A 72089-nucleotide genomic window follows, 5' to 3' on the forward strand; every position below is an offset into this window, starting at 1 on the left:
TGGTTGGGTGTTAAAAGCCTTTATACACCTCTCGTGAAAAAGACAAATTTAAGCCGATTGAGGTGGAAGCGGGTTAAGTTTGAATTGCATCTGCATTATAGTTTGCTCTTTATTTTTCCCAAAAATAATTTATAGCTACATAAGTATCTATTTAATCATAAATACATCATGTGGTGGCGAGACATCGAGGTTTGGATGGTGGTAGAGGGCCCCAACTCGAGAGCGCATAAACTAGCATGTCAGCCGCATGGTCACCGCTTGACTGTGGCATCGCCACACATTCTGGGTGGGCTAGGCATGTCTGGTGGGTTTGGAACTCCCTCGGTAGGTGTTAGGAATAAGAATACAATAGAATAATCTCACGAGGATACTGAACTAAGCTCAAATATGAATTAACGGCCAAGTGTTTGATTAGCGGTGGGGGAAACGCAAATGGACAATGGGCCTAACTTTTGGGTGAGGATGATCATCTACTAAGGAGACTCTCTTGCCAATTTTTTTGCTCAAATGGATGATCCTAGGTGGCACGTGCTTTGCGAAGTACCACACTGTGCAGAAATATGGATGTTGAAACTTGGATCAAATGAATGAATGGATTGAGCTAAAATTTGGTGCATGATGTTCATTTGGGCATATGATGGCACTGTAAATATTTCATACCATTTAGAAATGCCAAAGTGACACTTCCTTCACAATGTGCCAATCTGGACAGAAAATGGTAATTGAAACTGGGCTCATATAGATGATTGGATTGAGATCCAATTTGGACGAGGATGATAATTTTGGGCATATTAAGTCACTGTAAGAAAAATCATAAAATTTGGATAAATAAAAATTGTACTTCCTTCATAATGCTCTCTACTGAACAGAACATTGGAAAAATATTGAGGGAAACTGGCTAAATTAAATGAGCTAAAATTTGCTGGAGGAAGGTTCTATGGTCAGTTTCATGCCATGCTAATTTTTCATCAATAATAAAGCAGTATAAAATGTAGCTGCTTCACAAACTGAAAATATTACCAGAAACAAAGATTGGATGATGAGCTCACATGGATTGTTAGATGGGGCCCAAATTTTGTGGAGAGCTATGTTTTGCGCATATGGAAGATGTGGAAAAAATTCAACTCATTAGGTTATTCCTAGCTAGTACTTCCTTCACAAAGCTCTTAGCTGAACACAAACTTTGGAAATTTGCTGAGAAAGATTTACTAGGAAAATAGATACGAAAGTTTCCATGAGGCAATGATTTGGATAGGCAAGACTGCCCAAAAATTTTGAGGGCAATCAAAAAAATAGAAATAGCACTTCCTTCACAAAGTGTTATTCTGAACATAATAGGAAAATGAATATTGCTGAACTATTATTGAACTATGAAAGCAAGGGTTTTCATATATTTGAGGAATATATGATCCAAAGTATTTCTCATAATTTTGGGAGAATTTTTGGAATGACAGAATAGTAGGTTGCTTCACAAACTATGGCAAAAATTGACACATGGACATGACATGTATGCAAAAATAATGATGTGGCACCTAGTCATAACCATGACCATCTATATTGGTCGTAATTGGCTACAAATTAGGCAGCCGACCAAGGCTATCTACTTTACGACCATTTCAGTAAGGAAGTTACCACCTTTCTGATGAAAATGGTCTTTAGTTTTTAGGGTTAGGACCCCTCCGGACATCTTACGACCAATTGGTCTCAAATGGTCGTAGATTTACGACCATTTCTGCTAGCGTCACTGCCAGAAGGTCGTTAGTTGACATATTTCTTGTAATGATAATTTATTTAATATTTTAGTTGTGGAGAGAAAGTATTATTTTTTTTCTTCGCGTGTGTCCCTTGATTATATGTTGCGCCGTAACCATGGACAATCTTCATCACATACATCACAATGCTTCAGGAAGCTTGCTCACATCATACTAAATATTCTTACACACAAATCGTACTTAAACACAAACATAATAAAAATAATAGTTCAGATATCCATTACAGGAAGTACTGCATAATTGAAGAGACCCTAAAGTACTACTCGTTGTTTGGATCAGAATACTCTTCGTCCGGATCTGAATAACCCCAAGCAGGAGATACTAGAGGTACGAGGTGACGTTGCCCATAATTGTAGATTCTAATCCTGCGGTACAACTCATATGTAACATACACATCTATTGCCGCATACTCAATGTTGATAGGGTCAAGTGGGGTCTTACCCCAAAGTTTATGCCCTGACTTGTGGAATATTGTTTTCATATCAGCGTACTCCTCGTCGATCAGGGCGGTTGCCATAAGAGCCATTGAAGTCCTGTCATGCTCAAGCCTGGAGCTGCCCTGAAGATCAATGTGGCATTCAGCTGGTATCTCAATATCCCAAGTGTGCCTCATCTTGATCTTGTCATTCGTTATGTCAACGCTAGCAAAATATATGCCGCTGCAAAGGAACTCCATGAGGTTTGGACAGTGCTTGTCACTACTGCAACAACAAAATGGAACAAATGTGTTAAATATATACTACTGCAACAAGTATATTTTAGAACAAGTATAATATAATCATAACAAGTATAATTCGGCACAAGTATAATAAGAATCATAACAAGTATAATAAGAATCATATATAGCAAGTTTCATATTTCTTATATTCATTTCCTATCCTCGGAATGAAAAGAAGCCCCTAGACTATGACATGTTCTCACGATGGCCAATATGCAACTACAAGGAAAATTCCTATGGAATTTTCCTAATCCTCCTATTCCTATGCAATTTTATATTCCTACAGAATTTTCCTATGAATCAAAGAAAAAGCCCCAATTTTCCAATGCATTTTTCCTATGAATCACGGAAACTATGACATGTTCTCGACATTCCCCTCCTATTCCTATGCAATTTTCCTATCCTATGAATCAAAGAAAAGCCCCAATTAAAACTATGAAAAGTTTTGTATTACCTTGCCCACTGAAAGACCATGACACGTTGCTTGAAACAAAGTTGTACGACGGCAACATCACGACCATCGGTTGTGTACTCGAGATCGAGGCCCATGAACTTGTGTTTCTCCTCTCGAAGCCATTCCTCCAACATGGAAACAAAAAACTCCACTTTGGCGTTGTTGTTCGTGTAGACAACATCAAGATTGGTCGTGCCATGTGCGAGCACCTTCCCGTAGCGAGTGATTAGATTCATGGTGGAGAATGGGGAAGAAGAGAGGAGAGGGAGATGAAAAGAGACACAGAGGGAGACGAACACGGAGAGGGAGGCGCTGGTCTCGTATACTATAACGTCATGGTTACTGTAACGCTTGATCTCATGCAAAACAACTTCAAAGGCACGGGAGTCGAACGGTTTGGACCTTTAGTCCCGGCTTGAGCCACGAGCCGGGACTAAAAGGGCCCGCGCCAGCCGAACGGTTGCTGACGGGGATATTGTCACATCCCTAGATCCCTAACTAGGGTTTAGTATTTGTGCTCATGGTTTCTTCCATTGCATTCAAGAAATTGAAACAAACTCCAAAGAAGTGGTGAAACTCAATCAAAAACCCTAGCCACTTCTTATTCAAAGGAAATTCAAATCTTGTCAAAATCAATGAACCCAAAATGGCCTTCTTAAAAGTTCAATATTTCTGATAAATATTGAAAAGAAATTATCAGGGGAGAAAACTATTTTCAAATCACTTTTGGCATTTTATTTTTACACTAGCAAGTCTCTGTAATCAAACTTATATTTGAATTCAAAAATATATAGTTTTCAAAAATGCTGAAAACTTTATGGGTGATTCAAAATATTCCAACTAACACCCCAGCAGTTTTCAAATTATTTTTAGTTTTCTTTTTGAAGCCAAAATAAATAAAAATCAATGTCAGCAAATAAAACAGAAACGGAAAAATAGAAAAATGCTATCCTACGCTTACCTCCGAGGCCCAGCCCACCAGGGGTAGGGTCGAGAACAACCACGGCGGCCTCCTCCACCTCCTGCTTCGCCATGGCGTCCTCCGGTGCCCCGAGGACAGCGCGACAACGGGGATGACTACCCCGAGCGCGTCCCTATCCATCCCCGCTCTCCATTCCTCCCCCTCCTCTCGGTTTCTTCCTTCTCCTCCTGCCGCCATTGATAGAAGCTTGAGCTCGAGGAGCCCGAGCTCTCTGGCCACAGGGAAGCCCCCCCCCCCCCCGAGTCCTCTCCGCAACGTCGAGCTTGACGCGCACGTCAACGAAACTGTCCTCCCGGAGCCCTGCAACGCCCCCAGTGCCGTCGTCTTCAACCTCCGGCCGCCGGCAAATCGACGGCGGATCGCCGGCTACAGCCCTTCCCCGAGCAGTCTGAGCCCAGCTTCGCCTCCACCGTGAGCTTGCGAGCATTTCCCCTCTGTTTCTCCTCTCTTCCCAGCACTCTAGCCCCGAGACCCATGAACCCGAGCTTTGGCAGCCACCTCGGCTCGTCGCCGGCATGCTCCGGCCACCTATAGCCCCTCCTGATGCCCGTAGAGGATGAGGCCGAGCCTAGGGATCATCCCAGTTCTCTCGGCACTTGATCCCGAGCACCATAGCATGCTCTGGTGCGTCTCCAGCGAAGATCCTCCGCGGATCTGGTCGCCGCCGGTCAGTCTCCGGCGGGGGACGACGTGGCCGGCCTAATCCCGGTGGATTAGCACTAAGCAACTACTCACAGTGGGCCCTAGCAGTGGGTCAAACCCACTTAGGGGCTGGTCAGCGCGGGATTACCTCCTCAGACGCTGACCAGTGGCCCCCACCTGTCAGGTCTGGCCTGACTAGGTCAGTTGACCTGCTAACGCAGTGCTCACGTGGTTATGACGCAATAAAGAGTTTTCTAATTTAAAAGAATTCCAGAAAATGCCCAAAACTTCTAAAAATCATAGAAAATAATCTGTAACTCCAATGAAAATAATTTATATATGAAAAAGTATCAGAAAAATCCAAGGAATCTCATTTTGGTATTTACAAACATGTTTGAAACTCTTAACATCACCAAAAAGATTAAACGATGATTAGGATAACCTTATTAAATAATATAGATTTGAAATTTGAAATCCATTTGAATTCCACTTCAAATATTATGACCAAACCATGATCAAGAACTACCAGCAACCCAACATACCATCATCATGCATGCTAAAACAAGATTACCTGAGCATCAGGTCGAATCAATTAAAAGGGTATTTGAAAATACCTTGTTTGAAGTGATATTTGAATCTTGATTCAAATAAACTTCAACTTAAGAAATGGTAGTCACATTAGCCTACCACCTTTCATTTCATGCCATGCTCATGCATCATCTTGTTGCATATGATTGTTATTGATTGATGTTGTTTTATCGGTAGGCCCTGCTCCTCCGGATTCCACCAAATATCCGACTGAAGGATATTGTCCCTCTGCTGAGCAACAAGGCAAGAAACCATTTTGATCATCCCGATAAATCCCATGTTCTCGCTCCTGCACTTACTTATTGCATTAGGATCAAATGCTTCAAATGCTTTTGGCACGTTACTTGAACCCACTTCCTTTGCATGACCTGTCTTTGTCACGGTAAATAGCTGAACCTTGAAACCTAGCATACCTGGTAGATGCTTGAGCCATGATATGCCTTATCCTGCTATGCATGCTATGCTTAGAGTTGTGTATGGTCTGTCATCTGGGTGATGAATAGAATTGTGAGAATGTGTTCAGTAAGTAAAGGTTGTGTGTTGAACCTGATTTGGTAAAGGTACCGGTGAAAGGCTATGTAGGAGTACATGGCGGGTTGTTTCGTTGGAACCGTCCTTAGGAACTGAGTTCTGTGTATGTAATCCAAGACGAGATAGTACCACATGCTGGGCCCTGAAATATGACCCCGCTCAACTTATTGACTACCTAGTACTCGGTCCAGGAGTTGCAAGTAGTTTCTGGTGTTTATAGTCATGCTGGAGGCCGTGCGTAGCGCTGACCTGAGAGGTGGGCTATGATGCGGTAGGCAGTGGCACGGTGTACCAAGTGGCACCCGGATGGTGGGCTTGGGAACCCTGCGCACATCGTTTGGGGCCGTGGTGGAAACGTCGGCCAGACTTCCGTGTGGGTTACCCTGAGATAGGCGATAGACCTGGACTAAGTATTAGCATGGTTAACGGTCGTGGCCGACTCCCTCGCTGGGCTTCCGCTTGAAGGTTGCCGAGGTGCATGACGTGCACATGGCAATAAGTGGCGAGAGCGTGTGTGAAGAAGTACACCCCTGCAGGGTTGTGATCTATTCGAATAGCCGCGTCTGCGGATATGGACTACTTGGAGACATATGTTGTTCATAGATAACATTAATGGCTACTCATAAAATTGTCAAGATAAGCGTGAGTGTCGTGGACAGCATTTCCGTATGGAGACGGAATGATTCCACGATGGAGTATTGTTGTGGTGTTAGTGGACTCGTGTGCGACAAATCAAAGTTGTCAATACTATTTAAGAATGCAAGTTGTCTAGCCACGAGTCAAATGCTGGCTTTCCGCATGAAACCCCACAATTCCTTATTGATACATTGCATGAGTAGATAGCTTATCCTAAAGTCTTGTTGAGTACTTTTGTACTCATGTTTGCCTAATAAATTGTTGCAGAGGTTGTTAATGACCCTAGTGGAGGGTTCTACCTAGACATCGACGACGACGAGTAGCTGGTATCCCAGCTACGATCTGGCCCTAGGATGGGTCTGTAGATAGTCAGGCCATGTGCCTTTATCTTTCCATCTGTCTGTACTGAGACAGCTTTACTCTTCCGCTGGTTTGTAAGAACTGTGTGTATGACTTGTGATGATGGGTCGTGAGACCCCTACCTTGTAATATTATGTGTGTGGCTCTTCCGAGCCTTCTAAATAAAGTTTGTATGTTATGGTTATGTTGTGATACCATCGATGTATCTATACATATCGGTATGCCATGCGTACGTGTGTTGTACTTGATATGTATGGGGTTCGATTACCTAGTCGTAGGCTTTAGTAGCATTCCTTACACGGAAATGCCCCTTTGTGATCCAACGAGCCATGGTAGTTCGCTACTGCTCCGGACACATTGGTTGACCGCCATGTGTCCTTCTTAGCTGCTGTGTCTGTCCCCTTTGGGGAAATGTCACGCGATGTAATGGAGTCCCTGTAGCTTGCTACGACTCGTCTACATTCGCTGGTGACCGACACCTGCTTTGCTGGGTCATGTATGCATGTCCCTGTGCGGAACTGCCGCTTTGGTGTATGACTAGACATGTAGATCCTGGTTCTTTGTCATTGGATTGCGAGCGACACAATTGCATACGCGACTCAAAAGGCGCAAACGGTCCCGGCTAAGGTAAGGCTACAGCCATGGGGATAACCGTGCGTGAGACCGCAAAGAGATGCGATGTGTTACAGGCTGGATTCCTATGGCCTAGGATCGGGATCCCGAAAGATATAACCCTAGGGTAGGGTCATAGGCCTGACCTATACGTCCTACCCAAGGGCACCTCATTATTAGTTCAAGGACTACAAGGGAAATTCCGACTGGATCGCGATAACGTCTAATCCACTCGGTACGGAACCACTCGGAGGATTCCTCATTCACTCGACGATTAACTTTCACTCGGAGGGACCCGAAGCCAGTCGACGTAGAAGACCAGAAGCCACTCCAGGGAGGCCGACAAGCGAGCGTTTGGCTGGTCATAGTAAACATCATTTATTACGTACATTATCAGTAACGTACACATTTAAACCCCACTTATCGCACCCTTGTATGTCGGGCATTGATGAGGGGCGGTGCACTCTATATAAGCCACCCCTCCCCTCTGGCACAAGGGTTCGCATCCCTGTAACATTCATATTTCCACTCGACACAAGCTCCAAGAGCACTGAGATGTAGGGCTATTCCCTCCACGCACAGGGGCCTGAACTCATACAACCTTGCTGTACCTAGGACTCTGCCCTCTCCATTCATACACTACTCATCTATTGTCAGGCTTATACCTACGATAGTTTGCGCCCAACGTGGGGCAGGCGTCTAGGCGACTTCCGACAAGTTTGTGTTGTCTCGTCTTCACCATGCCTTCCGGCGGCGATCTATGCTTGGGTCACCAGATCCGTTTTGGCACACTCGTCTTCATCGCTGACATTGCTTTATGAGGCGCCTCTGGATGTCGAGGTGCTCCCGATTCATGGAGCGACGCACTTCCGTGCTAGTTCCTATGGAGTCTTTCTCTGCCAACCGTTGACTCCGCTGTCGACCACACTTCCCGCTGTTCGTTGCCACAAGCGATCCGATCACTCGTGACTTCAACACTGGGTGTGCAATGCGCTACCTCGTTAAGCGTCATCACCACAAGTTACAGCCATCGATCCCGCTGCTTCTCTTCGTGGGGCCTCCGACTCGGCATCAGACCAGTCTGACGTTCCTTCCGAGTACGAGAGCTGCAACCTAGTGGCGGAGGTGTTCATGGCTAGCTCACACGAGAGCTCGCCCAAATTCAGTCGCAGCAAGCGCGAGGCTGGAGGGGTGTCGAGTGGTCATCTCCACCAGGTCCCTCCCACTTCCAGTCGGCTTCAGCAACAACTTTTCTCGGGCGGACCTCAGAACAATGTTGAGGTATTCTGCACGCCTGTCCTGAATGTAGCTGCGGCCGTGAAGATAGCAGATTTGATCCACCCAACAAACTCAGAGGCAGGAAGAGGCTTGGAGCAGATTCGTGCTTTGTTGCAATCAGTGCAGCAGCAGAATTCAGCTGTCTCACAGTCATTCAACTGGTTGCACAACAATTTTGCCCGACCAGAAATAGTTCAGTCAATTTATAGTCCACGATCCCCTCAGCGTCGCAGAGGCAAAGATCACCGAGAAGATCGAAACAGAGACCAGGGGCGGAATCCGCTCCCCCCGTGGTACCATCGTGATGATTGCCAGTGGACGCGCTTTCCTCCGTAGAAGTGGATCGTACGTGCCCTGGTACTATGACGAAAGGTGCTCGATAGGTGATGATCGTGATCCCAGGCATGATGCAAGAGATTATCTCACCCATAAGCAAGTTGATAGAGGCCGAGCCCACAGAGACGGCTACGACAGAGATCATCCGAGTGGAAGTGGCTCTATCATCTCTGGCCCCCGAGTGTTTCAACCAAGCAATTTGCTCCGCCGATATTCCCCCCAACTTGAGGTTGGCGGCTTGAATAAGCAAGTTCACCGGAGAGTCTAAGCCTGAAACATGGTTGGACGACTACAGAGTCGCAGTATAGATTGGTGGCGGCAACGACAATGTCATGATGAAGCATTTGCCCTTGATGTTAGATGGTTCGGCCCGTGCGTGGCTGAATTAGTTGGCTCCTTCAAGCATATATTGTTGGGCAGATTTGGCCCGAGTGTTTATCAAGTCCTTTGAGGGCACCTGCAAACGCCTTGCCGACCTGACTAAGTGGCAGCACTGTGATGACCCACAAGTATAGGGGATCAATCGTAGTCCTTTCAATAAGTAAGAGTGTCGAACCCAACGAGGAGAAGAAGGCTCTGATAAACGGTTTTCAGCAAGGTAATAACTGCAAGCACTGAAACTAGCGGTAACAAGTGATGGTGTAGTGAGGTGAAACGTAGCAAGCGAAAAGTAACAAGTAACAAGTAGTAGCAATGGTGCAGCAAGTGGCCCAATCCCTTTTGTAGCAAGGGACAAGCCTGAACAAAGTCTTATAAGAGGAAAAACGCTCCCGAGGACACACGGGAATTTCTGTCATGCTAGTTTCATCATGTTCATATGATTCGCGGTCGTTATTTTGATAGTTTGATATGTGGGTGGACCGGCACTTGGGTACTGCCCTTACTTGGACAAGCATCCCACTTATGATTAACCCCTCTCGCAAGCATCCGCAACTATAAAAGAAGAATTAAGACAACATCTAACCATAGCATTAAACTAGTGGATCCAAATAAGCCCCTTACGAAGCAACGCACACACTGGGGTTTAAGCTTCTGTCACTCTAGCAACCCATCATCTACTTACTACTACCCAATGCCTTCATCTAGGCACAAATATGGTGAAGTGTTATGTAGTCGACGTTCACATAACACCACTAGAGGAAAAACAACATACAACATATCAAGATACCGAACAAATACCAAATTCACATGACTATTATCAGCATGACTTATCCCATGTCCTCAGGAACAAAAGTAACTACTCACAAAACATAATCATGATCATGATTAGAGGTGTAATGAATAGCATCAAGGATCTGAACATAAACTCTTCCACCAAGTAATCCAACTAGCATCAACTACAAAGAGTAATCAACACTACTAGCAACCTTACAAGTACCAATCGGAGTCGCGAGACGGAGATTGGTTACAAGAGATGAACTAGGGATTGGAGATGAGATGGTGCTGATGAAGATGTTGACGGAGATGACTCCCCTCCGACGAGACGAGTGTTGGTGATGACGATGGCGATGATTTCCCCCTCCGGGAGGGAAGTTTCCCCGGCAGGATCGTCCTGCCAGAGCTCTAGATTGGATCTGCTCAAGTTCCGCCTCGTGCCGGCAGACAATCCACGAAAAAGCTCCACCCTTGATTTTTTTTCCGAATGAAACCCTTCATATAGAAAAAGAGGGGGCCAGTGGGCCACCAGGGTGCCCACAAGCCCTGTTGCCGCGGCCAGGGGGGTAGGCCGCGGCAACCAGGCTTGTGGGCCCCTGGTTGCTTCCCTCTAACACTTCTTTCGCCCAGTATTTTTTATATATTCCCAAAAAAATCACCGTTGATTTTAAGGGCATTTGGACTTGCGCAAAATAGAGCACTCAAACTTGCTCCTTTTCCAATCCAGAATTCCAGCTGCCGGTATTCGCCCTCTTCAAATAAACCTTGCAAAATGAGAGAGGAAAGGCATAAGTATGGTTCCACAAAGTATAATAACAGTCCATAAAGCGATAAATATCAACATGAAAGCATGATGCAAAATGGACGTATCAACACCCCCAAGCTTAGACCTCGCTTGTCCTCAAGCAAAAACCAAGACCCAAAACATGTCCACATGTTTAGGGATGAAGGTGTCGGTAAAACATAATACGTACATGAGGGCATCATGATAACACATAGAACAGCAATACATCATAGAGATTCTTATGGGAAAGTAACAATTCCTTCACAAAGCAAAGTATGAAACAAAAACCTTACCGAGAAGTAGCCAACAACGGTCCATAGTCATTGAAGCAATTGCAATTTATCATATTATCAGAAAGAGTAAAATAAGAGCTTGTAAGGCAAATCCACATACTCAATCATCTATTTTGTTTTCCACAATTGTTACAACTCACGTGGTACTCATGATATCAATGGTTCATCTGGACATAGAGAAAGATAGGGGCTTATAATTTTGCCTCCCAACCATTTACCTCAAGGCTAAAGTCAACAATAATAAAGCATAAGTACTCAGCTCCAAGTTGATATAAGAATATATATCTTTCCCAAGCATATGACATTCACCATGAAAAAGGCTAAATAAGGAATTGGTGAAGATCACCATGACTCTTACAAGGGCAAAAAGTGAAGGTACAAGATAGGCCCTTTGTAGAGGGAAGCAAAGGTGGTCATGCGCTTTTGAGGTTTGGATGCGTGTCATCTTAGTGCGGAGGAACGTCACTTTATATTGCCTCCTGTGATAAAGAACTTTATTATGCAGTCTGTCGCTTTTATGTATTCCTCATCACAGGTTCGTACAAAGCTTATTTTCCACACACTAATAGATCATACATATTAGAGAGCAATTTTTATTGCTTGCACCGATGAAAACTTACTTGAGGGATCTTATTCAATCCATAGGTAGATATGGTGGACACTCATGGCAAAACTGGGTTGAAGGTTTATGGATGCACAAGTAGTATCTCTACTTGGTGCAGGAGTTTTGGCTAATATGAGGTGGAAGAAATCGTCACATGCTAAGGGATCTCTAATCATATAACATTGTTTGGAACCAAGCAAACACAATTCATTATGATGTCTTCCTTGTCCAACATCTACTTCTAAGCATGTAATAGTTTGGTGAGTGCTCACAATCATAGAAAGTGTCTAAGATGATATATTTATATGTGAACCTCTATTTCCTTATTACTTCTTATTAATTGCAACAATGACTGAGGTCTACGTTGGTCTATTCTCAACAAGTTTCAGTCATCATACTTGGTAAATGTGAAGTTATCACTTTCCATAAGATCATCTCATGATCTTCCATGCTATCGTTCTTTTCATACTTTTGATCAGGCACAAAGCAATGCCCTTGACTAAGATACTCTTTATTATAAAGCTCGTAAGCTCGAATACATCGGGGGAGACACAAAGCAAAAGACTCAAACCAAACACTAAAGAGTTACTCCACTAAGAGAAGAAATAAAAACTGAAAAGGAAAGAACTAAAACAAAGGTAAAAGCAAAAGATATAAAGGTGATGCGATACCAGGGCAACTCCCCCAAGCTTGGCATAAGCCAAGGGGATTTCCCATACCAATGCTTAGTTGTCTTCCTTTGGTGGTGATGGTGGTGGAGTTATTGCTGCAGTCTTTGCCTCTGATTCAAAGAGAGCTATCAATCTTTGATTTATACCTTTGAGATCTGCGACATGGTTTTCCAGCAAAACAACTTCACGAGAAAGGGAAATATTGCGAGCACGAGTTGTTTCACAAAACCTCAAGAGTTCAATCAAGGATGGAGACAACACGTGGAGGAAGGGTTGGAGAAAATCTACTCCTTCAACGTCTTCAATGTTGAACATAGGTTGAACTTCCTCCCTAGCTTGGGTTTTCTCCTAAGTTTTGTCCCTCGCTTCCGTGACTTCTACCCTTTTTAGATCAGCATCTACTTCTTCATGAACTTGAGGGAGATTATTCTCTCCCAACAGATTCCTGAGACATCTTTGCTCTAAATCTGCGGCAGACAACAGGCTCGAAACGAAAACAGAGGAAAACTGCGCGATACGGAGATCAAAACCCTCGGGCGTATATATAATGATTTTTCTGGACTAGAAGGAGTGTTCCGCAAGAAAACGAAGTCCGGGGGGCACACGAGGTGCCCACAAGCCTTGTTGCCGCAGCCAGGGGGAGGTCGTGACAACCAAGCTTCTGGCCGCCTCGTGCGCTCTCCGGACTGCTTTTTATTTTTCTAATTTTCCAAAAATTCCAAAACGGAGAAAATTTCCTATTGGAAAAGTTTCGGAGTCCAATTACTTACCGAAACATACACCTCTTCGTTTTCAGGGTCTGAAACATGCTGATAAACATCCCTTATGTACTTCTCTGGAGTTATGATATTGATGATATTAGTCTCAACATTTATGGGAGTACCAGAGATGTAATGCTTGATTCTTTGCCCATTTACCACTCTAGGCAAATTGCCTTCCGTGTTATTGATTTTGATGGCACCGGAACGATATACTTCCTCGACAACGTAGGTACCTTCCCATTTAGAGAGAAGCTTGCATGCGAAGAATCTTAAACAAGAATTGTATAGCAGGACGTAATCACCTACATTGAACTCTCGTTTTTGTATTATTTTATTGTGCCATATCTTAACCTTTTCCTTCAACAACTTGGCATTCTCATATGTCTGGGCCCTCGATTCATCTAATGAGCTGATATCAAACAACCGCTTCTCACCGGCAAGTTTGAAATCAAAGTTGAGGTCTTTGATTGCCCAATAATCTTTGTGTTCAAGCTCAAGAGGTAAATGACAGGCCTTACCGTAAACCATTTTCTACGGTGACATGCCCATGGGATTCTTATAAGCAGTCCTATAAGCCCATAGTGCATCGCCAAGTTTGCTAGACCAATTCTTTCGAGATCTATTAACGGTATTTTGCAACATCAACTTGATCTCCCTATTACTCAACTCCACTTGACCACTAGACTGAGGGTGATAAGGAGATGCAACTCTATGGTTGACATCATAATTAGCGAGCATCTTGCGGAAAACACCATGAATGAAGTGTGAACCGCCATCAGTCATCAGATATCTAGGGACTCCAAATCTTGGGAAGATGACTTCTTTAAGCATCTTAATAGAGGTGTGGTGATCAGCATTTTTAGTGGGAACAGCCTTTAACCACTTAGTGACATAATCCATAGCAACTAAGATGTGAGTATACCCATTGGAACTCGGGAAAGGTCCCATATAATCAAAGCCCCAGACATCAAATGGTTCGATGACAAGTGAATAGTTCATAGGCATTTCCTGACGCTTACTGATATTCCCTATTCTTTGGCATTCGTCACAAGACAAGACAAACTTACGGGCATCCTTGAAGAGAGTGGGCCAATACCTTATGAGCAGTTCTGTCTCCAGCATGGTGTCCTCCGTAGGCCTCGGAATGACGCTTTTGCAGGATCTGTCCCTGTTCATGTTCAGGCACACAACGTCTAATAACACCATCTACTCCTTCCTTATAAAGGTGAGGATCATCCCAAAAGTAGTGTCTCAAATCAAAGAAGAATTTCTTCTTTTGCTGGTAGGTGAAACTTGGTGGTATGTATTTGGCTACGATATAGTTTGCGTAATCAGCATACCACGATGCACTATGTGAAGTGCGGATGACATTTAGTTGCTCATCAGGAAAGCTCTCATCAATAGGTCGTGGGTCATTAAGGACATTCTCTAGCCTAGACAAGTTATTTGCTACAAGGTTATCAGCACCCTTTCGATCAACAACGTGCAAATCAAATTCCTGTAGCAGGAGAACCCATCTGATTAGCCTAGGCTTAGTGTCCTTCTTCTCCATGGGGTACTTAATAGCAGCATGATCAGAGTGAATAGTGACTTTGGAGTCAACTATATAAGATCTGAACTTTTCGCATGCAAACACGACTGCTAAAAACTCCTTCTCCGTAGTGGCGTAGTTTCTTTGGGCACTGTCTAGAGTTTTACTAGCGTAGTGAATGACATTCAACTTCTTGTCAACTCTTTGTCCTAGAACAGCACCAACAGCATAATCACTACCATCACACATGATTTCAAATGGCAAGTTCCAATCAGGTGGTTGAACAATAGGTGTGGTTTTCAAGGCCTTCTTATGTATTTCGAAAGCTTCCTCACAATCCTCATCAAAAACAAAAGGAACATCCTTCTGCAACAGGTTGGTAAGAGGCCTAGAAATCTTAGAGAAGTCTTTAATGAACCTTCTATACAAACCAGCATGACCTAGGAAACTTTGTATACCTCTGATATCTGTGGGGCAAGGCATTTTCTCAATTGCATCAACCTTAGCCTTATCAACTTCAATGCCTTTCTCAGAGACTTTGTGTCCTAAGACGATGCCTTCATTAACCATGAAGTGGCACTTCTCCCAGTTCAAGACGAGGTTGGTATCTTTGCATCTCTGTAAGACTCGATCAAGGTTGCTGAGGGAATCATCAAAGGAAGAACCATAAATGGAGAAATATCCATGAAAACCTCAACAATCTTTTCACAAAAGTCAGAGAATATAGCCATCATACATCTTTGAAAGGTGGCAGGTGCATTTCACAAGCCAAAAGGCATGCGTCTATAAGCAAAGGTACCGAAGGGGCATGTGAAGGTGGTTTTCTCTTGATCAGATTGTGCAACACGTATTTGCGAGAAACCTAAATAACTGTCTAGAAAGCAGAAGTGTGTGTGTTTAGATAGCCTTTCTAGCATCTGGTCGATAAACGACAAAGGATAATGGTCTTTCCTGGTTGCCTTGTTCAGCTTCCGGAAGTCTATAACCATCCTATAGCCCATAATAATCCTCTGTGGGATTAGTTCATTCTTATCATTAGTAACGACTGTGATACCTCCCTTCTTAGGTACGCAATGTACTGGACTTACCCAATCACTATGAGCAACATGATAGATGATTCCTGCTTCTAGAAGCTTTAATATTTCTTTTCTCACGACATCTTTCATCCTCGGATTTAGTCTCCGTTGATGATCAGCAACTGGATTAGAATCAGGATCGGTTTTAATCTTGTGCTGACATAGAGTGGGGTAATACCCTTAAGATCATCAAGAGTATATCCAATAGCAGCACGGTGCTTCCTCAAAGTTTTTCATAACTTCTTCTCTTCGTGATTCGAGAGATGATCACTAATAATAACAGGATATAACTCCTTCTCATCAAGATAGGCATACATAAGAGTATCTGGTAACTATTTCAGCTCGAACACAGGATCACCCTTTGGTGGGGGAGGATCCCCAAGCAGTTCAAGAGGCAGATTATTCTTGAGAATAGGATATTGTTCTAAGACAATTCTATCTATCTCATCCCTTTCATCCATATGCATATCATTTTCATGCTCAAGCAAGTATTTCTCTAAGGGATCAATAGGAGGTACAACAATAGAGGCAAGAGCAATGATTTCATCCCTACCAGACGACTCTTTTCATGGGGTTGTCTTCCAAACTTGGAGAAGCTAAATTCATGAGACACACCCTCGAAACTAACAGTGACAGTGTGTTTAATGCAATCAATGTGAGCATTGACAGTGTTGAGAAAGGGTCTACCAAATATGACGGGACAAAAGCTATCTTGTGCAGTAGCAAGGACGAGGAAATCAGTAGGATACTTTGTCTTACCACACATGACTTCTACGTCTCTCACGATTCCCAAGGGACAAATAGTGTCTCTATTAGCTAGTGTAATAGTGACATCAATGGGTTCTAACTCAGTAGGTGCAATCTCATCTTTGATTTCATCATATAGGAACCGGGGTATTGCACTAACACTAGCACGCATATCACATAGACCATGATAACAGTGATCTCCTATCTTGACAGAAACAACGGGCAGGCCAACTACAGGTCCGTATTTGTCTTTCGCGTGAGGTTTAGCTATTCTAGCGGAGTCCTCACAGAATTTGATGACATGCCCATCTATGTCTTTGGCTAAGAGATCTTTGATAATAGCAACGCTAGGTTAAACTCTAATTTCCTCACGGGGTGCAAGTGGTCTAATGTAAACCCTACATATCACAGTTGGAGCTTTAGAATAATCCTTTTTCCTACCAGGGTAAGGTGGTTTCTCAGCGTAGGCGCAAGGAACAATAGGATCACTAAAGGCAATGACTTTCTCTTCAACTAGATTGGGTTTAACTATATTGATTTCTACAGGAGGATGATACTTAAACCACTTCTCTTTGGGAAGATCAACATGAGCAGCAAAAGATTCACATAGAGAAGCTACTATCTCAGAGTCAAGGTCATATTTAGCACTAAAATCTCTAGAAGTGTTTGTTTTAACAAAAGATTTAACGCAATCATACTGGAAATTCATACCTGACTCCTTACCTTCTTCTAGCTCCCAATCTTTAGAGTTACGTTTGATTTTTTCCAATAAATTCCACTTGTGATCAATATCCTTCTTCATAAAAGAACCGGTACAACAAGTGTCAAGCATGGTACGATCTTCATGAGAAAGCCGAGCATAAAAGTTTTGAGTGATAATCTCTCTCGAGAGCTCATGATTGGGGCATGAATATAGCACTGATTTAAGCCTCCCCCAAGCTTGAGCTATGCTTTCCCTGTCACGAGGCCAAAAGTTATAAATATAATTCCGATCACGATGTACTAAATGCATAGGATAAAACTTTTGATGAAATTCCAATTTCAACCGATTGTAGTCCCATGATCCAGTATCATCACATAGCCTATACCATGTCAACGCCTTATCCTTCAAAGATAAAGGAAAGACTTTCTTCTTTACCTCATCCTCGGGCAAACCTACAAGCTTAAATAAAGCACAAACTTCATCTACATAGATCAGATGCAAGTCTGGATGTGATGATCCATCTCGTGTAAAAGGATTAGCCAGTAGTTTTTCAAGCATACACGAAGGAATTTCATAAAAGGTATTTTTGGTAGGTACCTCAGGTTGAGGAACAACTGCTCGTTCTTCCGTTCATGGTGAAGATACCCCGAACAAACTCATCAAAGGAACAGTTTCCATAGTGACAAGTGACAATAGATTTCAGCATAGTATATAAATGTTTCCTTACCAAATTCTACTTACCAAAGGCGCTTTCCTCCCCGGCAACGGTGCCAGAAAAGAGTCTTGATGACCCACAAGTATAGGGGATCAATCATAGTCCTTTCGATAAGTAAGAGTGTCAAACTCAACGAGGAGAAGAAGGCTCTGATAAACGGTTTTCAGCAAGGTAATAACTGCAAGCACTGAAAGTAGCGGTAACAAGTGATCGTGTAGTGAGGTGAAACGTAGCAAGCAAAAAGTAACAAGTAACAAGTAGTAGCAATGGTGCAGCAAGTGGCCCAATCCCTTTTGTAGCAAGGGACAAGCCTGAACAAAGTCTTATAAGAGGAAAAACGCTCCCGAGGACACACGGGAATTTCTATCATGCTAGTTTCATCATGTTCATATGATTCGCGTTCGTTACTTTGATAGTTTGATATGTGGGTGGACCGGTGCTTGGGTACTGCCCTTACTTGTACAAGAATCCCACTTATGATTAACCCCTCTCGCAAGCATCCGCAACTACGAAAGAAGAATTAAGACAACGTCTAACCATAGCATTAAACTAGTGGATCCAAATCAGCCCCTTATGAAGCAACGCATAGACTGGGGTTTAAGCTTCTGTCACTCTAGCAACCCATCATCTACTTACTACTCCCCAATGCCTTCCTCTAGGGACAAATATGGTGAAGTTTTATGTAGTCGACGTTCACATAACACCACTAGAGGAAAAACAACATACAACATATCAAAATACCAAACGAATACCAAATTCACATGACTATTATCAGCATGACTTATCCCATCTCCTCAGGAACAAAAGTAACTACTCGCAAAACATAATCATGATCATGATCAGAGGTATAATGAATAGCATCAAGGATCTGAACATAAACTCTTCCACCAAGTTATCCAACTAGCATCAACTTCAAAGAGTAATCAACACTACTAGCAACCTTACAAGTACCAATCAGAGTCGCGAGATGGAGATTAGTTACAAGAGATGAACTAGGGATTGGAGAGGACATGGTGCTGATGAAGATGTTGATGGAGATGACTCCCCTCCGATGAGAGGAGTGTTGGTGATGACGATGGCGACGATTTCCCCCTCTAGGAGGGAAGTTTCCCCGGCAGGATCGTCCTGTCGGAGCTCTAGATTGGATCTGCTCAAGTTCCGCCTCGTGGCGGTGGAGAATCCACGAAAAAGCTCCACCCTTGATTTTTTTTCCGGACAAAACCCTTCATATAGCAAAAGAGGGGGGACAGTGGGCCACCAGGGTGCCCACAAGCCCTGTTGCCGCGGCCAGGGGGGTAGGCCGCGGCAACCAGGCTTGTGGGCCCCTGGTTGCTCCCCTGTGACACTTCTTTCGCCCAGTATTTTTTATATATTCCCAAAAAATCACCATTGATTTTCAGGGCATTTGGAGTTGCGCAGAATAGAGGACTCAGACTTGCTCCTTTTCCAGTCCAAAATTCCAGCTGTCGGTATTCTCCCTCTTCAAATAAACCTTGCAAAATGAGAGAGAAAAGGCATAAGTATGGTTCCACAAAGTATAATAGCAGTCCATAAAGCGATAAATATCAACATGAAAGTATGATGCAAAATGGACGTATCACACTGCATATAGAAGGTGAGTGAGACCTTGCATGATTACATCCAGCGCTGGACCACTCTTCATCACACGCTGGAAAATGTAACCGAGCATCAAGCAAGCGTCAGGTACCGAGAGCTGTATCTGAAGTTTGGTCGGACAGGCGACATGTCAATGAGCAAGATGATGGAGATAGCAGCCCGTTATGCAAACGGGGAAGAAGAAGACCGTCTCCGTAGCAGTAAGGGAAAAGCAGTCGACACCGATGCCGGCGGCAACAATTCCAATCGGAAGAAGAAAAAGGTTGAAGGCACTTCTCCAGCAGAGGCAGCCGCTCTGGCAGCAGGAAAATTCAAAGGGATGGCCAAGGGACAGTTCCCACCAAAGAAATCAAAGAAGTAGTTGGGACCTGATATCCTAGATCAACCGTGTGTAATCCACACGAAGACAGATGACGAGGGCAATGTTATATTGCCAAAGCATACCACTCAATAGTGCAGATTGTTGTTCCAGGGGTTCAAGGATGATCAGTCGAGTGAGAAAGACCATAACAAGGAAGATGAAGAGGGAAAAGATGCTTTCCCAGATATCCAAGCAACATTGAGGATTTTTGCTGACATAGAGAGCAAGAGTCGACTGAAGGTTGTCAACCGAGAAGTAAACATGGCATCTCCTTCCACCCACAGTTACCTCAAGTGGTCGCAGACTGCTATCACATTCGATCAATCGGATCACCCTGCCCATGTCCCCACTCCTGGTCGTCAAGCTCATGTCGTTGATAACCCACAAGTATAGGGGATCGCAACAGTTTTCGAGGGTAGATTATTCAACCCAAATTTATTGATTCGACACAAGGGGAGCCAAAGAATATTCTCGAGTATTAGCAGTTGAGTTGTCAATTCAACCACACCTGAAAGACTTAGTATCTGCAACAAAGTTTTAGTAGCAAAGTAGTAAGATAGTAACGGTAGCAGCGGTAACAGTAGTAGTAGTGACAGCAGTAGCGGTAAAGTAACTTAGCAAGGACCAGTATAGGAAAAGCTCGTAGGCATTGGATCGGTGATGGATAATTATGTCAGATGACATTCATCATGTAACAGTTATAACATAGGGTGATATGTAACTAGCTCCAGTTCGTCAATGTAATGTAGGCATGTATCCCGTATTTAGTCATACGTGCTTATGGAAAAGAACTTGCATGAAATCTTTTGTCCATCCCTCCCGTGGCAGCGGGGTCCTAATGGAAACTAAGGGATATTAAGGTCTCCTTTTAATAGAGAACCGGAACAAAGCATTAGCACAAAGTGAATAAATGAACTTCTCATACTATGGTCATCTCCGGGAGTGGTCCGGCTATTGTCACTCCGGGGTTGCCGGGTCATAACACATAGTAGGTGACTACAACTTGCAAGATAGGATCAAGAACACACATATATTGACGAAAACATAATAGGTTCAGATCTGAAATCATGGCACTCGGGCCCTAGTGACAAGCATTAAGCATACCAAAGTAGTAGCAACATCAATCTTAGAACATAGTGGATACTAGGGATCAAACCCCATCAAAACTAACTCGATTACATGATAGATCTCATCCAACCCATCACCGTGCAGCAAGCCTACGATGAGATTACTCACGAACGATGGAGAGCATCATGGAATTGGCCATGGAGGATGGTTGATGATGACGACGGCGTCGATTTCCCCTCTCCAGAGCCCAGAACGGACTCCAGATCTGCTCTCCCGAGGAAGAACAGGTGGTGGCGGTGGCTCCGTATCGTGAAACGCGATGAACTCTTCTCTCCTAATTTTTCCTGGGCGAGAGAGACTTTAAAGAGTTGGAGTTGGAGGCTGCGGAGCTACGTGGGCCCCATGAGCCTGCCAGGCGTGCCCTAGGGGGGCGCCTCCTGGGCTCGTGGGCCCCTGGCTCCGTGTCTTTGCGTAATTCTAGCGCCGGTATTTTTCATATATTCCACAAAAAATCCTTGTAAGTTTCCAGGTCATTCCAAGAACTTTTATTTATGCACAAAAACAACACCATGGCAATTCTACTGAAAACAGCGTCAGTCCGGGTTAGTTCCATTCAAATCATGAAATTAGAGTCCAAAACAAGGGCAAAAGAGTTTGGAAAAGTAGATACGATGGAGACGTATCAACTCCCCCAAACTTAAAGCCTTGCTTGTCCTCAAGCAATGCAGTTGACAAAACTGAAAGATACAAAAGAAAAACTTTTACGAACTCTGTTTGATCTTGTTGTTGTAATTATGTCTAACTCATATTCGGATTTTCAACAAGATCATAAGATAACCACATAAGCAATAATATTTAGGTCTCACGGTGTACTCATATCAATGGCATAATCAACTAGCGAGCAATAATAATAAGTTTCAAACGTCAACACTTCAATCAAAACAATCATGATACAATATGAACAGATAGTATCGTGCTAGCCCTTTCTGAGACCGCAATACATAAATGCAGAGCACCTTCAAAGACCAAGGGCTAACTGAACATTGTAATTCATGGCAAAGAAGATCCAGTCACAGTCATACTCAATATCAATTAATAGCAAAGCATAAAAATGACGGAGGTGCTCTCTAATTGGTGCATTTTATAAGAAGAGGATGACTCAACAGAAACGTAAATAGATAGGCCCTTCGCAGAGGGAAGCATTGATTTGTAGAGGTGCCAGAGCTCAAGCTTTTAAAACAGAGATAAATAATTTTGGGTGGTATTCTTTCATTGTCTACGTGATGACCAAGAGTTTTCACCATCTTCCATGCTACACATATTATAGGCGGTTCCCAAACAGAAAACTAAAGTTTGAACTCCCCCACCACCGATCAATCACACTCCATGACTAGTCGAATCCTTGGGTGTCGTCCATACCAACAACAATCCAGGGGGAGTTTTGTTTGAAATTGTATTTTCAATTTGAGCATGGAACTGGGCATTCCGATTACCGGCCCCTTTCTCGTGAGTGATAGTGAATAAACACGTGTCGAGGATAACACACCTAGCATGGAATATACTGACCGCCCCTTGTCACCACATGTGCTCTTCGGGCATACATAACAGATTATTATTTGAGGATTTAGAGAGTGGCACATGCAAATTTACTTGGAATGGCAGGTAGATACCGCATATAGGTAGGTATGGTGGACTCATATGGAACAACTTTGGGTTTATAGAAGTGGATGCAGAAGCAGCATTCCCGCTTAGTACAAGTGAAAGCAAGCAAAAGACTGGGAAGCGACCAACTAGAGAGCGACAATAGTCATTAATATGCATTGTAATTAACCAACGTTGAGTGCAAGCATGAGTAGGATATAAATCACCATAAGCATGAAAATCATAGAGGCTATGTTGATTTTGTTTCAACTACATGCGTGAACATGTGCCAAGTCAAGCCACTTGAATCATTCAAAGGAGGATACCATCCTATCATACTACATCATAATCATCTTGAAATTCATGTTCACATCCAAGACAAACCATTATAAGCTCCTAGCTAATTAAGCATGGCATCAGAAACTATGATCTCTAAGTTGTGATTACAAACATGTTTCTCTCATATCAATGCTGAATTAGAGACGATGAGCTAGTCATATTTACAAAAAAAAAAGGTTGAGTTCATACCAGCTTTTCGAGGCTCAGTCACTTCATCATATATCGTCATTATTGCCTTTCACTTGCACGACCGAATGATGTGAATAATAATAAGAGTGTTCGTGCATTGGACTAAGATGGAATCTGCAAGCAAACTCAGAGGAGAAGACAAAGTAATATGGCTCTTTGACGGATAAACAATAATGCATATGAGAGCCACTAATAATTTTAATCATGGTCTTCTACCTTGACCCAAAGGAAAAGAAAACTATTTACATGGGAAAGCTCCCAACAAGCAAAAGAATAACGGAAAATCTTTTTGGGTTTTCTTTTTATTTACCACTAAGCATGCTGGAAAATAAACTTACAACTATTTTTTTTGTTTTTCTCATTTTTAAACAAACACACGAGAAGAAAGCAAGGAAAAGAAATAAACGAGCATGGATGATACAATGGAAAAGTGTGAACACCAACTATCAAAGTGTCTGAGCATGAATATAAAGTCGGTGAGAAACACGTACTCCCCCAAGCTTAGGCTTTTGGCCTAAGTTGGTCTACTCCCAAGGAGGGAAGTAACCGTCTCCGGGGTACTCCGGAGTGTACTAAGGGTGCCACTGCTAGGTGAGCTCCTCTGGCTCCCACTGATAAACTGGCGTCTGGTACTCGACTGGTGGCTCGGGCATGGGCGCCTGTGGTGGCGCTATGCACCAATATGCGTAGATGTCCGAGGGCATAATAATGTACCTGCCTAGATGAAGGTTGAACAAAGAACGAGCAGGCAAAGTAATAGTCTCAAGAGTGCCCTGGCTAAATACCAAGTTATAAATCATCCTCTTATCATTATCTTTATCAAGAAAATCATGGCGAACCATGCTATCATAATCTAAATATCTCTCAGGAAGAAGCATCTCTTCTTCCTCGTACAGTCTAATAGGTATGTCAAAATGTTTAGCAAGACGGGTAGCATAGATACCTCCATAGACAGTGCCTTTGGTATGGTTCGTGTTCAGCCGTTGAGCCACTATAGCGCCCAAGCTATAAATTTTATCATTATAAAAAGCTTCACGCACAACCACAAGATCTGGGGAGCTAAGAGCCCCAGCTTTTCCATGGCCAATCAAACATTTTCCCACGAATAAAGAGAGATACCGAAGCACGGGAAAATGTACACTAGCAACTCTAGAGCCAGACACCCCTCTCTCCTCTCCTACAACAATAGTATCAATGAAAGCCTCCAAGTCCCGTGGACGAGGTTCATGAATATCCCCAACATAAGGTAAATTGCAAACCTCGCAGAAATCCTGAAGTGACATGCGCTGGGGGATATCATATAACTTGAACTCAACCATAGGAGGACTCTTCCTCGGATAAAAATTAAAGCTTTGCACGAAAGTATTAGTAAGGAGGATGTATTGTGGACACTTATCTTTGACAAATGCGGTAAGGCCTGCGTTCTCCACCAAGTAATAAAAATCCTCATAAAGACCGGCGGCGTGTGAGAACACATCGCTTGGCCACTTGCATGCTCGAACTTCTGCAACTCGGGGGACCGGATACTTGGGTTTATTCTTCTCATTTTCATCTTCCTTGGGGTCACGGCTCGAAGAGCCTCTTAGGAACCTCCTCATCTTTTCCTTTTCTTTCTCTGAAAATTTCTGAAATTTTTAGTGACTCAAAATAAAAGTGAACAAGACTTAACAAAACTCATAGCAACTACTCCTACAAGTGCCTAGAGGCCATATCATGCATCAAAACTACTTGGAACCAACTAAAATTAACATGAAAAGCTCAAGAACAGGGTCACCAAGGCAGCAATAATATGCAATGAATAAAGCACTAGAACAAAATTTAATTGGACCAATGGAGGAGTCACATACCAAGGAGCAATTCCCCAAAACAGTTTGGTGAATGTGCCTTTGCACAAGGAGATCGAGAAATGCAGCAAAATGAGCAAGAACATGGGTTTGAGCTGTGGAATGATTTTTTTCTGGAGGTAGATGAAGGAGAAGGGTGCTGGAATAAGTGGAGGGGCCACGTGGGACCCATGAGCGTGCCACGCGCGCCCAGGGGGGTGGGCGCGCCTCCCGGGCACGTGGCCCACTAGTGCATCCCCCTCACAAGTTATCTATCTCAGAAATTTTTAAATATTCCAGGAAAAATCATACTTGAATTTCAGGGCATTTGGAGAACTTTTATTTTCAGGTCACTTTTTATTGAACGGAAAACGCAGAAAACAGGAAAATAAAGCTATAATTATTATTTTTCTTCTAAACAACAGAAAGTAAAAGTTGGGAACAGAAGGTTGTGACTTCTATATTCATCCATCTCATGGTCATCAAAAGAAATTCGTCAATGAGGTTGATCAAGTCTCATTGACAAACTTTTTTCGAATCACATAAAACCGGAGAATTTTCGAATAATCACTAGGTTACCCCAACGGGGATGTGCATATCCCCAATAAGTATATCATATTTCATCTTGACAGTAGGAATAGGGCATTCAAAGCTTCCAATAATAATCGATGGAGATTTTTCAATAGCATTAATGCAATGAACTCGATATTGTTTCTTCGGAAAGTATACCGTGTGCTCATTACCATTAACATGGAAAGTGACATTGTCTTTGGTGCAATCAATAACAGCCCCTGCAGTGTTTAAAAAGGGTCTTCCAAGGATGACCGCCATGGCATCATCCTCGAGAATAGCAAGAATAACAAAGTCCGTTAAGATAGTAACGTTCGCAACCACAACAGGCACATCCTCACGAATGCTGATATGTAAAGCAGTTGATTTGTCGGCCATTTGCAAAGAAATTTCAGTAGGTGTCAACTTATTCAATTCAAGTCTACGATATAAAGAGAGAGGGATAACACTAACACTAGCTCCAAGATCACATAAAGCAGTTCTAACATAATTTCCTTTAATGGAGCAAGGTATAGTGGGCACTTCGGGATCACCTAGTTTCTTAGGAGTCCCACCCTTAAAAGTGTAATTAGCAAGCATGGTGGAAATCTCAACATCAGGTATCTTCCTTTTATTAGTCATAATATCTTTCATGTACTTAGCATAAGGAGACATTTTAAGCATATCAGTCAAACGCATATGCAAAAAGATAGGTCTAATCATTTCAACAAAGTGCTCAAAATCCTCATCATCCTTTTTCTTGGATGGTTTGGGAGGAAAGGGCATGGGTTTCTGAACCCATGGTTCTCTTTCTTTACCATGCTTCCTAGCAATAAAATCATTCTTATCATATCTCTTGTTCTTAGGTTGTGGGTTATCAAGATCAACAGCAGGTTCAATCTCCACATCATTATCATTACTAGGTTGAGCATCAACATGGACACCATTATCAATATTATCACTAGGCTCATGTTCATCACCAGATTGTGTTTCGGCATCAGAAATATAGACATCATTTGGATTCTCAGGTGTAACAGCAACATGTTTACTAGCATGCAAGTTCCTATCATCTTTATTTTTCTTCCTATTACCAGGATGACTAGGTGCATTACTGTTAACTCCTTGATAATCTTTCTCAATTCTCTTAGGATGGCCCTTAGGATAAAAAGGTTCCTGAGTCATTCTACCACCTCTAGTAACAACTCTAACATAATTGTCATTCAACTCATTAAGCAAGTCATTTTGAGCCTTGAGTACTTGTTCTACTTGAGTAGTGACCATAGAAGCATGTTTACCAATAAGCTTAAGATCCTTAACATTTCTATCCACACAAGCACTTATATGATTAATCATACGAGCATTTTGTTTCAGTTGTCTGCTAACATAATCATTAAAACTTTGTTGTTTGGCAACAAAGTTATCAAATTCATCTAAGCATAAGCTAACAGGTTTATCATAAGGAATATCACTCTCATTGAATCTACGAAGAGAATTTACCTCTACTACCTATGTCGGGTTATCAAGATCATGTATTTCTTCAATAGGTGGTAGATTCTTAACATCTTCAGATTTAATACCTTTCTCTTGCATAGATTTCTTGACTTCTTGCATATCTTTAGGACTGAGGAATAGAATACCTCTTCTCTTTGGAGTTGGCTTCGGAGGTGGTTCGAGAATAGTCCAAGCATTATCATTGCTCAAGATATTATTCAATAGAATTTCAGCTTGTTCCACAGTTCGTTCCCTGAAAACAGAACCACCACAACTATCTAGGTGGTCCCTAGAAGCATCTGTTAGTCCATTACAAAAGATATCAAGTATTTCACTTTTCTTAAGAGGGTGATCAGGCAAAGCATTAAGTAACTGGACAAGCCTCCCCCAAGCTTGTGGGAGACTCTCTTCTTCAATTTGCACAAAGTTATATATATCTTGCAAGGCAGCTTGTTTCTTATGGGCAGGAAAATATTTCTCAGAGAAGTAGTAAATCATATCCTGGGGACTACGCACACAAACAGGAGCAAGAGAAGTAAACCAAGTTTTAGCATCACCCTTTAGTGAGAAAGGAAACAACTTAAGGATATAGTAATAGCGAATTTTTTCCTCATTAATGAATAGGGTGGCTATATCATTCAATTTAGTAAGATGTGCTACAACCGTTTCAGATTCATAACCATGAAAAGGATCAGATTCAACCAAAGTGATTAACTCAGGATCGACAGAGAATTCATAATCCTTATCAGTAACAAAGATGGGTGAAGTAGCAAACTTAGGATCATATTTCATTCTAGCATTCAAAGATTTTTATTTCCACTTGGGTAATAAATTCTTAAGATCATAGATGTCCTTACAAGCAAGAAAGTCTTCAGCTACCTCTCCCTCCATAACATAACCCTCAGGTATATCAGGAAATTCATATCTAGGAGAGCTACGTCTAACAGTTGTAACAGCAGATTCCATTTCAATAATTTCATCAGTTTCAGAAGTATCATCAGATTCAGCAGTGACTCTAGCAATTTGTGCATCCAGAAATTCACCCACTGGCATATCATTATCAAGAAAATCATCATCATAAGCATCATGGATAGCGGAAGTAGTATCATCAAGAACAAGCGACATATCAGGATTACTAGTAGGTGGTGGTGTCGCAAATTTACTCATAACTGAAGGTGAATCAAGTGCAGAGCTAGATGGCAGTTCCTTACCTGTCCTCGTAGTTAAGGGCAAGACTTTAGTTTTTGGATCTCTCGGATTCCTCATAGTGACCAACAGATATAAATCCCAAGTGACTCAGAGAATAGAGCTATGCTCCCCGGCGACGGCGCCAGAAAAAGGTCTTGATAACCCACAAGTATAGGGGATCGCAATAGTTTTCGAGGGTAGAGTATGCAACCCAAATTTATTGATTCGACACAAGGGGAGCCAAAGAATATTCTCGAGTATTAGCAGTTCAGTTATCCATTCAATCACACCTGAAAGGCTTAGTATCTGCAACAAAGTTTTAGTAGCAAAGTAGTATGATAGTAACGGTAACGGCGGTAACAGTAGCAGTAGTGACAACAGTAGCGGTAAAGTAACTTAGCAAGGACCAGTATAGGAAAAGCTCGTAGGCATTGGATCGCTGATGGATAATTATGTCGGATGACATTCATCATGTAACAGTTATAACATAGAGTGATATGTAACAAGCTCCACTTCGTCAATGTAATGTAGGCATGTATTCCATATTTAGTCATACGTGCTTATGGAAAAGAACTTGCATGACATCTTTTGTCCATCCCTCCCGTGGCAGTGGGGTCCTAATGGAAACTAAGAGATATTAAGGTCTCCTTTTAATAGAGAACTGGAACAAAGCATTAGCACAAAGTGAATACATGAACTCCTCATACCATGGTCATCTCCGGGAGTGGTTCCGGCTATTGTCATTCCGGGGTTGCCGGGTCATAACACATAGTAGGTGACTACAACTTGCAAGATAGGATCAAGAACACACATATATTGATGAAAACATAATAGGTTCAGATCTGAAATCATGGCACTCGGGCCCTAGTGACAAGCATTAAGCATACCAAAGTAGTAGCAACATCAATCTTAGAACATAGTGGATACTAGGGATCAAACCCCATCAAAACTAACTCGATTACATGATAGATCTCATCCAACCCATCACCGTGCAGCAAGCCTACGATGAGATTACTCACGAACGATGGAGAGCATCATGGAATTGGCCATGGAGGATGGTTGATGATGACGACGGCATTGATTTCCCCTCTCCAGAGCCCAGAACGGACCCATGATCTGCTCTCCCGAGGAAGAACAGGTGGTGGCGGCGGCTCCGTATCGTGAAACGCAATGAACTCTTGTAGCGACCCGACTCAAAACGAGTCAAGCCTCTGTGTATCTGTGCCATCCCTGGATCAGTATGCTGGCACACACAGTACATCAATGTATATATCAAAGTGCAATCACATGGAAATAGCGTAAAACTGATACATACCTTAAATATTTCAGCGGAACCAGTCAAGGGAGTGGAATCCCGATAAACACCAATGGCAAGTTGAGTGTAGACCGTAACCCTGAATAGTACTCTTACTCGTCGAGGAAAAATTCTGCAACATAAGACACCAATGGCATACTTGGAATCACTACGCCTTAAATCCCGATAAACACCAATGGCATACTTGGAATCACTACGCCTTAAATCCTATAGTGTTTCATTCCATCATACTCTTGGGGTAACCATCATATAAAAATAATCCTCAAACTTATTTTTGGTACACACTCCACTCTATGGGATTTTTTTTCCATGGGTGTGTTTTCCATTAAAAGGTATTGGTTCATCCAAAAATCATATTCATTTCATAATCAATCCTTTATTACATCCTTAATTTCTTCTCAAAACTCCAAATTCAAAAGTACTTTATTACAAATGCTGTCATCCACATTGTTCGGTATGGTCAAGCATTTCTGCCAACTTTATTCATTTGTCTCCCTTGGAGATACTTTAGTTCCACTGGAACTTTCCAATGTGCTCCTTGAAATCATCCATCTTTTGCTTTATCATGGTGGCCATGAGCTTCATCTCCATCATCTCCGCATGCACTTCACTCAGGTATTCCTGGGTATGACGGAGTCTTGCTTCAAGTATTTCTCCAATCTAATGTATGGCTTCCATGGCAGCTTCACGAACAGCATCAAAGAAGGTTGCTCGTGGTACACGTGAAATGAAAAAGTATTTCCCCATAGTCTTTGGACAAACTCCTTTCACATGGTGGAGGTGTACTTCCACATACCAAAGTTCTACTCCACTTTCCATGAATGGGTAGCCTTTGTAGACTGCATCTCCTTCAAGATGAATGTGCTTCATCATGTCCTTCAGGATTTTCGGGTAATCATGATCACTGGTCAGGGTCATTATTGTTTCTGGGCCCTTGAGTAATGACTCGTAGAGAGTTCTCATCTGTAGGTGTCAGTAAATAGGTACTCAGAGGAATGTATGTGTCTCCTTGGTAATTATGGTACATTCCTACTCAGTGGATCCTGCGGTTTTACCGATTACTACCACACTTAAATGAATTATACTCATGCCTGGACAGACCATATTTTCTCATATCCTCATAAATGTTCAGAGATCTTTGTTCGTAGAGAAACAACGCATACAGTTTCAACATAGGCAATCATGAGAAAATAAATTCCATTTATTCATGATGTTACTACAATCTCAGGGACTTATGTTACAAAAATTCAACTCCATGATCTCATGAAAAACAAGGGTGCTTCAGATTACACTAATTGTCGCGGTCAAAACTTAACTACTCCATTTTTAGCTTTCTTCCTTTGTGGACAATCATTAGCAAAATGTCATGCTTCCTTGCAACGAAAACAAATGAGTTCTGACAAGTCTCGAGGCGTCTTAGTGTTTGCTTTTGCTCCTTGGGTTTCCGGCTTCCTTACTGAGCGCAGGTATTTGTTGTGGCCAAATTCCATGCACTTGTAACATCTGACATGACTCAGGTCTATATCTACAGAGATTTGGCTCTTTCGAGGGTACTTTTTCTTCTTTCCAGACTCCTTTATTTTGGCCAGTTCTTCTATTTCAAGTGGATCAAACTCCACTTTTTCCGTCGGGAAGTTTCCCAGATACTCTTGGCTTCCCTTCGTGCAATCCTGTGAATAATGTCCTTCTTCTCCACATGAGTAGCATGCATTGGAGAAAAATTTGGTCAGACCTTGTTCATCGGGGTCTTCTATATTTTCAATCATCAGAGGTCCTTCTAGAATCTTCTTCTTGAGGGTTTCCTTCACTGCATATTTCTGCTACTTGACAACTTGTTGCACCTTGGGGTAAATGTGACACTGAGCTGGGTAGTGGGTGGTTCCTTCACAAAGGAAACAAGTCACCTGACTACTTGGACACTCCTCAGCTGGGTGATTTTCTTCACAATGAGTGCATCCATCCTTGTGTTCTTCCTGGGTGTGTCCTATTTCTCCACAGATCTTGCATGCACAAGTCTTCTCCTCCGGATTATCATAGCACTTCCGAATGAGAGGGGATCTTAACAGAGTCTTCTTGAATTCGTCCCAAGTTTCTGCTCCACTAAATCCTTCTATGGCATGGTGCATTTTCCATGAGATAGCAGCACTTGGGGTAAAGTACTGGAGAGCGTGTTCCACTTCATACTTCCTTGAGATCAAGTTGCTCCCGAAGTGGTTCTCCATGTTCTGAATCCATATTTCAGCTTCCAGCTGGGTCATTGGTCCAGAGACTACAAGTCCAGCTTCATACTCCATCTGGTAGGGTTGAGGTTTTGGGGATGAGATGGGTAAGATAGAGAAGGAGATACACACAATACAAACAACATTTTTGAGAATAGGTTTTATTTGTGGCTGTCGGAAAACACACACTAATGACGGCTCACAAATCATCATAACTAACGTGGGTATATAATTGGGGTTTGGACTTCTAATGGTCATATAAATATTCGAATGCTTTAGGGTCTTTGAATTCTTGGGTCTTGAGAGTCTTCAATTGGTGTAGTTTCAATTGCATGGTGAAATCCTCTTTACTTTGAAGGGGAGTCGGTTGATCCTTCTTGTGGTCAAAGGGCATTGTCTAACGTTTTGAGGTGAGAGAGAACATTCGATGAAATCAGAAGAGATGAGAAGTAAAAGGTGTTCTTTGAAAATATTTTTTTTGAGAGATCCTTTCATAAGAAATTTCCAGTTTCTAGGGTCACGTCCTACAGTCAACATGTGCTCTGATACCATTTCTGTAGCGACCCAACTCAAAACGAGTTAACCTCTGAGTATTTGTGCCATCCCTAGACCAGTATGCTAGCACACACAGTACATCAATGTATATATCAAAGTGCAATCACATGGAAATAGCGTAAAACTGATATATACCTTAAATATATCAGCGGATGCAGTCAAGGGAGTGGAGTCCCAATAAACACCAACGGCAAGTTGAGTGTAGACTGTAACCCTGAATCGTACTCTTACTCGTCGAGGAAAAATATCTGCAACATAAGACGTTGCAGCCGTGTAGGTCAGCATATTGAATATGTCAGCAAGTCACATAAGAGAGAGGTGAAAAAGTAATCATCTATTCTATATGCATATATGGCAGGTGGGGCTGTAAGTTTTTAGCGAAAAGCAAGGTTTTCTCCTACATCAAGAGAGGGCTAAAAGCAAAATGTTACTACATTATTGGTTGTTAACGAGATGGTTCCACCAACCAATTCTCGTACCCATGTTGTCAATAATACCCACATCAATATTATTATTTGTGTTGAGAATTTCAGATAACTTCAGTTCCTTTGGCTCAAGTGGTCCATGACCGTCGACACGGCTAATCGATTAGGTTTGAGTACTCTGTAGAGTTTCGCACGTTCCCCACAAGATTTCATCGCCTCCGTGTATGTCCTCGCACTTCAGGGTGTTTGAAGACCGGATGATCAAAACATGGTCTTTCAACGGGTCCCTCTGAATCCCTGTCGGTGCCCATCCAATCCTACCATTCTTCTACATCTACTAGCACCGCCTGTCCAGAGTCGCCACGTTGTCCAACCAAGCCAGAGCCCATAATGACTTGTGGCTGTGCAGGTAAGCCTTGGGTCTTGAAAATATCCGTCCGTCTCTTTGAGCCCGGGTGAAGCTTTCCACAAGATGTCATGGCACGTCTCCAGCATCCCGGGTCATCCACTGGTTTCTCCAGGGAGCCGATCAACCGTCCTTCACCCAGAGTTGCATTGCATCACGAGGTCTTGAAAAGTCTTGACTTAACCGGTCTTGGTTATTAAATTATTCTCGCATCACTCGTGATAAACTCTCAACCAGAATCCCGTCTACTCAAGCATAGCAATATGAAATTTGTTGTCCCGGGCCAACTAACGGGGTTGTTGGGTGCCTACCACATGATACTACAATATGTAACCATAATTTCCAAGTACCTAGTCAGCATGCAAATTGGGCATAGGATGGTAGAACTACGATACATAAAACATAGGTGATACATGATCAAATGACTTGCCTGGTGAGGTTGATGAATAAGAATTATCGTTCTCGAGAAATAACTTGATAGACTATTCATCACTCTCCGATGAAATCTATATAACAAACATATCATTCACATAAGCACTCATACTAGCAATCATTCTAGCAATCAAAACAAAAGAGAGAGCGAATAAGAATCCGAAGGAAACTTCGAAGAAGCTAGGGAGCCTTCTACTACACCATTCACAAAAATAGTTTTTGTCTAACAAAAAATAAAACACTAAAATATTCAGAGAATAAAATATAAATTGAACTAAGATAAAATAAAGTAATTTTCATAAAACTATTTGAAAGTATTTTCAAATGGGAGTTGAACTAGTAGAGAAATCAATTGCAAGTTATTAGAGAACTAGAATTGATTTCATGATAACAAATAAAAATAAAAATAAAAATTTGTTGAAAACCTACTGTTAACTAACACAAACAAAATATAAACTTTCTGAACTATAAAAGAAAATAATTTAAAAACAATTATAGAAAAAGAAATAGCCATAATCCTAAAAGAACTAAAACAGAATCTGTTTTGGTAAAAAACCCCAAGTAAAATTATTTAAAAAAATTGAAACTTAAACTACTGAAAGATATGATCGCTAGGAAACAGCAGCAAAAAGAATTAAATTAAAAGCTATTTTTAAACTCCCAGAATCAGCTATTTTTAAACCAAATCTGATCTAATTCAAATTTTATAATTCCAAACATAGACAAATTATATATTTTCGGAAACTACAAGAAATTTGTGATCTAACGCAAAAAGAATCACCTAATTTGGAGTTACACACTAATAGATATGAAATTTATAAGTATGCTCTTTTTGTGAAAAAAACTGTGACGGGATTTTTTTGAAGCTCACCATGGATGAGAGGTGGGGCTTGCTCCGGCGAGGGGAGGTCGCCGGCGGGGAGGGGAACGGCGGAGGGGGTCCCGGCGCTGGTGGGGAGGGGCGTCAGGGCATATGTGTCGGCGTACTCGTGGCGGCTTCTACGGGATCTTGGCAAGGGGGATGTCAGCGGGGAGGTGACCTGCAGGGGGCGACATGGTGAGGGGGAGTTGGCGTGGGGGTGCGGCAGGGAGTGGGGCGCAGGAGGGGTGGGGTGAGGGTAGGGAGCTCCTGTAGGCTTCGTTCTTGGCAGGAATATGGAGATGGTGACGAGGTGGCTACGGGCAGGGAGGAGATGAGGTGATGGGGAAAATGGAACACGGAGAGGAGGGGCGTTCTTATAGGGGTGGTGGGGAGCTCAGGAAGGAAGTGTAGCCCGCGAATCGGGGGAGGGAAGCTTCTCCCATGGCCACAGAAGGAAGCTCGTGAGGAGGAAGAAGAAGGTTGGATTGGGCCAGATTGGTTTCCTAATGTGGCCCAAGTACATTCCTAAAATAAGAGATCTCTTTCCCCTTTTTATTAAAACAGGAATTAATACGGTTAAAAGGAAACAGGATATCCTTGGAATATAGGGGTATAATATATTAAAAAAATTAGAAAAATAAATTCAAAAAGATGGACATTTTTCCACGGCCAAAATAAATACTTCAAAAAAAATGTTTTTCGGAAAATCCCCTAAATGATTTATTTCTTTTTGCAAATAATTATTCAAATAAATCTTGGGTGTCATGGCTCAAATATTTCGAAGAATATCCCCGGGTTTGGAGGGTCATGTTTCTCCTCTCTTTTTCTCTTGTTTGACAAAGTATTGTTCCTGACATTCCGTGAGTGAGAAAGAAACAAAATGCAAAGCAAAATCGAAAGGAATTCCGATGCCACCTTGATTCAAAAAAAATTATAGTTGAAGAAGTCATGTCATCTTCTCTCATTGATTTTTAAATGGATGAATTTGAATTCACCGGAAAAAGGGGAAAGTCATTTTATTCCCTGTCATTCAAAAGTTTTTGAAAAGTTTCAAACTTCACTCCAGTTTCAATCACTCAAACAAACAAACAACCAATCTAATAACTATATTAACATTCCAAAATTTGGGATGTTACAACTCTTCTCTCCTAATTTTTCCTGGGCGAGGGAGACTTTAAAGAGTTGGAGTTGGAGGCTGTGGAGCTACGTGGGCCCCTGGCTCCGTGTCTTCGGGTAATTCTAGCGCTGGTATTTTTCATATATTCCACAAAAAATCCTCGTAAGTTTCCAGGTCATTCCAAGAACTTTTATTTATGCACAAAAACAACACCATGGCAATTCTACTGAAAACAGCGTCATTCCAGGTTAGTTCCATTCAAATCATGCAAATTAGAGTCCAAAACAAGGGCAAAAGAGTTTGGAAAAGTAGATACGATGGAGACGTATCAGTCGTCGACCTGGTTGATGGAGGCCTTCGGCTTCGCAAGGTTTTGACGGATGGAGGGAGTGGTCTAAATATTCTATACGCTGATACTCTCAAGGGAATGGGCATTCCTATGTCCAGACTCAACGAGAGCAACATGCAGTTCCATGGAGTTAGCTCTGGAAAGAAGGCCAAGTCACTCGGCCAGATTGCATTGTACGTCGTCTTCGGCTCGGACAAGAACTTTCGCAAGGAGAAGCTCACGTTCGAGGTTGTGGACTTTCAGAGTGCTTACCACGCCATCCTTGGCCGCCCAGCCTATGCACGTTTCATGGCCCGACCATGCTATGTGTACCTGAAGATGAAGAAGCCAGGGCCGAAGGGAGTCATCACAGTCATTGGAAATTGGCAGAGAGCAGAATGTGCCTACAGGAGGGCTCCAAAGTCGCCGATCAGCACATGGCAATGGTGGAGCTCGACGAGTGCAGGAAGACCGCAGATCCTGCCAACCTGATGCGCTCAAAGAGGTCTGCTTCTAAGTCCCCTTTTCAATCGGCAGGAGACGTGAAGAAAGTGAGCATCCACCCGCAGATCCCAACGCTGCCCCGACCAACATATCAACAACGCTCGATGCTAAATAGGAAGCTGAGCTCATCAAGGGAAAAGGAGTTTGGAAAAGTAGATACGATGGAGACGTACATCACCATGCCTTTTGGTCTGAAGAATGCGGGCGATACATTCATGCGTATGATTTAGAAGTGCTTGCTCGATCAGATCAGTCGAAATGTTAAAGCCTACATGGACGATATCGTTGTCAAGTCTCACAAAGGTTCTGACCTGCTGACTGACTTGGCAGAAACATTTGCCAACCTGAGGAGGTATGATATCAAGCTGAACCCAGCAAAGTGCACATTCGGTGTTCCTGGCGGCAAGTTACTCGGTTTTCTTGTTTTTTAATGAGGAATCGACGTCATCCTCGAGAAGATCGATGACATCGTATGAATGAAGAGCACCGAGCATTTGCACGACGTCGAGAAGCTTACCGGTTGCCTGGCAACACTAAGCAGGTTTATATCTTGCCTCGAAGAGAAAGCTCTACCCCTATACCAACTCATGAAGAAGTCTGACACCTTCGAGTGGACTCCCGAGGCAGAGGCTGCATTTGTCGATTTAAAAATACTGCTATCCACCTAGCCGGTTCTTGCTGCTCCGCACAACAAAGAGCCTCTCCTCTTATACATCGCAGCTACGAACAAGTCGTCAGCACAATCATGACTATTGAGCAAGAGGAGGAAGGCAAAGCATACAAGGTTCAACGCCCAGTCTAGCACATCTCCAAAGTATTGACCCGTTCCAAGCAAAGGTATCACCATTACTAGAAACTTTTTACGGAATATATTTATCAGCGAAGAAGGTGGCGCATCATTTTCAAGACCACTCGGTATCAGTCGTCGGCTATGCTCTGTTGTCGGAGATCCTTCACAATAGGGACGCATCTGGTCGAGTGGAAAAGTGGGCTATGGAGTTATTGTATTGTGACATCAAGTTTGAAGCCAAGAAAGCCATCAAGTCCCAAGCTCTTGCCGATTTCATGGTTGGGTGGGTGGAACAGCAGCAACCAGCACAAACTCACTCGACGCACTGGACCATGTTCTTCGACGGCTCCAAAATGTTTAATGGTTCCGCTGATGGCGTAGTTCCGATATCCCCCAAAGGCGACAAGCTCAATTAGGTTATCCAGATTCATTTCAATTCCTCCAACAACGAGGCTGAGTATGAAAAACTCATCTACGGGTTGCGTATGGCCATCTCACTCGGCGTCCGACGCTTGATGGTATAAGGTGACTTGGATTTGGTAGTCAATCAGGTGATGAAGGAATGGGATGTTAGAAACCCCGCCATGACTGGATATTGCAATGCAGTAAGGAAGATGGAGAAGAAGTTTGAAGGCTTAGAACTCCATCATGTACCCCGACTGAAAAACCAAGCAGCTGATGAATTAGCTAAGATCGGATCCACTCGGAAGCCTGTACCCAGTGATGTGTGTTTGGAACACTTGCACACCCCTTAGGTACAAGAAGACCCTTTCACTGAAGAGCCCCCACAACCTATGAGTGCTACCAATCCGACTGAAGTCGATGTTCCGACAGTCGTCGATTTGATCATGGAAATTCTAGTAATTACGCCTGATTGGATAGTGTCGTATATTGCATACATCCTGAGGCGGGAGTTGCCAGAAGACGAAGATGAAGCCCGACAAATTGTCTGCGGATCGAAGGCCATTACAGTGATGGGTGATCAATTCTACAGAGAGATCGTTACTGGCCTAGCTCAGCGGTGCATCTCCCCTGAGAAGGGCCGACTGATTCTGGGAGAAATCCACTCGGGGACCTGTGGCCATCATGCGTCCTCTCGGACCATTGTTGCCAAAGCATACCGAGGTGGATTCTACTGGCCGTGCACCAATGAAATGGCCAAAGATATCGTTGATCATTGTGAGGGCTATCAGTCTACTCCAACTTGTCTCACAAGCGTGCATCCGCTTTGAAGACTATCCCTATCATCTCGCCGTTCGCTGTTTGGGCCTAGATATGGTCGGTGCTTTCCGAACAGGTCAGAGTGGGTTCACACACTTGCTTGTTGAAGTCAACAAGTTTACCAAATGGATCGAAGCCAAACCTATCAAGAAGCTTGACTCTCGCATTGCCATCAAATTCATGAGAGAAATTACATTCCGGTATGGAGTCCCGCACAACATCATCACGGACAATAGATCAAACTTCGATTCGAACGAGTTTAGGCGTTTCTGCTCTGATCAAGGGACCCGAGTGGATTATGCATCTGTTGCCCATCCCCAAACTAACGGTCAAGCTAAGAGAGCGAATGGTATAATCCTCCAAGGATTAAAGCCTTGACTCATGCGAGACCTTGAGCATGCCGTTAGCACTTGGGTAACTCAATTGCCTTCTGTCCTCTGGGGCCTGAGGACGACCTCGAACCAGTCGACCGGACGCACACCATTCTGCCTGGTGTATGGAGCTAAAGCCGCTCTACCGAGTGATTTACTCCATAATTCTCCGTGATTGGACTTCTATTCAGAAGCTGAAGTCGAGCAAGCCCGACAGGACGGAGTGGATGTCTTGGAGGAGGAGCGCGAGATTCCGTTGATTCGGTCTATGATTTACCAACAAGATCTATGACGTTTTCATTCGAGGCATGCCAGGAGTCGGGCGTTCCATGAAGGCGCTCTGGTACTCCGAGTGAATCAACAACGAACTCACAAGCTAGGTCCTACGTGGGAAGGACCATTCGTCGTCACCAAGGTGCTGAACAATGGAGCCTATCGACTCTACAATCTCCAGAAGAGGATCGACGAGCCGCGCGCGTCGTATGCTGACCTACTCAAACACTTTTATACTTCATCATTGATTGATCTAATGTAACGGATAATATTGGTTCTGAACAATATACTTGTCAACGTCATGATTTCTGCAATCTCTGTCGACTCATCGAAAAATCTACTCTGAGTGACGAGCGACCCTCTCACTCGGGGGCTTAGCTGTGAACCACTTTTTTCCTAAGTGTAAAACATTCTCCGAGTGATGAGCAATCCTCTCACTCGGGGGCTTAATCGCTAACTTGCTTAGCCTAAGCGCAAATCGACTCCGAGTGACGAGCAACCCTCTCACTCGTGGGCTTAGCTCCAAACTAGTTTTCCCCTAAGTGTTAAACATTCTCCGAGTGACGAGAAATCCTCTCACACGGGGGCTTAGTCGCTAACTGATACGTCTCCATCGTATCTACTTTTCCAAATTCTTTTGCCCTTGTTTTGGACTCTAATTTGCATGATTTGAATGGAACTAACTTAGACTGACGTTGTTTTCAGAAGAATTGCCTTGGTGTTATTTTTGTGCAGAAATCAAAGTTCTCAGAACGTCCTAAAAATTTACGGGGAATATTTTTGGAAAATATGAAAAATACCTATGCAAAGATCCACCTGAGGGGGTGGGCCAGTGGGCCACAAGCCCTGCCACCGCCACCCACTGGTGGCGGATGGCAAGCTTGTGGGGACCACGTGGCTCTGCCGCCCCCAAGCTCAACTCTATAAGTTCACTTTCGTCCCAGAAAAAATCAAGAGAGAAGATTTCGTCGCGTTTGCGATACGGAGGCGCCGCCACAACCTGTTCTTCATCTGGAGGGCAGATCTGGAGTCCTTTTTGGGCTCCGGAGAGGGGAAATCGTCGCCATCCTCATCATCAACCTTCTTCCCTCTCCAATTCCATGACGCTCTTCGTCGTTCGTGAGTAATCTATTCGTAAGCTCGCTGGGCGGTGATGAGTTGGATGATATCTATCATGTAATCGAGTTAGTTTTGACGGGGATTGATCCCTAGTATCCACTATGTTCTGAGATTGATGTTGCTACTACTTTGCGATGCTTAATGCTTGTCACTAGGGCCCGAGTGCCATGATTTCAGATCTGAAATTATTATGTTGTCACCAATATATGTGTGGTTTAGATCCGATCTTGCAAGTTGTAGTTACCTACTATGTGTTATGATCCGGCAACCCCGGAGTGACAATAACCGGAACCACTCCCGGTGATGACCATAGTTTGAGGAGTTCATGTGTTCACCAAGTGCTAATGTGTTGGTCCGGTTCTTTATTAAAAGGAGAATCTTAATATCCCGTAGTTTCCTTTTGGACCCCGCTGCCACGGGAGGGAGGGACAATAGATGTCATGCAAGTTCTTTTCGCTAAGCATGTATGACGACACACGGAATGCATGCCTACATCACATTGACGAACGGGAGATAGCCACATATCTCTCCGTGTTATAACTGTTGCATGATGAATATCATCCAAACAAATCACCGACCCATTGCCTACGACTTTGTCCTACTACTGCTGCTATTGTCTTGCTCTGCTGTTGTTACTACTGTTGCTGCTGCTTTTACTTGTCTTGCTCTGCTGCTATTGTTGCTACTACTGTCGCTTGCTATTGTTGCTACTTGCTACTGCTGTCGCAAGCACTGAACAACGTCTCGGGGACTACACCCAGTGGGTTCACTCAGCATGACCCCACTGGTTCTTACAACACTTAACCAGGTCCGTCCTAGTCGAGTCAAAAAACAAAGAGAAAATATTTCTTCTGATCAGACCCGTGCCGATGCAAGCACTCGACAGCGGTCTCGGGGACTACACCCAGTGGGTTCACTCAGCGTGAACCCACTGGTTCCTACAACACTTGACGAGGTCCGTCCTAGTCTAGTTAAAAAACAAAGAGAAAATATTTCTTTCGGTCAGACCCCTAACAATGAAAGAACTCGACAGCGGTCTCGGGGACTACACCACTAGACAGGAAACAAACAACCATGCGACACTACTAGACAGGAAACAAACAACTCAGCGTGACCCCACTAGACAGGAAACAAACAACCATGCGACACTACTAAACTCTAAGTGAGTGTGAAGAAGTCAGAGGTCAAGATTCAAATGAAATATCAAACTTACTGTCGCACTTAGTCGCATGTTGGTTCGAAGCACCAAGCTGATGTCATACACTGACTTGATGGCTTCGTAAGCCCCTTTAGCATGCTGCGTCATCAGGTCCACGTGGATCATGGCCTCCTTGGCGTCGCCAGTCTGGTCCTGCGGGCCTCGGCGTGTTGTATATGTAGGCATGTGCCGAGTCGGAGCCGCGGCAGATACGACTGGAGTTTCCAACTGCAGCTCAGTTGACGTTGTAGTGACAATGACTTAACTGACAGGAGGAGCATTCACCACAGGCGTCTCAGATATGGTTTGAGACAAGTCATCAGCCGTCCGCTGCTGATCATCGTCATCTAAAAGGATGACATCTGTAGCTGGCAAACAATCGTATCAAAAATTGCAACGGAGGACTATATGCACAAAAATACAAAGCAAAGTGAAAAGTTTATCGCACCTCATTGGGATGTGGCCACGTCCTCGGTATCTACGTCCATGCTGTCCTCGTCTCCTTCTGACGGCAACGTGATGGAAGTTGCAGCTCTGACAAAGAAACTCCATTCAGTCAACATCAACAAAGAAAATTCACTCGAATCAAACGAAAAGAATGAACACTTACATCGAGGCTACCGGTACAGAGATCCAATCCGAGGTAGAGCCTTCTGAGGCTTTGGCATGGTGGCCTTTGTCTGCTTCGCGGACTTCTGCGTCGTCTCACTAGATGCTCCCCTAGCCCTGTCGGTGCTTCGGCTACTCGACGCCAAGATCTTGTTTGGCGTGGATGCTGGATCGTGGCGTTTCTTAGACCGAGGTTCGACGCAAGAAGGAGATGATACCTCCTCCCCACTCTCTTCTGAGTGCTCCTCGCTCTCCTCATTGTCTTCAACATAGTCACTTTTGGCGTTGTCTTCCACGCTCCCTTCTTCAACCTCAAGTAGGGCACCATTCGGTACTGGCGAATACAGGTTCGTCCACGCCTGCAAAATACAGATCACCAAGTTAGTCGACAAAAAATTCAGTCACTCGACTAGAGTGGAAAGATATACAACAAAGCGCAACTCACCACATTCTTCGGTTGATTCTGAGAGGAATAGAGTAAAACCTGCTTGGATCTCAGAGGATTGTCACAACGACTTGTAATGCTTTGGATCCACTTCGCCATTGTGTCCTCATCAACCTCCTCCGGATGAGACCGAGTGGGGTCTTCAGGACCCGAGTAATGCCACATGGCATGATCTCTAGCTTGGAGAGGCTGGATACGCCATGCAAGGAACGTTTCCAGCAAATCCATCCCTGTCACCCCACCGCGAACTAGGCCAATCAATGCGTTCACTAAGGGCTCTACTTGGGTCTTTTCCGCATTCAACATTTTCAGAGTCCTAGGAACTTTCGGTCGCTCTAAAGTAAAATGAGGAAGACCACTCGACATGCCTGGAGAGGCAAGATCATTGCAATAGAACCAAGTTGATTGCCAATTGCAATTTGACTCGGGAAAGGTTATATGGGTATAGGTCCTTTTGCTCCTCTTCTGGATCCCCAAACCCCCGCACAATTGCATAACATGAGTTTTGTCGTCATTCGGATTTGCTTTCTTCACCGACTGAGAGCGCACAGTGAAGAGATACTTATAAAACACCGAATTGGGGGACATCCCAATAAACACTCACACAGAGTCATGAAGGAAGAAAGATGAGCAATGGCGTTGGGAGGAATGTGGTGCAGTTGAGCTCCAAAAAAAGTTCAAGAACTGATGAATAAAGGGGTGGGTGGCAGAGAGAAACCTTGCTTGATGTGGGTCAGGAGGAGGACTTGTTCCCCTTCGCACGGCTCTAGTTCAGCCTCATCGCCGGGCAGCCTCCATGACTTCTCCGCCAGCATCCCATGCTCTACGAGCTCCACGAGATCTTCTTTGTGAATAGTGGAAGGGAGGAAATCCCCCTGGATTCATCCCAGTGGTAGTGCCGCCTGACCGCCTGGCTTCTTCAGCTTGCCGCCCTTCTTCTTGGCCCGCTGCATCTTGCTAGTCTGCCCCTTGGTCATCCTGGCGACGGCGAGGTCTAATCTAGACGGAGAGTTTGAAGGGATAGAGTGGAGGAAGAAAAGACGAGAACGAGAACAAATCCGTTCAAACCCTAGGGTTGGCTGGATTTATAATCGGCCGACTGAGTCTTTGGCTGGTGGGTCCGCCAGATCCTTGCCTATCCTGTTATCAGGAGATGCGAGATACGTGGCAGATATCAAGGCACGATAATCGAGGTGTCGCCTCCCACTTGCCCTGACAGTTGCGTCATCACGGCGAGGCATGCGGTAACCAATTTTTTTGAATCCTACGTAATCCAGAACTGACAGGGTGATCCGTCACATCTCAAGATCGTGTTGGTCACTTGGATCTACCTCAATTCTCAAGTTCACTCGGACGTACTACTCAGCAGAACCGATCGGAGCGAATGATGAAAACTTCAATCGACGCACAATTCTGCAAGGCCCTAAAGCATGTTCATGTTCAGTCTGCTGCTACAAGATTTACATCGACACCTTCACCACTCATACCCTGGTCCATTCGGGGGCTAATGACGGGGATATAGCCCTAGGGTAGGGTCATAGGCCTAACCTATACGTCCTACCCAAGGGCACCTCATTATTAGTTTTAGGACTACAAGGGAAATTCCGACTGGATCGCGACAACGTCTAATCCCTCGGTACAGAACCACTCAGAGGATTCCTCATTCAATTGACGGTTAACTTTCACTCGGAGGGAACCGAAGCCAGTCGACGCACAAGAGCAGAAGCCACTCCAGGGAGGCCGACAAGCGAGCGTTTGGCTGGTCGTAGTGATACGTCTCCAACGTATCTATAATTTTTGATCGTTCCATGCTATTATATTATCAACTTGGATGTTTAATATGCATGAATATGCTATTTCATTTTTTTTTTGGGACTAAGCTATTGACCTAGACCCACTGCCAGTTTCTGTTTTTTCCTTGTTTTTGACCTTTTTCAGATAGGAATATCAAACGGAGTCCAAATGGAATAAAACTTTCGTGATGATTTTTTTGGACCAAAAGAGACCCCCGAAGCTTTGGAAGAAGGCGAGAAGAGCCACGAGGGATTCATGAGCCCGGTAGGCGCGCCCTACCCCCCCCCCCCCTGGGAGGGCCTAGCAGGCTCGTGACCTCCTCGTGGGCCCAACTGACGTAATTCCGCCGCCATAAATTCCTATAAATACATAAACCCCCAAAAAGAAACCTAGATCGGGAGTTCCGCCGCCGCAAGCCTCTGTAGCCACCAAAAACTAATCGGGAGCCCGTTCCGGCACCCTGCCGGAGGGGGAATCCATCTCCGGTGGCCATCTTCATCATCCCGGCGATCTCCATGACGAGGAGGGAGTAGTCCACTATGACAGCCTGAGACTGACGTTCCAGAAGATTCCCCATTTATTCCGTTTTCGTCGTGTGATTATTTTATTTGTCGCGTCATCATCGCATCATGCGCATCATCTGCATTGCATCGGCATCCCGTTTCTGCTAGTTTTCAAAAGTTGCATCCGTTATTAGTTGTCGATTCTCGTCCTTGTTCGTTCTGAGCCCGACCACACTCGCACGCGCCCGCGGCATCGGTTTAATCTTGTTTTCAAAAGCGTGTATAAAACTTTCTCTGATTGGGTTGAAACTTGGCGTGCGGTAATGTTTTATTATAGGTAGGCTGCCTGTCAAATTTAATCGCAATCGGAGTCCGTCTAGTACACGAACGGTCGACCGTAGCGGCACCGTCTCCGGTCTATCGTCGGACGTTTTCGATGTTCTAAAAAACGTTGTCGGGTGCCCGTTCTCCCTCTCATCTCCGGCTAGCCTACTCTACACGGCCACTTAGCCTGTCCCGCGTTTCGAATTGTTCGATTCCGACCACGCGGTTGAAACCGGGGCGAAAAAGTGCTAAATATAGCCCCCTTCCCTATTTAAACAGCTCTCCCTTTCCATTTTTAGTCTCTCTCTAATCCCTCCTCGAATTCTGTGCCCCTCCTAACCCCAGCCTCTCTCTCTCTTTCGCAGCTCCTCCTCCCCAGCCACCGGGCCTGTCCGAGCCCGAGGGAGGCCCGCCTGAGCCCATGTGGGCCCGGATCGTTGCTGCTGCAGCCCGAGCAGCTGCTCCTCCTGCGCCATGCCCCGCCACCGTCTCGCCTGCCCTCGTCGTCGGGGCTTCCTTGTCGCCTCCCTGCGAGGCGCCGCTGGAGGCCACCGCCGGGTCGACCTCGCCGCCCCCAATTCTCCCCCCTTCTTCCTTCTCCCTTTGCCCTAACCTCCCCTGCCACAGGTTCTCCAAGCCGCCCCCGGCATGGATCCCGCTCCGTAGCGCCTCCGGTCGCCCGGGCATCCTTCTCGCCGTCGCGCTCGGATCTCGCTCGTGCATCCCGAGATCTGACGAAGCCGCCGCCCGCCTGTTTCCTCGCCCCACCTTGTCTGCGTGGCCGCAGTCGGCCGCCGCCATGGCCGCCTCGTGCTCCCTATGCGGGAGAGCCAGGGGGTTGCCCGACCGCCCGCTCCTGGGCCTCCCGCTGCTGGCATTAGGTGGGCGGCCACCCGCAGCGACCAGGTCGGCCAGATCATCGCCTTTTGCCTCGGCCTGCTTCGGCCGCCTCCGCTCCTGGGCCTTGGCCCACTAGGTGAGCAGCACCTCTCCCATCCTATCCGGCGCCCCGTGCGCCATGTTGCTATATTGCGCCCACCAGTTTGGCCCGTTTAGTTTATTAAGGATTTTCTGAATTATTTTAATTTGAGGAATTTGTCGGATATTAAAACGAGCGTAGATAATTAACCGAGTGTCGGATCGCGACGTATTATATGTGTAACTCGTGTAGAATTTCGCGTAGATTACGAATTTTAGTTTGTATTGTCTATTATTTTGTGTTGACATGGTTATTTCCTATGTAATTATTATGTTTTTATATTTTAATTAGTGTTTGTGCCAAGTAAAGCCTTTCGGATAACTTATTTGATGAGTACGACTGATGTTGTGCAAAAATAGAAACTTTCGTCTCGAGTGCAGAATTTTTAATTCTCTGCTAGAGTGTGCTAAGTTATTGAAATTTTTACAAAGTATTTATGTACAAATTATCCAAGGTGTCCTAATTTTTCAGAATGTTTAGAGTTACAGGAGTATGGGATCTTTACAGATTGCTACAGATTGTTCTCTTTTAAACAGATTCTGTTTTGCCTGCATAGTTTGCTTGTTTTGATGATGCTATGGATTATATGGGGGCGTATAAGTCATGGATAAGTTAGAATAAAGTACATATTATGCAATTATAAATTAAGAATCAATTTATAACAGTACCTAAAGTATGCAATATGTTTCTTATACTAACGGATCTCATGAACTTTTGTTGAGTTTTGTGTGATTGAAGTTTTCAAGTTTTGAGTGTGATCGCGATAGACCATGGAATAAGGAGGAGCAAGAGCCTAAGCTTGGGATGCCCAAGGAACCCCAAGTATTATTCTAAGGAAGACTCACGTGTCTACTCTTGGGGATGCCCCGGAAGGCATCCCCTCTTTTGTCTCAAACCATCGGTATGTCACTTGGAGCTACATTTTTATTCATCACATGATATGTGTTTTGCTTGGAGCGTCGTTTTCTTTTGTTTGCTTTTACTTTAAATTTGTCACAATCATAATTTTCTGGAGACACCTATTATAGAGATATTCACCTTCATTATGTTTGCTAGAATACTCTATGTGCTTCACTTATATCTTTTGAGCTTGGTAGTTGCTCTAGTACTTCACTTATATCTTTTCGAGCACGGTGGCGTGTAGATTTTATAGAAATATTTTTCTCTCGTTCTTCAGTTATATTTGTTTGAGAGATGAGTAAATAGTGATGGTAATTTGCATGTCTCATAAGACTAGTCCAAAAATAATAGGCATTCAATGAATGATAATCAAAATCATCATGTAGCACACATAAAGAAATTGTGAGTTAATGACATTGATATGGTAATATGAAAAAGGTGTAAGTCCATAATTGTTGATTCATATAAGTGTCGGATTAAAGGGGTGTTAACTTGTTGTTCATCTAAATATTAAAGAGGCATGGTGATGATGTGTGAGCATTCTTATTCCTCGTTAAAAGCCTAGTGTTGTCTCCAGTCGGGGCGCGCGACGGTTAACTCCTACCAACCCCCTCCCTCGGGCCATGCGCGTAGTGCTTTGATGTGTGATAAAACTAATAAAACTTCACAATAAGGATGTGAGTTATTTATGACTAATGTGACACCTTGGACATATGCATCTTTACCTTGCCATATTGCTAGCCTCTTCGGTACCGTGCATAGCCCATTCTCACCTCGAGGATTGGTGCAACTTTCGCCGGTGCATCCACACCCTGCGGCATGATACGCTCTATTGCACATAAGCCTCATTATATCTTCCTCAAAACAGCCACCATACCTGCCTATTATGGCATTTCATAGACATTTCGAGATATATTGCCATGCAAATTCCATCGTCACTTCACATGACTAGTTCGTTCATCATCATATTGCTTTGCATGATCATATAGAGCTGACATAGTATTTGTGGCAAAGCCACCTTCCATCATGTTTTTGGTACATGTCATACTAGATCATTGCACATCCTGGTACACTGCTAGAGGCATTCTCAGAGAGTCATATCTTCCTATCAGTTCTCCATTTTGAGTTGTAAGTAAAAAAAAAGTGTGATGAGCATCCTTGTTAGAGTATTGTCGTGGTGAGGAAAGGATGATGGAGACTATGATTTCCCCACAAGTCGGAATGAGACTCCGGACGAAAAATAAATGAAATGGGGGAGGCCATATGAGCCCACCATAAATATATATATATATATATATATATATACATATATTATGGGGGAGGCAAAAAGTAAAAAAGTATAAAACCCCACCATATAAAAAATGAGAGAAAAAGAGAGAAGGGACAATGCTTCTATCCTTTACCACACTTGTGCCTCAAAGTGGCACCATGATCTTCATAGCGAGAGTCTCCTATGCTATCACCTCCATATGCTAGGGGGGTTATCTTATCATAATAAACTTGCCTTGTATATTCCAATGATGGGCTCCCTCAAACGTGCTAGGTCTTCGTGAGCAAGCAAGTTGGATGCACACCCCATTTAGCTTGAGTTCATCTTTCATACACTTGTAGCTCTAGTGCGTCATTTGCATGGAAATCCCTACTCCTCGCATTGATATCTATCGGTGGGCATCTCCATAGCTCGTTTGTACGCCTAGTTGATGTGAGATTATCTTCTCCACTTTTTACCCCTTTGATATCTACCATGATATTCTATTCCACCTATGTGCTATGTCCAATGGTTCACACTCATGTATTGCGTGAAGAATAAAAATTTGATGCATATTAAAAAGCATGATCTAATTTCCTAACATGAACACCGTGGTGCTTAACATTTGTATTTATGTGGTGAAGACGGGGCCATGCCTTGCTAATACAATAAAGATGAATAGGGTGTAAACATTCTTTTAGGATCGTATACTTTGAAAATCAATAATTATGTTGTTTACACTTAATAAATATTATTATGTTGTTGTTTGTTAATTCATCATTTCTAAATGATCATACATACAAGATATTACATTATGGATAGCATGTCACATCAAAAAATCTGTTTTTATCATTTACCTACTCGAGGACGAGTAGGAATTAAGCTTGGGGATGCTGATGCGTCTCCAACGTATCTATAATTTTTTATTGTTCCATGTTGATACATTATCATTCTAGGATACTTTTTGGGAATTTATATACCAATTTATAATATTTTTGAGCACTAACCTATTGACCTAGTGCCCAATGTCAGTTCCTGTTTTCTGCGTGTTTTTTGCTTTGCGGGTTTACCCTACCAAACGAATCCCAAATGCCACAAAACTTTAATACGATTTTTTCTGGACTATATGAAGACCTGCAAGCATCATAAGTGGAGTAGAGGCCGCATGTCACGCCCAATATGCGACCCTATCCTCAATTTGGCACGGGGGCCTCGACAGGGATAGAAGCGCATCTCGTCGTGCCGCAAGAATGGATATCATGACAAGTACATGTACTGAAAAGAAGAGATATATATATATAGAATTGGCTTACACTCGCCACAAGCTACATCAGAGTCGCAGCAGTACAATACATAATCATCATGAAGAAGAGCAGGGTCCGACTACGGACGAAAACAAACGATAAAAGAAGAATGACGTCCATCCTTGCTATCCCACGCTGCCGGCCTGGAACCCATCCTAGATCGATGAAGAAGAAGAAGAAGCAACTCCAAATGTACAATCAAAGTGATCGCGTCAAATAACCTTTACCTGTAACTGCAACTGGTGTTGTGGTAATCTGTGAGCCACAGGGGACTCAGCAATCTGATTTCCAAAGGTATCAAGACTAGCAAAGCTTAATGGGTGAGGCATGGTTAAGTGGTGAGGTTGTAGCAGCGGCTAAGCATATATTTGGTGGCTAACTTACGAGTACAAGAAAATAAGAAGGGGAAGATCTACGCACAACGGACGTGACTACTAATGATCAAATGAATGATCCTGAACACCTACCTACGTCAGACATAACCCCACCGTGTCCTCGATCGGAGAAGGGACTCACAAAAGAGACAGTCACGGTTACGCACACAGTTGGCATATTTTAATTAAGTTAACTTCAAGTTATCTAGAACCAGTGTTAAACAAAGTTTCCACGTTGCCACATAACCACGGGCACGGCTTTCCGAAAGATTTAACCCTGCAGGGTGCTCCAACTAGTCCATCACAAATTACCACAAGCCGCATAGAAATCCTCGATCACGAAGCTCGCAATCTCGTCGGATTCCTTAGTGGAAAACCTCAACTCTGAGATTACCCAAAGCATCACTATAATCACTATGCACAAGATATCTCGTCAAAGGTAAAACTAATTCAGCAAGGCCACCCAACGTATCGACGATCCCGATAGGAGCCGCGTATCTTGTTCTCAGGACACGACGGATAAGCGAACCATACGATGGCCTGATAGAAATCTCCCGAGTTGCCCCGGGTTGGCCCCGCACGGTGCTCTGTTTTGTACCAGCACCATCAACACTGGCCCCCTGTATTATGTAGAATTACTCCTCGGGTAGCGCTTGCATTTCAGTGTTATCAAATTATTATGTTGGGCAAATGTAGTACCAATGTTGGGCCTTGCCAGACCAGCTTTAATCTAAAACAAATTATCAAGGGGGTCCCCATAACAACTCCGATCGTGTTAGGAGCGCTCAATTATGGAACATAACACCGGTAGCCGAAACTAAGGGGGCAAAGGTGGAACAAAACACCAGGCTAGAAAGGCCGAGCCTTCCACCTTTTACCAAGTATATAGGTGCATTAAATTAAATAGCATTTAATATGGTGATATAACAAGGAACCCATGTAAATACATGGAAGCAACTGCACCTACAACTAGCAACACTAACACAGGGTTAAGCAAGCGGTAACATAGCCAATCAGTGGTTTGCTAGGTTGAACAGGTTGAAGGTTTTCATGGCATTGTTGAGAGGCTGATATTTAACATGTGGTAGGCAACGAGACATAAATGATAGAAACGATAAACTAGCATGGCAATGATAGTAATGGTATATGGGGAAATGTTCATCTTGCCTGAGATCCCGCTTGGAAGAAGAATGACTCCGTGAAGCGGATGAACCGATGTAGTCGAACAGGTCCTCACTTTCCGACACGCTTGCGGAACTCTATCGAGATGGGGGAAACCGGAAACAAGCATCAACGCGTGATATACACCACACAATGCACAACACAAATGATGCATGAACAGCTGAACACATGCAAGACACGGCATGTCAAATCACACAATCAAACACTGCACATTAAGTGAAGTTCAATATGCAACGAGTTGCATATTGACAAAACTCAACGTTTAATTATTTAGTTCTATCCCGATTAGATACACGACAATATTAAATGTGATTAAACATGGAAGAGGTGAAGCGTAATTAAACTACCTATCTAGGCATTTTAAATGAGGTCGGAAATGACATATAGCACCTCCGAAACGCCTCACATGTTAATTAACAATTCTGTCCAGATCTAAACTAACATATTTAATTAGTTGTTAACCAGCAAAACAAATAGGTTCATGTGATTCTACGTGTCGTTACAAGCAATTTACACATAGAGATCATCTCCAACGGAGATACGGTTCAAAAGATACGGACACCGCAAGATATGATGGCATGAATGCAATATGTGTGCAACGGCGGTCACAAGCTCTCAAAACATACAACCAGCAAGAGAAAATGAAAATCCACGAGATTCTAAGCCAGTTTCACATAGGACACAATCAAAACGGTGCTACGGTTCAACAACTACGAGGAAAACAAGAAATCACTACAATCTGCCAAAATCAGCCACATGGCATTTTCTACACCCCACAACTACGAGCTACACAACTCCGATAAACTCAAGCACGGCATGAGACGATAGAGGGCAATAAGCACTACAACAAACAACTAACAACAACTAGCATGGCAGCAAGGATCACTAGGAAAAGACGTCACAAAATGGCTTCTCACACACAGTTCAGACTTAGTGAAAATAACACTTCATGAAAGTGCAGTTTTCGATCTGAAGGCATATTGACAGCAGCAAAACCATAAGCTACATGACTCCAAATGGCATGAAAATTCAAGGCATGCTAGAGAATCACAAAGTCTACAACTAACTCCATTGGACAAACCTCAAAAGAGCTACAGATCACAAGATAGAAGCAAGACAAGACAGCAACAAAATATAACAGATTCAGACTTAGAAATATTTCAGCATCTCTAAAACATCACTATTTCCTAGCAAGTAAAGATCAACCAAAGCACACCTAAACATGGATTTCTATTGCAACTAAAAATACCCCGGTCTAGACTAAAAATAAAAGGGAAAATCTCTAGTTGACAACTCCTTCAGACGAAGCACAGAATAAATCCTACGAAATAGACAAGAGGGCAACATAGCAAAATATCGCGCGAACTAACTTGCTCAAAAGCTAAAAATAATTGCACAGAAAACCCCGAAAACATATAAAACATGTGGGGTTGCAACACAAAAATATTGCCACCCGTAAATGAGAGATAATGTCCTAAGCACGGAAAATAAACTAGCGACAAATACCTACACGCAAAAATATTGCCACACGTAAATGAGAGATAATGGCCGAAGGATGCTGCGGCTGGCGGCTCGGGCCGACTTGGGGCGATGGGCCTCGGCTGGCGGAGCAGCTGGGCCGGCTGCTGGCTCCCTGGGCCGCAGCGGTTGGAAGCCCAGGCGAGCGAGGGGGCTGGCCAGGGAGGGCGCTGCGGCGCTCGTGTCGGTCAACGAGGGGGGACTCGGCGCCGTGGGGGCCCACGCGAGGGGAGCAAGCGAGCGGGACGCCGCGGTTGCTGGCACTCTGCACAGGGCGCGGGGAAGCCTGATGCCTCGGTCAACGCCCCTTCTCGATCGGATCTGGCTCGATCCAGATCGAGCGGAACGAGCCGACCGGCTGCGGGATCGAGGCCCTCGATCGGAGAACCGGCTGGCGGCGGCAGCCCAAGCCCGGGGCAATGGGATCTGTCGTGGGAGGGGTGACTGGAGCGCACGCTCACGCTGGTTGGTCAGGAGGAGATCCCGAGGAAGCTGGTGGCTGCGGCGCTGCGGGATTTGGGGAAGGAAATGGATGGGACAAGGCTCTGTTTGCAGGCTTAGTCTAGTTTTAGGTCTAGGTTCGGTCTATATATGCCTAGGGGTTAGGTAATAGGGGCATCTAGACCTTTCGATTTAGATCGGGTGGTCCAGATAATTAGGGTAGGGAGTCCAATGGACAAACTGATGACGATTTGCGGTAAAACGGGGTTGATCCGGTGCACTATGTAGAGGGGCTAGGCGGGGATGAGAGGGAAAACGGGCGGCCCGGCAATGATTTTTAAAACACCAACAATTGTTCGACGATAGACCGAATACGGTGCCGCTACGGTCGACCGTTCGGGTACCAGACGGACTCCGATCGCGACGAAATTCGACAGGCGGCCTAGCTATAACTAATTACGACTGCATGCCAAGTTTCACCCCGATCATAGAAATTTTTAAACACACTTTTAAAACAGGGTTTGACGATGCCGCGGGTGCGTGCGTGTGCGGTCGGGCTCAGAACGGACAACGACGTGAAGCGGCAACTAACACAGATGCAAGTTTTGAAAACTGGCGGCAACGGAGATGTCGATGCAATTCAGATGATGCGATGATGATGCGACAAAATAAAATAGACTCACGACGAAAACGGAATAGAAGGGGAATCTTCTGGAACGTCGGCATCGGTTTGTCACAACTCTCCTACACTACAAGAGGATCTCGCCCCGAGATCCAAGAATGAAAGGGGGAGAGGATGAGAAAGCAAGAGGTAAAACTTAATCGCTTCTTAGACAAACGAGTGAAACCAATGATCCTTGAAGGTTGCAAAGAGATGAGGACTGATATGATAAAGAAGCAAGAATTCACGGAAAATTTTGGCAGCACTTCGGTAGGAAAATGGGACAAAAAATTCAATAAGATGGAAGAAGTAGACAATATTCATTACAAACAACTAAATAGAACAAGGGAACACCATGATCTTGGTAGAACAACATAATAGACCCAAAAGAGCAAGATCACAATGCCTCTGGAACAATTGAATAGGAACTAGCTCATACGGAAGAAAAGAATGAAGAAAAGAATGACAACTATTATAGCAAATGAACTTGGCAAGCACCCTTGCGAAAATAATTGAACGGAGTTGTTGGAAAAATAACAACAAAAAGAACAAGACAGTAGTGGGCTTATGGAAACCTTTCCAAACTAATGAAGTGACAACCAGCCACTAACAGAAACAAGGATTGTTTGGGAGAAATAAGATATGAACAATTTCTTACACCAAGAGGATAGATTGAGAACTTGGATTAATGACAAGCACCATAATAGCAACAATCCATAGGAAAAGCTTTAGTTGAAATCCAACCAAGATAGCTCAATGAAGAAATCATGCGTTGAAAATATCTCATGATCATAGAATTGGTGGGTTTAATTATCTCATTCTTGAAAAGAAATCTCTTCGAAACTCCTACACTAACAAGAATGCTATAATACCACCTCAAAGGATAAAGGAAGAACAAATGCACTTGGAAATGCAAGAGAAGAAAACTTAAGGTTCCCCAATAAGAATCTTGAAGAACACTTGAGAATGAATTGATATCATGAGCCACTCCGGAAGAAGAATTCTAAATACTACGAACAAGAATAAGAATTACGTTAAGCTTATCCTTCATCGTGTTTAATTGATGACAAGCAACGGATTTAGAGTAGCACTTATTCTTCTGAAAAGATTGAGGAGAGATATGAGCACAAACTAGAAGAATTGTTGCAAGAAACACCAGTGAGAATTGAAATGAACGAGGCAACCATGAATGAATGGAGATACATGAGAATGAAGAGTTCATGAGCCACGTGAGAGAAAACTAGAACAAGGCACCAGAATAATTGGGAGACGAACGAAGAGACCACAATTGAGAAGAATTGAGGATGAAAGCTGAAGGCTGAGAACAAAGAATCTTCTGAAATGATGGCCTTTGGAGGATCGAGAATGAATACAACTCAGAAAAGCACCGGATAGCAAGAAAGGAATAACTCATGATTTAAAACAAATTCAAGATGATAACACGAAGCTGAAATGATGAATATCCAAGAGAATAGACCAAGATTGAGAGAAACACTCCTTCTGTCTTCAAAGCTGAAATGAAGAGGAGAACACCACAAAGAATAACTGAGACACTCCGGAATAATGAAGAACGAAAGGTTGAGCCAAAGACAAGAATTAATTCGAATAGATCTTGAAGAAGTAATATGACCGATGGAAATAATTCTTACGTCACATTGAAAAGAATTAAAGATCTCCGGAAGATTACAAGAACTATATAAGATCCTGGGAAAAACCTGTGGGTTATGGGCCCACTGAAAAGAAACTACCGTTGAAAATATTGCTAAGAAACAAAGATACTGCGCCGGCATAAATGAAAACTTGATGAGGTTGAGCACCTTGAAATAATTGAAAGATTGAAAACGAGAACTTCTGAGACAACTTCAGCACTCCGGATAGACCAGAGAGAAATGAATAACAAGATAGGCTAATAGGAATTCCCAACATGGGAAAGAATTTCAAGGATGAATAGGATATAATAAACACGAACAACTAAATTGAATTCACCGGAAAAGATAACAAGATTGAATAGAGATGAACATGAAGCTCCTGAGAATCTTCACAATGAATCACTGGATACGAGAGAAAAGAACAGAAAGTGGAAGCACAATGAAAAGAAAACTCTTGGATGAAAATTGAATCACTGAGAAAAAGGGCGGGAGAGTGGGGAAAAACAAAGACAACTTGGGCTAGATGAGATGAACTGCGGAATAAAATGAGAGAATGATCTTGCAAAATTGGAGAGGATTGAATTACTTGAAGAGAAACACACCGGTTGGAAAGAATTGACAAGATGACTCTGGTTGACAAGAATTGATAAGACAATTGAATTGAGCAATAGAATTAATACTCTCATGAAAAATATGAGAGCACCACATCGAAGCAACTTGAATTACCATATTCCAACAAAACAAAGGGTGAGGCTTGCAAATTAGCCAGCACAAACTCATGAGAAAGATTCCGTCCAATATTTTCGTGGACAGGATCGCACGGGCTCGAACCTTACAGTAGCCATCAAGTGCAAGGTAGTGCACCCGACATACGAAGCATCCCCGAGTCGTAGCAAGCTACAAGTACTCTTTAATACACAATGAGAACCGCTGTAAGTCGGCCATCAACAAACGAATCCACTTGTTGTGGGTATAAGTCTGATAGTAGATGTGTAGGGTACGAAAGGATGGGCAGAGCCTTAGCTACGGCGAGGTTGTATGAGTTCAGGCCCCTCTAAGGTGGAGGTAAAAGCCCTACGTCTCAGTGCTCTTGGGAGCTTAGTGTCGAGTGGAATATGGATTACAGTAAAAAACCAACCCCTGTACCAGTGGAGAAGGGCGGCTTATATAGAGTGCGCTACCCTTCACAACGGTCCGGTGGACAGGGGTGGAGTAGTGGTGAATAAATGCCTACATTACAGGTAACGTATGTCTTAAATGCTAATAATGGTGTACGAAAACGTATGACCGTTGCTCTCCAGGGAGGTTACGATGTACAGAGTGGAATCCAGTCGGAACGATTAATACTCTCTGAATGCTCGTCACCGACTGGATGATGGGGGACCCGTCACCGACTGGATGAAGGGAGGTCCACAGTTCAGTCGGAACTGTCTAAGGGCCCTGTCCTTTATGAAGGGTAGTCTTTGGGTAGGACCTATAGGGCAGGCCTATGACCCTACCCTGGGACTATAACCCCATCATTTGTCCCCAAATGGATCGGGGTTGGAACGACGGAGTGATGCCTGGAGTACGGATCCGACTGGTTTGGATGTGACTTCGGCGTTGTTTGCCTCAATCCATTTTATCCTCTCAACAAGTGATCCAAGTGAATATACCCATGAAACGAACCGTCAGGGACCGAGTGCTTCCGCGGAATCTTTCGATGTGATCGGTCAACTGACAGCGGCGGATTTTCTGGGATCCTCAAATTTCGGTTGCCGCGCGCTCAGCGGGGATGACGGCATCCTCATCGAGTAGTTTCTGCCGCCTCGATTACCGTGCCTTTATCTCCTCCACTAATATCGCAGCGTCCGATCGGGGGATAAGATTTCAAGTCCACCTGTTAGCGACCCAGTCGAAAGTTTATTTAAGCCCCTTCAGCAGGGGTTTCTTGTTGCGCTCCTCCGGCTACTCGCATTCACCCCGCTTCTCCCGTAGCTCCCTGCGCGCTCCAAGCCTCCTCCTTCCTCTCCTCCTCTGCGGATCCACTGCCTACACCATGACGAAAGGGCAGACGAGCAGGCTCGAGATGTAGAAGAGGAAGAAGAAGACGGCGGCTCCTGCTTAGCGGCGACAGCTGGCCGTGCCGGTGGGTTGGATCCAGGGGGATTTCCTTCCCTCTACGATGACGATGGATGATCTGCTGGAGCTGGTGGAGCAGGGCATGATCGCCAACAAGTCGTGGAGGCTGCCGGCGGAGGGAGAGACGGAGCCGGCGCCACACGATGGAGAGCGTGTCTTGCTGCTCAGCCACCTGTACAGGGGCTTCTCGCTGCCTCCCCACCCCTTCTTCAAAGGTATCATGAATCACTTCGGGGCGTAGCTCCACCATTTTCCTCCAAACGCGATAGCCCATCTCTCTGCATTCGTCGTGCTTTGCGAGTGCTTTATTGGATGTCCCCCCATTGGGGGCTCTTTAAGTACATCTTCTCCGCTAGGTCCCAGACTATCAAAAAACTTAGCCAGTCGGATGACAAAACCCATATCCTCCAGCTCTGCGGGGGCTTAGGCTTCCAAAAGAAAAACAAAAGTAGCTACCCCCCTCTTCAGTTGTCTGAGTCAGTTAGGAACTGGCAGTCGACTTGGTTCTATTGCCAGGACGTCACTTGTCCGAATGCTGCCACCTTTCAGCCTGGACCGACCGGCTCCTCCCAGGCAGCTTGCGCTCTCGAAGATGGAAAAGATCCAGATCCAACCTCTGGTCGAAGCGCTGATAGATGTCGTCCGCAAGGGAGTCACGGGCACAGATTTGCTGGAGACTTTTCTGGGTCGGCGCATCCAGTCGCAGCAAGCTCGACACCATGCCATGTGGAACTACGCGGGGCCTGGGGACTCCACTCGGACTCATCCAGAATGCGTGACCGGGGAGGTTGTGACGGCGTGGGTCTGCGGCATCACAGGCGCGTGCGACAACCCCAGAGGAGCCCAGCGAGTGAAGCCCTTCCGCACTGACAATCCTCCTCCGAACGAGGTGAGCACCTCTTGTCGAGTGCTTTCAATCTTCTTAGATTTATCGTTTTTTCTTGAACCACCGCCTGACGTCTGATGTTGTCGACTGTATTTTGTGCAGGCGTGGACCAACTGGTATTCTCCCGTCTCGAACGGGAATCCGACTGAGGGAGAGGAGGGCAGCCAGGAGGGCAGCGTGGACAGCGTCGAGTACGTCTCCGACAGTGGGGAGACGGAGGAGGAGACCGAAGAGGAGGAGGGGGAAGTTGGGGGGCAGAGCTCGCCACCTCCACCATCAGAGCCTCGAACCAAGCGCCGTCATGAACCTGCGACTCCGTCGGCTCCTCCAGCGGCCCCGAGTGCTTCGCCAGCTCCTCCCGTGGCCCCGAATGCTCCGCCAGCTCCTCCCGTAGCCCCGAATGCTCCGCCAGCTCCTCCCGTGGCCCCGAGGTCCCAGAGCGAGAAGAGGACTAGGGACGCTGCTTCCGAGCCTACGGAGCAACCGTCCAAGGTGGCCAAACGAAGTGGGCCCAAGCCTTGGAAAGCTCTGCCTCGGATGAGGATCACTGTTCCAGTCGCCTCAGCGTAAGTGTCTTGTTCTCCCATCTTCCTTCAGTCTCTAGTTGAACTCGTGCTTATCCGTCGAGTGGATTTTACTCGATAGAGCTGCCACCTCTGCCACTTCTCTGCCGCGCCAAGGCGACGATCCTATGGACACGGACAATCCCGCCACATCCCAGCAAGGTACGTTGCCTCAGCTCTGAGAGTTTGTGTTACTGTTTCGCGAGTACTGCCTTTCATCTTGCCTTTTCTCTACAACTTCATGTTGTTCAGTCGGGCTTCCTTCGGAGGTGATTCATGTGGAGGACGACGCCCAAAGGGGGTCAGGGCCAGCTTTGGCGCCTGTCCTTGAGGTTGTCCCCTCTGCTGCTGCTCCCACCATGGTCGTGCCGCCGACCGAGACGATGCCACCGACTGAGACGGTGCCCCTCGCGGCAGAACCGACTAGAGTGGAGCTTGGGATGCCCAAGGAATCTTCTGTCGTGCCTGGTCCGTCGACCGTCCAGCACGACGCTTGACGCCTCCCGGAAGACCAAGTGGGAGCCGCCAAGGAGGCCATGGTGCAGGTGGAGTTGATGGTGGGTGATGCGAAGGGAGCGTACGACTCCATCTCATCTTTGTACAAGAGAAGCTTGGAGCTCCGGGACGACATTCGAGTAAGTGCGCTAGTAAGTGTTTACTTTCTTCTTGTAACCCAGTAGGTGTTTAAGCGATATACTCGGATACAGTAGGATTATTTTGCAGTGGGTTCACTCCAAGTGAACCCAGTGGGTGTAGTCCCCGAGACTTCTGTGGAGTGCTTGCACCGGCAGTTGTCTTTATATGCATTTTCCGAGACCTAATCGGATCAGAGCTGATCTGCCCGAATGGTACCAGTGGGGGCACTTCGAGTGCACCCACTGGGTGTAGTCCCCGAGAGTAGTGTTACTCAGGTCGGGTAATAGTAGTCCCATAGGCGTGTCTGTTTGTCATGTAGCTCAATAGGGTGGACCCGTTCAAGCTTCATGCCAGTGGGGTCACTCTCAGCGAACCCACTGGGTGTAGTCCCCGAGACCGCTGCCGACTGCTTGCATCGGCAGGGGTCTTAAGAACTTTGAGCTTTTATTGCTTTCCTTGTTGAATGTGTCTGATCTTCCCTTTGAGCTGATCTGCAGAAGACTTGCGAAATGGGATCCGCGTACAATGCTGTGAAGGCTGAAAAGATTCAGCTTGCTGCGGAATTGGAGGCAGCTGTGAATGACTTAGCTGGTGTGAAGGGGGCTCTTGCTGACCGAGAGAAGTCTTTGGAGGAGTCCCGGGAGGCGAACAAGGCATTGGTGGCCGAAATTGAGAAGATGGGCAAGCAAAGAACCGAGCTGATGGGTCAGATGAAGTTGATGAACACTTGGTGCATATCGCAGGAGAAGTACATCAGTGACTGGGCACGGAAGATGATTGCGCAGCTTGGTGGTAAGCTTTTTGCCAAGTGCTTCCTGACTTTGTAGTTCATTGTGCGCTTACTTTTTGCTCGTCTTTGCTTTGCAGATTTTTGTATGGACGCTGAGGCTGAAGCAGCTGACATTGAGCGGTCGGTTATTTTGAACGTTCCACTCGGCGATGAAGCCAATCGGGACATGCTCCGAGCGCATATTCGCCTTGGCAGAGTGGGACCTTTCATCGGCCGCCTGAGAAAAGTCATCGGCCGGATCGACAAGGAGCTATGGCCCGATGACGATTCCCGGTGGGAGATAGAAGGGTTGATGGCTCGGTTGGAGGACGTCCCGAACAGAGTGCAGGCGTGGAAGAAATTTGCCGCCCGTTGTGGGGCGGACGTGGCGCTATCGCTTGTCCGAGTGCACTGCAAGGAGGCTCGCGAAGAAAAGCTGAAGGAATTGCAGGTCGCCAACACCAAGAAGCTTCGATTCGAAGATTTCATGGAGACCTTCCTCGAGACAGCCACTCGCATCGCAGACGGGATCGACCTTGACACCTTCATCGAGCCTGGCAGTCCCGGTGCCAGTCCTCGTGACGCTTGAAAAACTTTACCTCAGTATGCCGAGTGGTATCTGTATCAAACTTTGGCCACTGTTGTTGGCCGTCACATTCGTGGTTCGGTGTGGATAAGCTTGATCTACACCGAGCCGACTATCGCTGAACCAACTTTGAATTCAAATCGAATATTTTGCTCTTCTTTCGCCAAAAAAAAATTTGACACGATTTTGGCTCGTGTTTTTTGTTTGGCGTTTCTTGGTGAAGCCAATGGCAAACATGCGGAGCATGTAGTTGTGAAGTCTCCGAGTGCGCACTCGGAGCGAGTTGTTACTCATGTAGTTGTCAGTTGTCTTCACATCCACATGAGCCTCAATGAGGGTCTGCTTAGCCTCCGAGTGGATCTCTAGGATACACTCGAAGGAAGCTTTTTACTTAGGCGATTCTGGATCGTAGCTAAGCCTCCGAGCGCGACTGTAAGGTCGCACTCGGAGCGAGTTGCTACTCATGTAGTTGTCAGTTGTCTTCACATCCACATGAGCCTCAGTGAGGGTCTGCTTAGCCTCCGAGTGGATCTCTAGGATACACTCGAAGGAAGCTTTTTACTTAGGTGATTCTGGATCGCAGCTAAGCCCCCGAGCGCGATTGTAAGGTCGCACTCGGAGCGAGTTGCTACTCATGTAGTTGTCAGTTGTCTTCACATCCACATGAGTTTCAATGAGGGTCTGCTAAGCCTCCGAGTGGATCTCTAGGATACACTCGAAGGAAGCTTTTTACTTAGGCGATTTTGGATCGCAGCTAAGTCCCCGAGTGCGACCGTTAGTGCACACTCGGAGAGAGTTGCTACTCATGTAGTTGTCAGTTGTCTTCACATCCACATGAGTTTCAATGAGGGTCTGCTAAGCCTCCGAGAGGATCTCTAGGATACATTCGAAGGAAGCTTTTTTACTTAGACGATTCTGGATCGCAGCTAAGTCCCCGAGTGCGACCGTTAGTGCACACTCGGAGAGAGTTTGTACTTAGGCGATTATGGATCGTAGCTAAGTCCCCGAGTGCGACCTGTAGTGCACACTCGGAGAGAGTTTGTACTTAGGCGATTCTGGATCGCAGCTAAGTCCCCGAGTGCGACCTTTAGTGCACACTCGGAGAGAGTTTGTACTTAGGCGATTCTGGATCGCAGCTAAGTCCCCGAGTGTGACCTGTAGTGCACACTCGGAGAGAGTTTGTACTTAGGCGATTCTGGATCGCAGCTAAGTCCCCGAGTGCGACCTTTAGTGCACACTCAGAGAGAGTTTGTACTTATGCGATTCTGGATCGCAGCTAAGTCCCCGAGTGCGACCTGTAGTGCACACTCGGAGAGAGTTTGTACTTAGGCGATTCTGGATCGCAGCTAAGTCCCCGAGTGCGACCTTTAGTGCACACTCGGAGAGAGTTTGTACTTAGGCGATTCTGGATCGCAGCTATATATATATATATATATATATATTAGACCGGAGTCTGCCAACGCGGAAGAATTTTGAATTTGCAAGAAATCAATCCGCTTTGTATTACTTCAATGATACTTGTTCTTTACATCGCCTCCAACGGCAGTCACGTGTAGAAGCGCTTCAGGAGATCTCCGTTCCATGCTCGCGGCTCATCCGTTTCCCTGTCGAGGTTGTAGAGTCGATATGCTCCGTTGTTCAGCAGCTTGGAGATGATGAAGGGTCCTTCCCAGGCGGGGGCCAACTTGTGAGGTCTCTGCTGATCCACTCGGAGCACCAGGTCGCGTGCTTGGGATGTACGACTCCTGACGTGCCGCGCGTGAAAACGCCGCAGGTCTTGTTGATAAATTGTTGAGCGGGTCAGTGCCATCTCGCGCTCTTCTTCTAGAAGATCCACTCCGTCTTGCCTGGCTTTCTCTGCTTCGGCTTCGGAGAAGAGTTCGACTCGTGGAGAGTTTTGAAGCAAGTCACTCGGAAGGACTGCTTCTGCTCCATAAATGAGGAAGAACGGGGATCGCCCTATAGATCTATTTGGGGTTGTGCGGAGGCCCCACAACACCGAAGGCAGCTCGGTGACCCATGCGCCGGCAGCATGTCCAACTTCTCGCAGGAGTCGAGGCTTCAACCCTTGAAGAATAAGTCCATTCGCCCGCTCTGCTTGCCCATTTGTTTGGGGATGCGCCACAGATGCAAAATCCACTCGGATACCTTGGCCTGCGCAGAAACCTTTGAATCTGTCCGAGTCAAAGTTTGTGCCATTGTGAGTGATTATGTTGTGCGGTACCCCGAATCTGGAGATGATGTCTCTGACAAACTTGATGGCAGTAAGGGCATCGAGCTTCTTGATGGGCTTGGCTTCAATCCACTTGGTGAACTTATCGACTGCCACCAACAGATGTGTGAATCCCCCTTGGCCTGTTCTGAATGGACCGACTGTATCCAATCCCCACACTGTGAACGGCCAAACAAGAGGGATTGTCTTCAGCGCAGATGTTGGCTTGTGGGACTTGTTCGAGTAGAACTGACAGCCTTCGCATCATTCGACCATATCCTTCGCCATTTCATTCGCCTGCAACCAGAAGAAACCAGCTCTGAATGCTTTGGCGACGATTGCTCTTGAGGAGGCATGATGGACGCAGGTTCCCGAGTGAATTTCTTCCAGGATTAACTGTCCCTCCTCAGGGGAGATGCATCGTTGAAGGACGCCTGAAACACTTTCCTTGTACAACTGGCCATCAATGACGGTGAAGGACTTTGACCTGCGGACGATCTACCTAGCTTGGACTTCGTCTTCTGGTAATTCTTGCCTCAGGATGTACGCAATGAACGGCATAGTCCAATCGGGGATGAGAGCAAGAATCTCCATGACCAAATCAACCAAAGCAGGGACCTCGACTTCAGTCGGATCTGTTGAGCTCTTTGGTTGTACTGGTTCCTCTGTGAAAGGATCTTCTTTTACTGAGGGAAGGTGTAGGTGCTCGAGGCAGACATCACTCGGGACTAGTCTCCGAGTGGATCCAAGTTTCGCCAATTCATCAGTTGCTTGGCTTTTCAGTCGCGGAACATGGTGAAGTTCCAGACCTTCAAACTTCTTCTCGAGCTTCCTCACTGCGTTGCAGTATGTAGTCATGGTGGGGTTCCTTACATCCCACTCCTTCATCACTTGATTAACCACCAAATCAGAATCGCCGTAGACCATCAGGCGACGGACGCCGAGTGTGATGGCCATGCGCAGTCCATAAAGGAGAGCTTCATACTCTGCCTCGTTGTTGGAGGAATCGAAATGTATCTGCAACACATACTTGAGTTTATCACCTTTTGGCGATATGATCACTACGCCAGCGCCGGAGCCATTCAACATCTTGGACCCATCGAAGAACATTGTCCAATGAGCCGAGTAGATCTGAGTCGGTTGCTGTTGTTCTACCCATTCTGCTATGAAGTCAGCCAGAGCTTGAGACTTTATAGCCTTCTTGGCTTCGAACTTGATGTCGCAGTATAACATCTCCATTGCCCACTTTGCCACTCGGCCTGATGCGTCTCGATTGTGGAGGATTTCCGACAAAGGAGCATCAAAAACGACCGACACCGAGTGGTCTTGGAAATAATGAGCCACCTTCTTCGCAGTCATGTAAATCCCATAAATAAGCTTTTGATAATGGGGATACCTCTGCTTGGAAGGAGTCAGGACTTCGGAGACATAATATACTGGTCGATGAACCTTTTACGCTTTGCCTTCTTCTTCGCATTCGACTGTGAGAACAGTGCTGACGACTTGATTTGTAGCCGCGATGTACAGAAGAAGGGGTTCTTTACTGAGCGGGGCAGTAAGAACCGGCTCGGTGGAAAGCAGGGCTTTGAGGTCGTCGAATGCAATTTGGGCTTCGTCTGTCCACTCGAAAGTATCTGATTTCTTCATGAGTCGGTACAGAGGTAGCGCCTTCTCGCCGAGTCGACTGATAAACCTGCTCAAAGCCGCTAGGCAACCTGTGAGCCTTTGAACATCATGTATTCTGACCGGCCGCTCCATTCGGACGATGGTCTCGATATTTTTGGGGTTGACGTCGATCCCTCGTTCGGAAACGAAGAAACTGAGTAACTTTCTGCTAGGAACACCGAATGAACATTTGACACGGTTGAGCTTGATATCGTACCTACGAAGGTTGGCGAATATTTCTGCCAAGTCAGTCATCAAGTCGGAACCTTTGCGTGACTTGACTACGATATCATCCATATACGCCTCCACGTTTCGACCGATCTGGTCAAGGAGGCATTTTTGGATCATGCGCATAAAAGTTGCTCCTGCGTTCTTCAAACCGAATGGCATAGTGATGTGGCAGAAGCACCCGAATGGGGTGATGAAGGCTGTTTTTAATTCATCGGGACCATACAGACGGATCTGATGGTAGCCCGAGTAGGCATCAAGGAATGAAAAACGCTCGCAACCCGTAGTCGAATCAACAATTTGATCGATGCGGGGGAGCGGGAAAATGACGTCCAACGCGATCTGGCCGAGTGACTTGGCCTTTCGTCCAGGGATGACTCCGTGGAACTGCATGCTGCTCTCGCTGAGTTTGGACATCGGAATGCCCATCCCCTTGAGAGTGTCGGCGTACATGATGTTCAAGCCGCTGCCGCCGTCCATGAGGACTTTGCGCAGTCGGACTCCTTCCACCACCGGGTCTATGACCAGAGCCTGCCTCCCTGGGGTGGGCACGTGTGTTGGATGATCCGACTGGTCAAAGGTGATCGCAGTCTGAGACCATTTGAGGAACGTGGGGTTGGTTGGGGTGGCCATGTTCACCTCCGTGTTCACAAGCTTCAGTCGACTCTTGCTTTCTACGTCGGCAAAGATCATCAGTGTTGCATGGACTTGGGGGAACGGATCCTCCTTGTCCTCATCATCCTGTTCATTGTCCTTTTCACTCGGCTGCCCTTCGCCGAACCCTTGGATCAGGAGGCGACATTGCCGAGTGGTGTGCTTCGGGAATATGGCGTTGCCTTCTTCGTCCATCTTCGTGTGGATTGGACATGGCTGATCCAGGATGGAGTTTCCGAACTGCTTCTTCTTAGGGGTGAACTGAGTCTTCCCCTTGCCCTTGAACTTAGCATTGGTAACGGCTGCTGCCTCCGCCTGCGGAGTGGACGGAGCTTTCTGCTTCTGCTTTCGAGTGTTGTTCCCATCTTCATCGGCGACTGCTTTATGCTTGCCGCTTCGAATGCGGTCCTCTTCTTTGCCATTTGCATAGCGTGCAGCTATCTCCATCATCTTGCTCATGGAGATGTCACCTGTCCGACCGAACTTCAGGTACAGATCCCTGTACCGCACGCCTGCCTTGAAAGCGCAGACTGCTTGGTGCTCTGTGACGTTCTCCACCGTGTGGTAGCGAGTCGTCCAGCACTGGATGAAATCGCACAGGGGCTCATTCTGCTTCTGGACACAGTGCTGGAGCTCCACGAGACCAGCGGGGCATTTGCACGTGCCCTCGAAGGTCCTGATGAAGACTCGGGCCAGATCTGCCCAGCTGTAGATGCTTGAAGGAGCCAGCTGATTCAGCCATGCTCGTGCCGAGTTGTCGAGCATCAGGGGGAGATGTTTCATGGCGACCTGGTCATCTCCGCCATCGATCTGGACCGCAACTCGGTAGTCGTCCAGCCACGTTTCTGGCTTGGATTCTCCTGTAAACTTGCTGATCCCCGTCGCCAATCGGAAGTTGGGCGGGATGTCAGCTGATCGGATGGCCCGACTGAAACACTCGGGGCCAGAGACGATGGCCCTGCTTCCACTCGGACGGTCTCTTTCGTGACAATCGCGGTGGGCTCGACTCCTGTCGACCTTCCTCTAGGCGATGTACCCTCTTGCGTCGGGCCTTGGATCGTACGTGTCACCGACTAAACGCCGATCATCATGATGTCGGGGCCCATAAGGCCCACCTCGCGGAGGGGTGCGTGAACGGCGACGATCTTCGGGATTCATGGAACGGCTCCCTCCTCTGCGTCGCTGATGAAATCGGGGATGTAAACCGACCGATGTGTGTTCGCGTGAACAGAACTATTGTGGATCCTGTTGTGCGACTGGGAGACCCCTGAATTCTGTTGCTGTGCCGTGTGCAACAGGGCACGGATCTGCTCGATCCCTCTGCCAGCCTCTGAATCAGTCGGCTGGAGGGAATCGGCTATCTTGGCGGCGGCAGCCAGGTTGAGGACGGGTGTGCGGAACACCTCCACGTTGCTCTGACGAGTGCGTCGACTGGCAGAACGGCGGGGCTGACGGCGAGCGCCAGATGACCCGCCGACCTCGTGCTCATTCCGACCAGTCTGGCGGGGACTTTCATGGGAATTGGCCATGAGAACTTCGGTTGTAGGCCCGCGACCCAAGTACTCGGAAGGCAAATCAGTCGGAACTGAGTCCGAGCACTGGGACGGCGACGCGACCACAACCGACTCGAGGACCGCCACTTGAAGGGACGCGTTCTGGCGCGCCTGGGCGTGTCGCACCCAACGCTGGGGCCGCGGACGGCGGGACCGCTTGTTGCGCCTCGTGACGGGGGCGAAGATCGACACCGGAGTCGATTGCTGGAGAAGAAGGACGCCGCGGGTACCGGCACGAAAGTGTGTAGCCCTGCGACTGGGGAGCGCCTCGACGTCGAGAGGCGCGTCTCGAAGCTATGCCGAATCATTGACGATGAAGGAGAGTGCGCCGAAGAGGATCTCATGACCCATGCACAAGTCTCCACCAGACGACATGATGAAAAGATGAAGTCGCAAACTCGCCGGAAGTCGCTTAGACGCCTGCCCCACGGTGGGCGCCAACTATCGTGGGTATAAGTCTCACAGTAGATGTGTAGGGTACGAAAGGATGGGCAGAGCCTTAGCTACGGCGAGGTTGTATGAGTTCAGGCCCCTCTACAGTGGAGGTAAAAGCCCTACGTCTCAGTGCTCTTGGGAGCTTAGTGTCGAGTGGAATATGGATTACAGTAAAAAACCAACCCCTGTACCAGTGGAGAAGGGCGGCTTATATAGAGTGCGCTACCCTTCACAACGGTCCGGTGGACAGGGGTGGAGTAGTGGCGAATAAATGCCTAAGTTACAGGTAACGTATGTCTTAAATGCTAATAATGGTGTACGAAAACGTATGACCGTTGCCCTCCAGGGAGGTTACGATGTACAGAGTGGAATCCAGTCGGAACGATTAATACTCTTCGAATGCTCGTCACCGACTAGATGATGGGGGACCCGTCACTGACTGGATGGAGGGAGGTCCACAGTTCAATCGAAACTGTCTAAGGGCCCTGTCCTTTATGAAGGGTAGTCTTTGGGTAGGACCTATAGGGCAGGCCTATGACCCTACCCTGGGACTATAACTGTTGGAATTATGCCCTAGAGGCAATAATAAATATGGTTATTATTATAATTCTTGTATCAAGATAATAGTTTATTATCCATGCTATAATTGTATTGAATGAAGACTCATTTACATGTGTGGATACATAGACAAAACACCGTCCCTAGTATGCCTCTAGTTGGCTAGCCAGTTGATCGATGATAGTCAGTGTCTTCTGATTATGAACAAGGTGTTGTTGCTTGATAACTGGATCACGTCATTAGGAGAATCACGTGATGGACTAGACCCAAACTAATAGACGTAGCATGTTGATCGTGTCATTTTGTTGCTACTGTTTTTCTGCGTGTCAAGTATTTGTTCCTATGACCATGAGATCATATAACTCACTGACACCGGAGGAATGCTTTGTGTGTATCAAACGTCGCAACGTAACTGGGTGACTATAAAGGTGCTCTACAGGTATCTCCGAAGGTGTTAGTTGAGTTAGTATGGATCAAGACTGGGATTTGTCACTCCGTGTGACGGAGAGGTATCTCGGGGCCCACTCGGTAATACAACATCACATACAAGCCTTGCAAGCAATGAAACTTAGTGTAAGTTGCGGGATCTTGTATTACGGAACGAGTAAAGAGACTTGCCGGTAAACGAGATTGAAATAGGTATGCGGATACTGACGATCGAATCTCGGGCAAGTAACATACCGAAGGACAAAGGGAATGACATACGGGATTATATGAATCCTTGGCACTGAGGTTCAAACGATAAGATCTTCGTAGAATATATAGGATCCAATATGGGCATCCAGGTCCCGCTATTGGATATTGACCGAGGAGTCTCTCGGGTCATGTCTACATAGTTCTCGAACCCGCAGGGTCTGCACACTTAAGGTTCGACATTGTTTTATGCGTATTGGAGTTATATGGTTGGTTACCGAATGTTGTTCGGAGTCCCGGATGAGATCACGGACGTCATGAGGGTTTCCGGAATGGTTCGGAAACGAAGATTGATATATAGGATGACCTCATTTGATTACCGGAAGGTTTTCGGAGTTACCGGGAATGTACCGGGAATGACGAATGGGTTCCGGGGGTTCACCGGGGGGGCAACCCACCCCGGGGAAGCCCATAGGCCTTGGGGGAGACACACCAGCCCTTAGTGGGCTGGTGGGACAGCCCACAAGTGCCCTATGCACCAAGGAGAAGAAAATCAAGAGAGAAAGAAAAAAAAAAGGAGGAGGTGGGAAGGAAGGGGGACTCCCTCCCACCAAACCTAGTCCAACTCGGTTTGGGGGGGAGAGTCCTCCCCCTTGGACTTGGCCGACCCCCTTGGGGCTCCTTGAGCCCCAAGGCAAGGCCCCCTCCCTCCCACCTATATATACGGAGGTTTTAGGGCTGATTTGAGACGACTTTTCCACGGCAGCCCGACCACATACCTCCACAGTTTTTCCTCTAGATCGCGTTTCTGCGGAGCTCGGGCGGAGCCCTGCTGAGACAAGGTCATCACCCACCTCCGGAGCGCCGTCACGCTGCCGGAGAACTCTTCTACCTCTCCGTCTCTCTTGCTGGATCAAGAAGGCCGAGATCATCGTCGAGCTGTACGTGTGCTGAACGCGGAGGTGCCGTCCGTTCGGTACTAGATCGTGGGACTGATCGCGGAATTGTTCGCGGGGCGGATCGAGGGACGTGAGGACGTTCCACTACATCAACCGCGTTCTCTAACGCTTCTGCTGTACGGTCTACGAGGGTACGTAGATCACTCATCCCCTCTCGTAGATGGACTTCACCATGATAGGTCTTCGTGCGCGTAGGAAAATTTTTGTTTCCCTTGCGACGTTCCCCAATAGTGGTATCATGAGCTAGGTTCATGCGTAGATGTCTTCTCGAGTAGAACACAAAAGTTTTTTGTGTGAGGTGATGTGCGTTTTGCTGCCCTCCTTAGTCTTTTCTTGATTCCGCGGTATTGTTGGATTGAAGCGGCTTGGACCGACATTACTCGTACGCTTACGAGAGACTGGTTTCATCGTTACGAGTAACCCCCTTTGCTCAAAGATGACTGGCAAGTGACGGTTTCTCCAACTTTAGTTGAATCGGATTTGACCGAGGAGGTCCTTGGATGAGGTTAAATAGCAACTCATATATCTCCGTTGTGGTGTTTGCGTAAGTAAGATGCGATCCTACTAGATACCCTTGGTCATCACGTAAAACATGCAACAACAAAATTAGAGGACGTCTAACTTGTTTTTGCAGGGTATGCTCGTGATGTGATATGGCCAACGATGTGATGTGATATATTGGATGTATGAGATGATCATGTTGTAATAGAAATATCGACTTGCACGTCGATGGTACGGCAACCGGCAGGAGCCATAGGGTTGTCTTTATACTAACGTTTGTGCTTGCAGATGCGTTTACTATTTTGCTAGGATGCAGCTTTAGTAGTAATAGCATGAGTAGCACGACAACCCCGATGGCAACACGTTGATGGATGATCATGGTGTGGCGCCGGTGACAAGAAGATCGTGCCGGTGCTTTGGTGATGGAGATCAAGAAGCACGTGATGATGGCCATATCATGTCACTTATGAATTGCATGTGATGTTAATCCTTTTATGCACCTTATTTTGCTTAGAATGACGGTAGCATTATGAGGTGATCTCTCACTAAAATTTCAATACGAAATTGTGTTCTCCCCGACTGTGCACCGTTGCTACAGTTCGTCGTTTCGAGACACCACGTGATGATCGGGTGTGATAGACTCAACGTTCACATACAACGGGTGCAAAACAGTTGCGCACGCGGAACACTCGGGTTAAGCTTGACGAGCCTAGCATGTGCAGACATGGCCTCGGAACACATGAGACCGAAAGGTCGATCATGAATCATATAGTTGATATGATTAGCATAGGGATGCTTACCACTGAAACTATACTCAACTCACGTGATGATCGGACTTGGGATAGTGTAAGTGGATCATGAACCACTCAAATGACTAGAGAGATGTATTTTTTGAGTGGGAGTTTAGCATATAATTTGATTAAGTTGAACTCTAATTATCTTGAACATAGTCTAAGTCCACTTTGAATATATTTGTGTTTTAGATCATGGCTCACGCGACAGTCATCCTGAATTTTAATACGTTCCTAGAGAAAGCTAAGTTGAAAGATGATGGAAGCAACTTTGTAGACTGGGCTCGTAATCTTAAGCTAATCTTACAAGCTGGGAAGAAGGATTATGTCCTTAATGCTGCGCTAGGAGATGAACCACCCGCTACGGCTGATCAGGATGTTAAGAACGCTTGGTTAGCACGTAAGGAGGACTACTCAATAGTTCAGTGTGCAGTCTTGTATGGCTTAGAACCGGGACTTCAACGTCGCTTTGAGCGTCATGGAGCATTTGAGATGTTCCAGGAGTTGGAGTTTATCTTTCAGAAGAACGCCCGGATCGAGAGGTATGAGACCTCCGATAAATTCTATGCTTGCAAGATGGAGGAAAACTCGTGTGTCAGTGAACATGTGCTCAAAATGTCTGGGTACTCAAACCGTCTAGCTGAGCTGGGGATTGAACTCCCGCAAGAAGCTATCACTGACAGAATCCTTCAATCACTGTCGCCAAGCTTTAAAGGCTTTGTGTTGAACTACAACATGCAAGGGATGAACAAGTCTCCCGGCGAGTTGTTTGCGATGCTGAAAGTCGCAGAGTTTGAACTCCGTAAAGAGCATCAAGTGTTGATGGTGAATAAGACCACTAGTTTCAAGAGAAACGGCAAAGGCAAGAAGGGCAATTCGAAGAAGAGCGGCAAGCCTGTTGCCAATCCGCCGAAGAAACCCAAGGATGGACCTAAGCCTGAAACGGAGTGCTACTATTGCAAGGGTATGGGTCACTGGAAGCGCAATTGCCCCAAGTATCTGGCAGATAAGAAGGCGGGCAAAGAAAAATCAGGTATATTTGATATACATGTTATTG

The sequence above is a fragment of the Hordeum vulgare genome, chromosome 4H (genome assembly GCF_904849725.1).
Source record: "Hordeum vulgare subsp. vulgare chromosome 4H, MorexV3_pseudomolecules_assembly, whole genome shotgun sequence".
NCBI lineage: Eukaryota > Viridiplantae > Streptophyta > Magnoliopsida > Poales > Poaceae > Hordeum > Hordeum vulgare.